Genomic DNA, 72,089 nt, shown 5'->3' with positions numbered 1-72,089 from the left:
TGCTTTTCTTTGCTTGATACTTGCCTTTATTCTCTCATTTTTTCCCCTCTCTTGTTTTGCCATTGTTTCCTTCCCACAATTTTTCTTGTTTTTCTTCTCTCTCTTTTCTTTTCATTTTACGGTTATGATCGAATCTTATGGGGATTGCCTACGTATCATGACATCGCATGAATCAGACCAAGCGTAGTTCAGGGAGATAAGCATAAAATAAAAGAAAGATACATTTTTTTGGGTTTTCAAATTTTCATAAAATAAAATAAAACACCGTGATTACGACAACTTCCCCTACAGAGTTAAACATAAAGACTGACAAACTCAATGATTGGACCAACAATTTCAAAAGAAAATTTGAAAATACAGACTCGAAAATGAACTAACAAACTGACAATACAGACTCGAACAAACAAAGTCAAGAATACATAAGTGCCTCAACCGCTGCTCTAGTTGGCCTTGTTGCAGGCCTTTGCGCCATATCTTCTTGGAGGCGAAACAAGTCATCCATGATCTGTCGGACAAAATCATAACTGAAGCGAAGAACATGGATCTGGTCATGTCTTCATACTCGTTGCATTTCATCACAATGTAGCCCGCAATTCTCTTAACTCTTTCCCTGATAATACCTTTATCCTGTAGCAATCGTCCGATCTGCTGAGATCTGGCATCCAAAACTTGTTCAACTGTATGATTCTTCTCTTGAAGCTATTTTAGGTCTTTTTCTAGCTATGACATCAGGGCATAGCAGTGTTCCCTTTCTGCTTTGAAATCTTTTGCCTGCTTGGTCATTTTGTTCTCAAAGACAGTGATATTTTTCTTCAACCCCACGACTCCATTGTCATATTTCTCTTTTACCTGTTGAACCAAGCGTGCTCGTTCTTCCATATTCTTAGCCAATTTTGTCCGAGCCTTTGCCAGTTTGCCCTCGGCCTTGTTCAGATCAAAACCATATCCACTTACTTTCTGCCTAAGGTTACTTATAAGCTTTTTATCTTTTGCACTTCTAGCGGGGTTTTTGGCTGCTATTTTCATTGCCTGAATTTGGGCTCGGAGGGCGTCATTTTCTTTGGTTAGATTTTTCTTTTCACCCTCATCTGCAGCGGCTTGCAAACCATTCTCAAATTGAAGATCTCTAACTTGCTTTTCCAGCTTTCTTATGGTGGTCTTATACTCATTTTCTTTGACCAACCAATCCCATTGTTCCTGTGATGCCTCGACAAATTCTTGAAGATGGGGTCTTTTGGCTGGTCTTCCAAACTCAACACTTCTTTTGTACCAGGAGAGGTAATCGGGCAAGACTTCACCTTTGGATAGATCAAACACTTGGGTGTCTGCTGCCAAGTACTGACACTCACTCCAGATCTGGCGAACTGCCGCCTCATAAAACTGACCATCAGAACCGATCTAGACTACCTGAATGCTAAGGTCTTCGTCCTTTGGAACTACTTGACATCTCCCCAGCTGTCTCAAAACCCAGTACGGGGCATAAGGCTATACACTTCTGAGACCCATCAAGAGGAAGTGAGGACCGATGGCAGGCATGTATACGATTTCATCAACAGGAAGCCAACCCAACTTCCATTCTATTTGATTTGCAGTGACGGAGCGGAGGAAAGATATCCATTCTACGACCCCTTATGGCATGTTGAACCCGTCAACCCTTGTATAAAACTCCTCTATGCAACTTTCCCCCATTGACCCATGGTTCATGTATTGAGGACGAGGACATAGACGCTCAGTCATCCACATTTGTAGTAACAGGTTGCACCCTTTGAAAAAGTCTACTCTGGTTTTGCAGGCTGTGAGAGCTCGAAATATTTCAGACACTATCATGGGTGCGAGAGTGCTTTTGGCTTGGGTAAGCAAAGTGTTACCGACCCTGGCTACCCATACATCGATATTTCCGTTCTTCCTGGGAAATATTAAAAGACCCAAAAATACTACCATGAAGGCGAAGCATCTATGCTCTTCTTATTTTAGTCGATTCCCTTTGCTGTAAATTTTGCTTTTCGGGTTTTCGAATCCCCCTATGTGTCTGTACTGCTGATATATGAATTGTGGAGTAGAAAACCCAACCGCCAAATCTACATATTGGACCCCCTGCTTATTTTTAGCAAATCAAGAAACTTGTGAGGGGTGACGGCTCTCAGGGCAACCAGATATTTATGTCTCAAAGCTTCGGTACTCCCAACATAACCGACTATCTCTTCTAAAGTGGGTGTGAGTTCAAAGTCCGAGAAATGAAACACGTTGTGGGCTGAATCCCAAAATGTAACCAATGCTTTTATTATGTCTCCTCTAGGCCTGATCTTCAATAACCCGGTGAGACCCCCCAAGTACTGGTTGACCACATCTCGTCCTGATTTTCCCAGATCTTCCCACCACATGTACTGTTACAAAGGAATCTTGGTCATGACCTTCATTGGCAAGTTTTGACTCGTGCTCATTCTGCACATTTAGATTATGGTGATTGGTTTAGACACAAAGTGAATCTCATTTGAAACACTGACAAAAGGGGTTATTTTTGCAAAATCAAGAAATTAGGGCTACTTTTGCTAATATGGCCCTTCAACACTGTGAAATGGAAGTTTTTAGGGTTGTGCTCGCTAAGTGGCCAAAATTTGGCAAAAACACAATCAGCGGCTATTCTTGCAAAAACAGCCACGGCGTCCTGTCGGGACATTCGACTATTTAGACAAGAACGGCATAACCCACTTTACTTACGACAAAATGACGACGCCTCATATATTTTTTTTCAAAATTTTTCAAAAAGAGGGGCTGGACCCGATTAGGGTTGCCTACGTATCCCATATCCGGTGAGAATCAAACCTGCATAGTTCGGCCAGTTTTGATACAACTGAAAAACACTTTGAAATGATTTTTCTACTCTTTTTCCCTCGTTTTCAAAAATTTTCGGCAGAGTTTCGGGATGTTTTGGGTACCGAATTTTGGGCAACGGATGAAATTCTCTCTCATACTCTACCCTTGGTCTCTCTTTTTTATATATATATTTTTTGGTTTTCCTCACTTAATCTAGAGGCCAACATGCAGTTCGAAACAAATTAAATGCACAAGTAGCACATAAAGATGCATCAGGTTGGTCTTTTATTTTCAGGTACGCCTGTCCTAGACGGACCCAACCCCTTTGTTGAGTCCCCAAAGTCAAATGCATATGATGCAAACAAGAATTCCTACTAGGGATCCAGTATGAGGCTGAGTTATTCTAAGTTCAAAACCTAGGTATGTTGTTCTAGACTTGTGTACCCGAGCGGACAACTCGAGCCGAGGGGGGGTTACGTACCGGGAACCAAAAGACCCTCTGGCTTTGTAACTTGTCCAAGCCTCTTCCTAATTTAAGATATGACACTAACAGAAGAGGAGTTAGGCATGTGTGCACATCCCCGAAGATGAGAAGAGAAGGGTTTCATAGCAGTTTATATACAGTTCAAATAGTATTTAAGCGGTAAAAAACAGCATTTAGCACATTAGGCCTAAACATGTAATAAAACCAGATAATAAACAAATCCAATTATAACAATTATTCTAAGCTCGAATTCTGAACCCTAAACTAGAGATTCTGGGTTCAATCCCCAGCAGAGTTGCCAGAGCTGTCACACCTCCTTTTTCCTACACCCATAAGGGTATAAGGGAGTTTTTTTTCAATTTAAGTGACAATCAAAACGAGATTATTTTGTTTATTCAGAGTCGCCACTTGGGATAATTTATGGTGTCCCAAGTCACCGGTTCAAATTACGAATCGAGGAAAAATTGACTCTATTTTACAGTCCGCGAATACAGAGATCCGGGTAAGGAATTCTGTTAACCCGGAAGAAGGTGTTAGGCATTCTCGAGTTTCGTGATTTTAGCACGGTCGCTTAACTATTATTATTGGCCTATTTATTTGATTTTAAAACAACTTTGAAACCTATATGCATTTATTCCTTTCAAACTGCTTTTAATAATCCAATTATTATACAACTAGTTATTGATTACACATTGCAAATCATGTCACGGGAACCGTACCCACGATCCACAGCATGTTTATTTTAATTAACAAAATTAAATAGTGGTCGGGTCATATAAATGTACCCCCGGCCTTTTTAGAAATTAAGTTTCATGACCACGTCACGAGAACTGTACCCGTAGCTATGACAACTATTTAATTAACACACCTAAAGCAAACTACGAAAGTTCAAGGCATTTTTTATACTAATTTTGTATTTATGTAAGGGTCATACATTATGGATTTTATTTGCGTATGGCGCACCTCAATTTATTTTAAGAAAAGGATTGTATTTAGCTAAGGCAAACCAAAAATACTCCTACTTATATCTAATTTTTAAAAAAACTAAGTATCACAACCACGTCACGGGAACCGTACCCATAGTTGTAATAATATAATTACAGGCCTAAAGCAAACTACGAGATTCATTTTTTAATATCTAAATTGTAAGATTAATATGAGGGCCATAAGTGATTCCATTAAAATGGCACACCTCAATACATCTCCTTATGACATCATACTTAATTAAAGCTATCTAAAGATGTTCAGATTCTCATCTAAATTAAAATTCAACATAAAGCTATGCAACAAACTTACATGGGGTAGTATACTCAAATAATTAAACATTTGGGTCAGGTTTCAAGCCTGCAATAAACCCATAAACGCTCAGAGGCCTGAGGGGGAAATTGGGCTCGAAATAAAACCCAGAATTGAAAGTGAACCAACAATTGGCCTTGGGCTGAACTAGGCCAATCACGCAGCTCAGCTATACAAATGGTCCTAATTGATAGGAGCCAATTCGCTACATGAACCTTTGGGGACTAAACAGTGCATTAAAAAGGGCAACAAAATAACTAAGCTAAGGCGAAATGCCCCAGCTTACATCGTGACTGGGCCATCTCGATTTTGACCCATATTAGGCCACATTCGAACTCAACAGTCCCCTTGCCTTGTTAGGCCAAATCATGATACCATTCTGAAAAACACAACACTTAACGTTATAACAGCCTATCCCTAATTATTTTACTGTTGAACATAATAGAATTCATAGCTTTAACTAAACATCAACATGATTTCAAAAAGACATATGGTTTACTAATAAGGATTTCATTTGTCTAAAATAAACTACCTAAACATGAATATCTACAAAATTATAGCAAGCATGCTGAAAATGTTCAATGGCCTAAACTAATATGGCAACCTCACAAGCCATAGTTTAATACAGTCCCCAAAATTACAACTAGAATGTTTATACAAACTTGAAACCCAAACTTGTGAACTTCAGAGCTTACTAAAGAGTAGAGTACAAATACTAATACTTAACTATAGTTAAAGAATCAGTAACAACCAAACCAATCAACATATTAAATACTAAATAAAAGGAAAATAGGATCTGAGTAGTCTATTTTCCCTGAAACAATGTTACACTTTAACTTTGTCATTTCAAAGATTGTGAATATACCTGGATACAGCCAGAAAAATAACAAGAAAACTTTAGCAAAATGAGAGTGAAATCAGCATGATTTAATAGCAGTAACCAGCATCAAGACAATCATTTTAATCCATGTTTTAGAACCCAAAATCAACCAGGTATTGAAGCAAAGAAAACCAGAGGAATGATGAACCAGCTACTCAATAAAACAATATTTTTGAACCAATTTTTTCAGTCTTTTTCAGCTCTGAAAATTTTTGTCAGCATGTATATTTTTTCAGAATTTTGATGTAGATAATAGTACTTCAGATCTGTATTCTTCTGAAGAAAGATTTTTCAGCCGTTTACTATTGTTTGGGTCTTGTAATCTCTGCCAGAAAATGAATGAAACAGGCCTTATATAGTAAGGTCTTAGGGCAGCAGCACCTGATTCTATTCATTCAAAATTAACCCTCATCAATTCCCCTTTTGTTCAATTTAAACCCTGAATTTTAAACCTATTTGCTGAACTACCCAATCCCCACCTTCCTGGAAACTTCCTAGTTAGTTAGCCAAGATTCTTCCTATCCAATTTTCCTAAACTACCGCTCAAAGGCCCGATAATTACTTTAAACAAACCACATGTTTGAAACAGACTGCCCCTAATGCCCTTGGGCTTCTGCATTAGTGAACTTCAACAAGCTCTTTGGGCTTCTTGCACTAGCAAACCCAAATCCAAGTCTAAGCAAATGAATTCACAAGAAATTCCAAACTAACCCAATTCTGAATCCTACTGATATGAGATCTTCTAATGAAGCAGAGTAAAAGAGAAGAAGTAAAAGGAAAAAGGAAAATTAACAAGTGCTAACAAAGAGTTTAATTGCATCTTAACCTATTATTATTACCGAATTAAATGACTGAAAAAACTATGATTTCTAAACCCAACTGAGATGAAGAGTAATAAAAGGATACCGGGTAGATCGATGGCTCACAGGTGATGGCATACGGCGTGAAGAACCTCAACCCCATGGTGTGAACTGTAACATTGAACACTAGCCGAAATTTCTTCAATGGCTTGTGCTCTTTGTCATAGTCCTCATCACGAGTCAAAAATGAAGAAGAAACAGAAATAATGGCCCATCGGAGATTGTTGACCAAACTCGGCTACCATGCATAAAATGAACCCTCAGCCAATTGGCGTTTTCACTTGAAGCTGGTCGATTCACATATGTCTAACACCAAGAGGAAGCTAGATTAGGTGGAAATCAGAAGAAAAGGGATGAAGGGGATTTCAGTGCTAACTTCGTTCTCCGATTTGGAGAGAATGAGTGGTTTGGGAGAGGAAACAAGGGTGGATTTGGAATGGAGGTGCAACGGTGGTTATATGGTCAACATTTTAGGGGTTTTGGAGATCAACCGCCACCGTTGGCGATTTTCGGTGGGCAGCGGACGATGGTGAGAGGTAAGGGTGAAAGAGAAGATGAAACAGGGGTCCTAGGTTATTTTGATGACATTCAGACACTTTTAATTAAATGGGATGAAGCCCTTATTTTGATGACATTCAGACAAGGATCTTGTTACAACCCATATTTTTATATGTGAAAGTACGTCGTAAGTCCGTTGATGTAAGCTCGAAAATGAGATCCTCTTGGAAAGTATATAAAGTAATTTAATGGTGTTACATCCCTTTTTTTTCAAGCCTTTGAGAGTTAATATTCAAGGATAAATATTTATAAGGGTACATGTTGTTACACCCCGTACTTCAGATATTACTATCATTATAGGATTATCTAATGTAAACTCAAAAAGGATGAAATCCTTCTACAAGGACAAGAAAGGTTTGTCGAAGTGTTACGCAAGTTAAGATGAATATGAGACTTGTTAATCATGATTTAAATGAGTTTAAAGACATGATATGACTATATATGATGTTTGAATATGAAGTATAAAGTTTGAGAAAAATCGGATTTAAGTTGCGGAAAAACCGACTAAGGATTTGCCTTGTAATGAAGTTTTTTTAGTAATATATTTCGTGTGCTATATGAGATCTTTTTGGGACATATTACATACCAAATTGAAGGTCTTGTAATATAGTTTCCAACGCTCTTAACCGTTTGTTTATACGACATCCGGATAAAAAGATATAAGCATTTGAATTAAAAAAGGCCAATGAGAGAGTGACACGTGGCACCTTTTTGACTTTTAGAAAAAGGATGTTTACCTCTCTGTCTCGTCTCTTACTTTGGTTTTCCAGAGAGCTCGACCATATAACACCCCTAAACTCATCCTCAAGTCCTCCATAAGGATTTTCAACGATACTATCATCCGAGGCACGAAATCACAAAGCAATAACACAAGAACGATCCCCACGACGTAAGTATTGCTATATAACCTCTCTTTTTCTTTGTAGTTTGAGTTTTGGAAGGTAGTTTGAAGTTAATAAAAATTCCTAATTTCTGGTTTCAAGATCTTAAATATCAAGTAAGGTTGATTAATTCATTTCATAATACTTAGAACTCACGGGACGGTGATCGGAAGCCGTGAGTTCGAGTTATTTAATTTGTAATGGACTGTTTTGTGGGCTGTTTCGTGTAGCTTTTGAGCTGTATATTTTACTGCTATTTAATGGAATTTTTGGAGGATAAATTATGTGGAGAAACACCACATATTGGTGAAATAGTGGATTAGTCATTCTTTATAATACTTTCGGGGTGTTGGATACTACGATAGTCGTTGTTTTTGGTATGAATTGATTGGGGTATATTGGGATGTTGTAAGCTAAATATAACATGAATTTCGACGTGCATCTACTGTAGGAGGTAATTATATTGTGTTCCAACAATTTAAGGTTATATTGACATCGGTTGAGTTAAATGGATGAACTAGACATGAACTAGTGAATAAAGTTGCCAATTAAGAATAATTGAAGTTGTGGATCATTTTCTTTGTTATGGATATATGGTATAAGGCTGGAATTACTGATGAATGACTTCATTATCATGTTAATGATACTATTAAGTTAAAGTAAAAAGTCTATAAGGGATGATATGAGGTATACGAATTCCAATTGGAGCTTGTCGCTCGTCGTAAAATAGTTATGACTTGTTGTTGTTTTATGGTGTCTTGTTATTGATGATTATGTATTGCTGGATTTCTCTGGTAATTTTTGTGGGTATATTATATTGGAGGAGGCTCTTGTTACAGGGGATATGCTGCCCGAATTTATATAAACGAGCTACAAGTTTAAGTTGCAGATTTAGCCTTTCAACACTGATTTTGAATCTCCTTATGTAATGGTGGATTGAGTTGAGTTGTTTGAAGAGTAGCTTGGGAGGTATTAAGGACTCACCATGGTTAAGGTATATTAAGGCACTTTCTTCTTTCTTTTTGCATGATCTAAATAGAAATGAACATAAACGATACACTATTTCATAATGAATCTACTCCTAGCAAATAAGGTTGTACATGTTGTTATTTCTGTACAAAGTTATTCTAAGAAAGTATGTATGATCCTTGAGTCCTAGTGAAGTTCATATTGATGGTATGATGTCCATAATGGTAATCAAAGGTGAAACGACCTTACGTCACTCTGAAAGGTTTAGAACGTGATTCCATGAGTCTAGCATGCATTATATATAATATCTATTTTGATCTACCGAGCTGAACTATAGTAGGCCGGGTACGACACCTATTGTGCAACCACTGATCAGTTGGATTTATCGAGCTCTACGTGGCCGGGTACGATTCTACCGAGCCTTATGATGGTCGGGTACATTTTTGTCGAGTCCTCTTTGAGGCCGGGTACGATATGATGATGATGATGATGCCTACAGAGACATATGTTTTTAAAAGTTTATGTATATATATGTATTATGCACTTCATGTCAGTAGCTCCCAGAGGCACGCAGATGTTACAGGTTGTATCTCCTCTATCTCTCTTTATATTAATGTTCTTGTTTATGCTTTCCTGCCTTACATACTCGGTACTTTATTTGTACTGACGTCCCTTTTGCCTGGGGACGCTGCGTTTCATGCCCGCAGGTTCCGATTGATAGGTTGACAGTCTTCCTAGTAGGCTATCAGCTCAGCGGAGGTGTTGGTGCACTTCACTTGCTCTAGAGTTGCATATTTGGTCAGTATGCTTTGGATATGTATTGATTGGTATGGCGGGACCTGTCCCGACCTTTATGATTTTATGTACTCTTAGAGGCTTGTAGATAGATATCAGGTTTATGGATACGTGTATGGCCTTATTGGCCTATGTATTGAGTTTACAAATGGTCATGTCAGCCTTATAGGCCTGTATGTCACATGTATAAGTTTGTATATCATGTTGGATCGTCATATGTTGAGTATTCCCTTATGATTTATTCTTGTTATCTCATGACGGATTTCTGGCTCATTTACTTAAGATAGTATAATAAGAAAGATATGTTATGTTGGTACTCGGTTGAGTAAGGCACTGGGTGCCCTTCGCGGCCCTTTGGTTTGGGTCGTGACAAAAGTGGTATCAGAGCAGTTCTGTCCTAGGTAGTCTACAAGCCGTGTCTAGTAGAGTCTTGTTTATGGGTGTGTTGTGCACCACACTTATAAGCATGAGGCTACGGGGCATTTAGAACTGTCACTCTTTCTTCTTACTCTAGATCGTGTTGTAGAGCTCAATTGTAAAAATCCAAACTTTTAAATTCTATTGTGTTCGTAATACAATGATACCTCATCCAAATAAATAGATGGTATGAGATTGAATATGGTTGTGGAAGAGTTGAGTCAGAGGAACTCGATTTTGCATCATGCTTATGATGAGCAAATGTGGGGTCTTCAGCAGATCATGTGTGTTCTAAGATGTGTAAGCTTCTTGATAAGGATCCCTAAGGAAAGAATATCTATCCACTCGTATGGTAAAAAGGAATAAGTGAATAGGAAAGTAGACACAAGTTTCAGCAAGTAAAACAAGCAAGATGACGAAAGGTACGAGGTACCTAGTTAATGAAGATTATCAGTATTTACAATTCAGGCAGAGAAATGTAAGTATTGGTGTTACCTTCAATATTAACGGTGATATATACAATTGACGACACTCATCTCAGTTTTTCCCTATGAGAGCAAACAAATATAGTTTAAAAGAAGAAGGTGATATCAAGATTCAACTCGGGTTAGAGTAACTCAAAATTATGGATGGATTGTTATCATTAATTAATGTTTCCGAACAATAGCGCAAATGTGGTAATATATCTTCTTGTGAGACACCTAGATGGTGAACTTTAGAATAGTACAATCAGATATGAATACTAGAATATTCATAAATTTCAGAAGATAGGCGGTGGGATCCTAGAATAGGCAAATATTTACCTTAGTATGACTCCAGCCCCGAGTAAAGAAAAAAGAGAATGTTAGGCATTCCGAAGAGCCAGTGAGATGAAGAAAGGGGAGCTAAAAGGGAAAGAATATTTTGTCAGAGTTTTCATAATAAAGTGATAGATAAAGATATTATCCGGAGAATAAGAAGGGAGTAAATAAAGCATCATGAGTAAGATGTGATAAATGGATGATAACGGTAAATCAAAATATGACACAATGATAGAGTCCATAGTCAAGTGAAGGAAAATACAAGAGGTGACAGGCCTTGAGGCAATAAAAGAGTATAAGCCATAAAGTTATATCCTTATTTCGAGAAATGAGTTGGTGCCTTCAACGTGATTACCAGGAGGAAAGGTTAGACCCCAGAGTAATAAAAATCAGTATGTGTTGGTGAACAAGATAAACTGAACATGAATTAGGGACTGAAGGATTTTATAATGGTTGATATCATGAGAATTTCAGATATAACATTCCGACAATAATAGAATGGACAACAAAAGAATAACCTTTAAGGTTCGTTTAGGAAGATGCTTCCCTAAAGCAAGCACGTGGAGCAGAGTTAAGCTTAGGGAACTAAATGTGCCAGTTACACTAAGTGTCACCCTTATGCGTAATAAATTCGATTATCCCCGATATAGAGGGGTTACCGCAAGGCGAGTAAGATGTTAGTGAAGATGTGAAAAAATGGCAAGATGAAGAGGTAACTATGGAATAGTAAAGGAGGATTGAGGTAAAAGGGTGAAAGGAATGAGACAGAATCTATTCAGATCCTATAGATATGATATGACTCCAGAACATTATGCAAGTATGACGTCGGAGAGAAGCTTTAAGTGTTGCACACCCGATGATGTTGATAAATAAGTGAAAATGAATACTCGATACATAAGGAGTGAGCGTGGGAGGTAAATTAAGACAAAGTAAATAACCAAAGAGAGATTACGAGGAATATAGATATGAGAATGGACCAACGAGTAGTTTGTAGTTGATTCAGGAAAAGCTAATTTATGGCTAGACAAAAGGTTATAAGCAAATCATGCAAGATAAACGTCGTGAATCCTAATCTAGTAAATTCAGTCTCACAGATATGATGTCGTAACCTTGAGAAGTATTCAGATAAGAGTTGGATTACTAAAGGTACCGTATAAGTGTTACGGAAATAATGGAGAGTGCCAATAACGAGACAATCAAAATCTGAGTTTAGAAGTAACCCTACGAGCACAAGGGCACGAAGGTATGTAACTAAGGATGTTTGTAGGCGAGTAAGAATATCGAAAATTCCTTCGGGAATACAGTATAACATGGTCGTAACTTTACAAGATCCAGAAGGTCTCCTTAAGTACTACAAAGAAAGACTAGCTGAGGAAATAAGGAAGAAGGCTTCAACTTAAGCATAACCGATCTAAAGAAGAAATGGTCTTGTAACAATAGTCTCACTACAACATGGTATACACTTCATAAGAAAGTGGCACTTATCGTGATTAATGAACGGGAAGTCAGAAGTGATATTTGAGATTATATGAGTTATAGGAAATTCAAGTATTGGTGGGCAATAAGATAAGCCAAGTATTCACGCAACAAGTGGCATAACGACCAGGAAAAGTGATTGCTTAGATTTAAAGAACGCTGAGAAGGCACGAAAGGAATTATTCAATCAATGACCCAGAGTTGGTTGCGTTGTGAACACACTTAAGATTTCAGATTTATATCCATGACATTCATACAGCTATAGGAGACTCTAGTATAAGTAAAAGAAATAATTAAGTCCACGTCACCGACAAAGACTTGAATTGTTAGAAGATTATATCATGGATGCTACATAGAGTCCATGAAAGGCTAATGTAATAGCTAATACCCTAAGCTGAAGATTGGAAGATAGTCTAAGCTTAATTAAAGGCTGATAAGGTAGAGGAAGTTCGAAAGTTACATCACGAGTCCGATTGTTAGACCCAGATGATTATAGAAATCGTGACTCAAACCATAGCAGGAGCACTTTTAATAGCAGAGGTATAAGAGGGATAGTACAACAATCATATTCTATAAAAGCTCTACGATAAAGTAATTAGAAGAGTACTAGCCTCATAAGACGTTAATACGAAGCTCCTACCAGATTGTGTATGCACCAGGGTTGCAAGTATTATAGTAGAGCTTTAAGGTATGGATGTGAATTCCACTAATGTAGAAGGGAGGTTATGAAATTGATAGAAGATACGGTGCGAGATTTAAAGGTAAGTATGGTAAATATGAGTGAGAAGTGACAATAATAGGCAAGGTCTCAGGACTAAACCCGTCAAAACAAGAGGTTTGATGATTTCCATGAGCTATAGAAAGCTCGGTACACTTTGAATGAACTCATAGGAGTATAAGAACATGAGCAATTAGAAAAGATGGAATACTGCCCTGGTAGTAGAATAAGGGTGTAATTGTGATAGTTAAGAGAATGACGTTTGGGCCTTCGATTGAGTAATGATTTAAAGAAAAGAGATTTCATGGATGGCACGGTATTAGAATTCCCTCATAAGATGAATATGTTGGGATGTTATGAAAATGCAGTTATTGAAGTATAGTATCGTCCCTAGGTGCATCAAGAAAATCACTTCAGATGTTCCCTGATGAGACGTGAGCCTTAGTGACAATGTATTACATCCGAGGCGATGGTTGGAGTTAGTGAAGGACTATGACGTTTATACTTTATATCATCCAGGGAAGGCGAATGTATTAGTCAACGCCCTCAATCGTAGATCTATGTTTAGCCTATCATATTTACAGGCATAGAAGAGTGAGATAGCTTGCGAGATTCATCTACTAGCTAATCTTGGAATTCTATTACTAGATGCATGTGGTACCAGAGTTACTACTTAGGACATGGAAATCTCCTCTTTAGTAGCTGAAGTGAAGGAATGCCAGTATGAAGATCATGTGCTAGATTATTATAGAGATACAACCCTTCAAAAGGAGAAGACACTACTTGAGATTACAGGAGATAGAGTCCTTAGATATTGAGGTCGATTATATGTTCCTAATGTAGTAGGGTGAGAAAGAGTCCTTAGATATCGAGGTCGATTATATGTTCCTAATGTGGAAGGGTTGCGCCAGCAGGTTATGGGACAAGCAATTAGAAAGTAACCTAGAGTTGTGTAGCACACCTCGGTAATAATACCAAAGCTATAAAACGAAATATAGAAATAGTCGTACATTCAGCAAAGTACCAAGCGATGAACTTAAGTATACCTATATATGCCCAGAGGGACATCTTGTCATAGTTCTATATTTGTATTCACAAAGTGAAGCCAACAGATTGGCAAAAAGCTGGAGGAAAAAGGAGAGAAGAGTCGTGCATAAAAGGGCATATTCATATAGGATACATCATAGAAGGTAGTCGAAGTTACGAGATCGGAAGGACTCCGGCCATAATTCGCGAGGTGAGAATAGGACTAAAGGGGGGAATGCCCTGGTTTTTAAATTTATTCATAGAACAATTGCCTAGATGACAAAGGACAATGTTAAAGTATTCATAAGAGCCATATGGTATGAGAATGAGAAGCGCATCAGTCAACATTCGAGGACGAATGTTCCAAAGGGGGGAATAATGTTACAACCCATATTTTTGTATGTAAAAGTACATCGTAAGTCCGTTGATGTAAGCTCGAAAATGAGATCCTCTTGGAAAGTATATAAAGTAATTTAATGGTGTTACATCCCATATTTCTTTTTCAAGCCTTTGAGAGTTAATATTCAAGGATAAATTTTTATAAGGGTACATGTTGTTACACCCCGTACTTCATATGTTACTATCATTATAGGATTATCTAACGTAAACTCAAAAAGGATGAAATCCTTCTACAAGGACAAGAAAGGTTTGCCGAAGTGTTACGCAAGTTAACATGAATATGAGACTTGTTAATCATGATTTAAATGAGTTTAAAGACATTATATGACTATATATGATGTTTGAATATGAAGTATAAAGTTTGAGAAAAATCGGATTTAAGTTGCGGAAAAACCGACTAAGGATTTGCCTTGTAATGAAGTTTTTTTTAGTAATATATTTCGTGTGCTTTATGAGATATTTTTGGGACATATTACATACTAAATTGAAGGTCATGTAATGTAGTTTCCAACGCTCTTAACCGTTTGTTTATACGACATCCAGATAAAAAGATATAAGCGTTTGAAAAAAAGGCCAATGAGAGAGTGACACGTGGCACCTTTTTGACTTTTAGAAAAGGGGATGTTTATCTCTCTGTCTCGTCTCTTACTTTGGTTTTCTAGAGATCTCGACCATATAACACCCCTAAACTCATCCTCAAGTCCTCCATAAGGATTTTCAACGATACTATCATCCGAGGCACGAAATCACGAAGCAATAACACAAGAACGATCCATACGACGTAAGTATTGCTATATAACCTCTCTTTTTCTTTGTAGTTTGAGTTTTGGAAGGTAGTTTGAAGTTAATAAAAATGCCTAATTTCTGGTTTCAATATCTTAAATATCAAGTAAGGTTGATTAATTCATTTCATAATATTTAGAACTCACGGGACGGTGATCGGAAGCCGTGAGTTCGAGTTATTTGATTTGTAATAGACTGTTTTGTGGGCTGTTTCGTGTAGCTTTTGAGTTGTATATTTTGCTACTATTTAATGGAGTTTTTGGAGGATAAATGGTGTGGAGAAACACCACATATTGGTGAAATAGTGGATTCGTCATTCTTTATAATACTTTCGGGGTGTTGGACACTACTATAGTCGTTGTTTTTGGTATGAATTGATTGGGGTATGTTGGGCTGTTGTAAGCTAAATATAACATGAATTTCGACTTGCATCTACTGTAGGAGGTAATTATATTGTGTTCCAACAAGTTCTTAAGGTTATATTGACATCGGTTGAGTTAAATGGATGAACTAGACATGAACTAGTGAATAAAGTTGCCAATTAAGAATAATTGGAGTTGTGGATCATTTTCTTTGTTATGGATATATGGTATAAGGCTGGAATTACTGATGAATTACTTCATTATCATGTTAATGATACTATTAAGTTAAAGTAAAAAGTCTATAAGGGATGATATGGGGTATACGAATTCCAATTGGAGCTTGCCGCTCGTCGTAAAATAGTTATGACTTGTTGTTGTTTTATGGTATCTTGTTATTGATGATTATGTAGGATTTCTCTGGTAATTTTTGTGGGTATATTATATTGGAGGAGGCTCTTGTTACAGGGGATATGCTGCCCGAATTTATATAAACGAGCTACAAGTTTAAGTTACAGATTTAGCCTTTATTCAACACTGATTTTGAATTTCCTTATGTAATGGTGGATTGAGTTGAGTTGTTTGAAGAGTAGCTTGGGAGGTATTAAGGACTCACCGTAGTTAAGGTACTTTCTTCTTTCTTTTGGCATGATCTAAATTGAAATGAACATAAACGATACACTATTTAATAATGAATCTACTCCTAGCAAATAAGGTTGTACATGTTGTTATTTCCGTACAAAGTTATTCTAAGAAAGTATGTATGATCCTTGAGTCCTAGTGAAGTTCATATTGATGGTATGATGTCCATAATGGTAATCAAAGGTGAAATGACCTTACGTCACTCTGAAAGGTTTAGAACGTGATTCCATGAGTCTAGCATGCATTATATATAATATCTATTTTGATCTACCGAGCCGCACTATAGTAGGTCGGGTACGACACCTATTGTGCAACCACTGATCAGTTGGATTTATCGAGTTCCACGTGGTCGAGTACGATTCTACCGAGCCTTATGATGGCCGGGTACATTTTTACCGAGTCCTCTTTGAGGCCGGGTACGATATGATGATGATGATGATGATGCCTATAGAGACGTATGTTTTTAAAAGTTTATGTATATATATGTATTATGCACTTCATGTCAGTAGCTCCTAGAGGCACGCACATGTTACAGGTTGTATCTCCTCTATCTCTCTTTACATTAATGTTCTTGTTTATGCTTTCCTGCCTTACATACTCGGTACTTTATTTGTACTGACATCCTTTTTGCTTGGGGACGCTGCGTTTCATGCCTGCAGGTCCCGATTGATTGGTTGATAGTCTTCCTAGTAGGCTATCAGCTCAGCGGAGGTGTTGGTGCACTCCACTTGCTCCGGAGTTGCCTATTTGGTCAGTATGCTTTGGATATGTATTGATTGGTATGGCGGGCACTGTCCCGACCTTTATGATTTTATGTACTCTTAGAGGCTTGTAGACAGATATCAGGTTTATGGATATGTGTATGGCCTTATTGGCCTATGTGTTGAGTTTACAAATGGTCATGTCGGCCTTCTAGGCCTGTATGTCACATGTATAAGTTTGTATATCATGTTGGATCGTCATATGGTGAGTATTCCCTTATGATTTATTCTTGTTATCTCATGACGGGTTTCTGGCTCATTTACTTAAGAGAGTATAATAAGAAAAATATGTTATGTTGGTACTCGGTTGAGTAAGGCACCGGGTGCCCTTCGCGGCCCTTCGGTTTGGGTCGTGACAGATCTATCCTATGTTGAGGAGCCAGTGGCGATATTGGACAGGAAAGTTCGAAAGCTGAGGTCAAAGAGCATTGCATCAGTAAAGGTTCAGTGCCGGGGTCAGTCGGTTGAGGAGGCGACTTGGGAGACCGAGTTGGATATGTGCAGTCGTTACCCTCATCTTTTCACCATTTCAGGTATGTCTCTATACTCGTTCGAGGATGAACAAATATTTAAGAGGGGGAGGATGTAACGACTAGGCCGGTCGTTTTGAGAATTAATGCCTCGATCCCCTATTAATTGTTTTCCCCGTGTTTGTTTCTGCTATTGTGAGTTGCCGGGAAGATTCGTTTTGAGTTTCAGAGTATTTTAGGGAACTTAGTCCTCAAATGAGAGTTTAAGCTTAGAAGTTGGATCGTAGTCGGAACAGTGTGAAGACAGCCTCGGAATGGAATTCCGTCGATTCCATTAGCTCTGTTGGGTGATTTCGGGCTTAGGGGCATATGCAGATTGGGTTTTGGAGGTCCATAGCTTATTTAGGCTTGAAATGCCGAAAGTTAAATTTTTGAAGTTTCCAGATCGATAGTGAGATTTTGATATCGGGGTCAGAATTTGGTTCCGAAAGTTGGAATAGTTTTGTAGTGATGAATGTGACTTGTGTGCAAAATTTGAGGTCAATCGGTATGGTTTGGTTGGTTTCGACAACGGTTGTAGAATTCTTGAGATTTCAAGTTCATTAGGCTTGGATAGGAGGGTGATTCATGGTTTTAGAGTTGTTTGATATAATTTGAGGGTTCGACTGAGTCTGTATGTTGTTTTAGGATTAGTTGGTATGTTTGGTTAAGGTCCTGGGGGCCTCAGGTGAGTTTCGGATGCTTAACGAAAGTGAATTTGGACTTAGGCAATTTCTAAAATTTTGTTAAACCTGTTGGTTTCACAGCTGCGGAGTTTGGACCGCAGGTGCGGCGCCGCAGAAGAGGATTGGTGACCGTAGATGCGGTATGAGGCTTGGAGATCAGAGGTCGCAGATGCGGCTCCAGGACTGCAGAAGCGGAACCGCATCTGCGAGTAAAGGGGCGCATGTGCGGAAATCCGGTCGTTTAATGAAATTTCGCAGGTGCGGAGTAAGAGCCACAGGAGCGGGACCGCAAGTGCGGTGGAACCCTTGCAGAAGAGGAATTCACTGGGCAGAAAAAGAGAAAACGAGGGTTTGAAATTCATAACTTCTAAAATCGAATTGGAGCTCGGTGGAGGGTGATTTCTGGAGAGATTTTGAAGGAGAAAGATTGGGTAATAAATTCAAACTCTAATTTGGTCCTAATGCACTAATCTATTACTCCCTCTGCTCCAATTTATGTAAACTTGTTTGACTAGGCGCGGAGTTTAAGAAATAATGAAGACTTTTGGAATTTGTGGTCCTAAACAAAGCAAAAGGGGGCCTAGAGTATTTGTGTGCTTATAAAAGCTGCTCATTAAGGGTAGAATTGGAAGTTTAAGCTAAATTGTTACCAAATTTAAAAAGGGATTATTCTTTTTGGAATGGACCAAAAAAGAAATAGGTTCACATAAATTGGAACAGATGGAGTATTATTTTCCTCATTTAATCTATGAATTTGAGTGGAAGAATGGGGATTTGGGGGAAAAGTTCCCCAACCAAGTTTTTGGGTTTTGATTGGGTTTTAGCTGTCGCAATTGAGTGATTTTTGGACCAGTGGTCTCGTGAGTAAATGGGTGTTCTAAAATTTTAACTAATACTCGATTCCGAGACGTGGGCCCGAGGAGGATTTTTGGGCGTTTTTCTAATTTCTTGCTATAGCTTTGAATACATTAGTTAAATTAGTTGCTTGTAGTTTTATTTACATTATGTAATTAATTTGTTTAGATTTGGACCACTCGGAGTTGGATACTCATGGAAAGAGCGTGATATCAGATTGATTTTGAGCTGGTTCGAGATAAGTGGCTTGCCTAACCTTGGGGGGGAACCCCCCTTTGGATTTTGGTACTGTTGTTATACGTGAGATGACGAGTGCGTACATGTGCTAATTATTGAAAATCCTTGTTTTCATTAAGTAAATATCTATGTTTTCTTTTAACTGAGCAATACTAGTATATGAAGCCTCCTGTTTAGCTTAGGAAAGCATGCTTATGTGACTTAACTGTCTTACCTGCTTTAACTGCTTACTTGGATTTTGTGTAGCATGTTTAGGGTAGAAATTTCCTATTTTCCTGATATGAACTTGAATAGAATTGTAGGATTCTTTCTTGAGACTGTTGTGTGTTTACTTTGGGACTACGGATCGGTATTCCGGGAGATACCCCTGCACATTTATAATTGGGACTACGAGACGATGCCCCGGAGATTCCCCCTGTATTGGATAATTACTTTGGGACTACAGATCGATATTCTGGGAGATTCCCCTACATATTTATGATTTGGACTACGGGACGATATCCCGGGAGATCCTCTACACATTTACGTTTGGGACTAAGGGACGATATCCCAGGAGATCCCCTGTTGCTATCACTGTATACTTAGTTATATTTTTTCTGTGATTTTATTCTTACTCGACTATTAGTATTTTAACTATACTGTCACATTTCATACTGTTGTACCTTGTTTTATATACATAACCAGTAGGGTCCTGACCTTCCTCGTCACTACTCGACTGAGGTTAGGTTTAGCATTTGCTGAGTACCGTTGTGGTGTACCCATGACCTTTCCTGCACATATTTTCCATGTGCAGATCCAGGTTCTATTTCTTAGCCATACTTCTAGTGAGGCGAGGCGATCCAGAGACTTCTAAGTATATCTGCCGCGTCCGCAGACCTAGAAGTCCCTCTCTATTCCTCTTTTAGTTATAGACTTCCTGTATTTTTCTTCGTTGTTAGACTTTCTGGAGATTAGATACACTATGTACTTATGTAGCTTGTGATTTCATGAGATTTCGGGTTTTGGAAGTGCTTTGTGTTCCGTTTGAGAGAGTGTTATTGTATATGCCGAGCGGCATTTTAAACTTCTTTATTATGTTACTCGTAAATTGCTAGTTTCGTATCTTTATTTTCTTTTTCCGCAATTGTTAGGCTTACCTAGTCGTAAAGACTAGGTGCCGTCGCGACAGTTCACGGAGGGAGAACTTGGGTCGTGACAATAAAACTTAATGAAAATATATTGCTAGTGTAAAACTTCTTCTATGTCGAAAGAGAATTATTACTAGAGCTCTCTTTCACTCTTTTTTTACCTTTTGTAGATGACTTTCTTACTTAAGCGACGAGTAACTTAGTATTGAAATCATGGGATTATTGGATTAAATTTCGTGCATTATCTCAACTTATGACTCAAGAAAGAAGAATTTCTTCTTGGTATAGCACAATTAGATGATAAGGTGGCTAATTAAACTAATATATGATGTACATTAGAATTTAGAATGAACCTACTGTGACAAATTTTTGGGAAAAATACATAATTGGTCGGCCGACCGAAACTAATTGAATTTACTAGTCAAAATGTATATAAAATATATATATATATATATTATGTATATAATACATATATTACCAAAAAAAAAATTAGTGAGTTATTATTTTTGGAAAAGGCTAAAAACATACATTTTTCAAATTTATATAATTGGTAAGTTAAATCCAATAGAATTTTAGTAATGCAAAGGGCAAGGGAAGTTGAAACGGCAGTATAGCGCTAGCGAGGAATCTGAAACTACTGCCATGACTTTTAGCTCAGGTCGTAGTAGACGTTTGTCTGTTAATTGGTCGAAAAGGGGCCGGGTGATGAATGAGTTTAATTTTTGCTTAAAATACTAACACTAACAACTGCTATTTTCGGCCTTTGATTTGCTGAAATTGGTGAATCAATTTCAATTTCTCAGCGAGATCTTCATGCAATGGTATTAATTATGCCAAGATCCCAGAGTTTACTACTAATTGAATTTAAATTATATACAAAGACGCTCCATTATGCTATAAGCAAAGAATTTTTACATAATCATGCTACTTAAAAGTAGGGTTGCTTATCGTGTGGATCTAGTGTATATTTACGCTTAACAATTCGGCTTATCGGTTATCAGCTTTAAATGTACTGATCCGCTAGCCAATCGATAAGATATTGAGCAGTTCAGTATGGAGTTAGCATTATCGGGCGGTTAATAGGCTAAAAATATACATTGCTTTAAATAAAGACCAAAATTTGGAATTTTATAAAAACAAACAATGTACAGTTAAGGGAAGCCACAACAGTACAATTCGTATTTATAGTACATCCAAAAGACTCAAAGTTACTGGAAATGTAAAATCAAGGTAACAAGTTAAACTGATCATGAAACTAGTTATGGCTGAGATTGGACTCTTCAATCTTATCCCACGATTTTGTCTTAATTCCAACTGATTTCACTCTCCAATCATAAAGTTGGATCTCTGCTCTTTAAAATGCTACAAATTAGTTATGGCAAAATGAGAATTGAGATAGGAATTAAGTAGCTAGTTAGATATTTTATATACGTAGGAGTAAAAATGTCAATATAATAATTATTGAGGGGTTAATAATTTATTCGATAAGAAAATTAAGTAATCTGCTCCCGGACCGATAAACCATTAATTAAAAAAATTTAATCTGTTCATGAATCGTTAATCCGATAACTCGATACCAATAAACTAATTTTGCAGTTCGATTAATTATTGGTTACGATTCAATTTTAAACAGTCTTACTTAAAAGCCAATTTAGCTACACGAAACTTTCTATAGTAAATACATATTGGAAACTCGAATAAAAAAGGTAACTAGTAGTCCAAATTGGCAAGATATAATGACATTACAAAGAATTTTACACCGTTAACGTATTTTACTTAAAATCCTTAAGGTTTGTGATCAAAATTAAATTGCATTCTGGTTGAGCCAACCATGAGGCCTTCAATTCCTCTAGCAAGTTTAATTTTGAATATTATGTAAGTTGGTAATAAATTTATAAGCAGGATTTTTTTTTCTTTTTTTCGCTATGTTATTTTCTTTGAGAAGTGACGAATTAGCTGAAAATAAGGGACAATATGGGGAGAAGCAGTTGGTTTAGTTTCAGTACAGTTACTTCTGCACATTCCTCATCAATACTGGAAAAGCGCATTGTGGACCCTTTACGTGTGTGCTTCATAAATACAAAATCTTATAACTGCAATAACTTAAATATATAGCCCCACAATTTTATATATATATCAGAGTAAAAAAATCCCAAACCAGAAGTTTGGTGAAAACTAGATCTCTGCTTATATCTATATAAAGACAATGCAAACACAATAAAATCACAAGGCAAACAGCGACTATCCTCGTGTGTTCACGCAATTGGTTACTGCAGTCAAAAACATCAAATATATCTGATATTGCATTTACCTCTTTTCATGAGTCTCATCTCCTCTTTTTTATTCCTCTTCATCTTACCAACTCCACCCCCCTCTCTATAGTCTATACCCTTCTTTTTTATCTCCATTTTTCTAATAGAATTTAAGTTATATATACACGCTCTATATCTGTTGTAACAGATCAGTTACTAACGTTTTGCACAGGTAAACATTTCATACTTGCTATAGAAAGTTATATATATATATATATATATATATATATATATATATATATATATATATATATATATATATATATATATATATTACTTTTTGGATTTTTAAGTGATCTAATAGCAGAGGCGGACCTATCCTTTTGGGTAACTTCGGAAAAAATATATGTATATATAACAGGTATATATTTTGATTGGCTTCATAAGATTTAAATCTTAGACAGATGCATTAGTCGACGTGGATGGACAACTTGAATTTTAGTGTGTTGCCTGGGTTCGATTCCGGCTCTAGCATTTGCTCAAATTCTTATTCGATAATAGTGTAGCCGCCGCTTTCAAATCTTGGGTCCACCTCTGACTAATAGTGTACAAACATTTTACCGTGACACTATATAGAAATTAAATTCTTTGTAGTATGATTTGCATAGCCAGCCTGTAGTAGTACATAGACTATTTACTCCAGACCAAGAACCTCTTCAAGAATTATAGTAGTATATATTAAAGCTTACCTTAAGCTTTTTGTGCATGACACAAAACACTAAAAAGGACAAACTAATGAACCCCTTTATAGTTTTGCAGGCTATCATGTAGTGATCATTTGCCTTTGTCCTCGTTTTCAACCATTTCTGATCTGACATTCAGAAATAAGTCTAGTATTTCTCCATTATTTTTGCCATTCTTGGAAATAAAGACTGTACTTTTTTTCAGTCCAAAAAATGGAGAGTTTGCTATGTGATGAAGTTTGGCTCATGAGCCCTGAAGATCATGACGTGCATGTAAATAATGAAGAAGAAGGAGATACTAGTTTTTTCTACTCAACCAAAGAAGAATGCGAACAAGCTTTTGGGATATTATTAGAGAAGGAGATGAGTTACATGCCTAAACCAGATTATGTGAAGCGAATAAAAGAAAACTGTTTTATTGAGAATGCTAGGTTCAAAGCTATTTACTGGCTTATTAAGGTAAACTTAAATTTTATTTTCTTGCATAACACTTTTATTTTTATTTTTATTCTATCTTTGGTTATATTAAAATTACTCTACAGTGTCAAAGGAGGTGGAATTTATCTAATGAAACTATATTTGGTGCTGCAAGTTACCTTGATCGGTTTATCTCTTTAAATAAGTGCCAGGTAAGACTACGTTAAAAGAAAGTTTTTTTTTTTATAAAAAATTTCCAAAAGAACCAAAAACATTGAATTGAATTCAGTTGAAAAAATTCCATTCTATGCCAAAACTAAATTTGTAGGGATGGAGATACTGGATGTTTGAGTTACTTTCAATTGCTTGTTTGTCTGTGGCATCCAAATTCCATGAAACAAACCCTCCTCAATTGCTTGAATTACAGGTGAGTAGTCCTCCACCATTTGTTTTTATTTATTTATTTTGTTTAATCCGGATGCTTTCATTTTTATTTTTTTTTCTAGACTGTTTGTGAAGGGGAGTTGCGGATCGGAGCAACAGTAAAGTTGTCTTTGTGTGACTTATAGGTCACAGGTTCGAGTTGTGGAAGTAACCACTAATGCTTGCATTAGACTAGGCTATCTACATCACGCCCCTTGGGGTGCGATCGTTCCCCGGACCATGCGTAACACGGAATATTTTGTGCATTAGGCTGCCCTTCTAGACTGTTTGTATCTTTAGGGTTAGATGTTATTAATGTTATGATGTTGATTGATAAATTAACAGTTGGTAGGATGATTGCAGATGGAAGGTGTTGAACATTTGTATGAATCAAAAATGATCAAACGTATGGAGTTGACATTGTTGGAGGCTTTAGGATGGAGATTAAGTTGTACAACACCATATTCATACATTGAATTGCTTCAGTGGAATATCAAGTCCCTCAAAATTCAAGATTTTACTTCCCGTGTCAAGGACCTACTTCTTGGAGTTCTTTTAGGTATACAAAAACACTTGGAAACCTTGCTATTCTTTATCTCCGATTTAACTTATATGCGTTGACAATGTAATTGATATACTATGATCAGTGCGCAGAAGTTAAACTTTTAAGAAGAACCAAATTAATTAATTTGATTTGAATATCTGAGTTTTCCTAGCATTAACCACTAAGCCTGTTGACAGATGCTAAATTCTTGGAGTTCAGACCTTGTGTCATTGCACAATCTGCTGTTAACTGCGCTTGTGAAGATTTCTCTCCATTAATAGATGACTATTTCAACAATTTTTCTAGACTCTTCCCTCAAGATCAAAAGGTAATTAAGATTAATCACACATAATCTTTTTATTTTTTTCATGAAAAAACATGCTTTCTATAAGAACTTGAGTGCTATTCCATTGATTTCTCATTAATATATTTTGGTTTTTCTCATTAGGATGATCTAACAAAGTGTCAAAAAATGATGAATAAACAACTCTTGGTAGAGGAATTTCAAGAAATGGTGACATATGGAGGTTTTTATTATGGCCCTTCAAGTCCAGTAACTGTATTGACAATGGAACAGCATGAGTTGTGTGATTGCCAACTTCTTCATCATTGCTATTGCTCTCTCTTCAACATTCCTCAAGGGGACATCAATTTCATATCAAATGTTAAAAAACGTAAGAGGGATCAACAAGATGTCATCTAAGGTTGTCAGCTACAAATAATGTTGTAGTAATTTGTTATGTGTTGTACTAATTGATAACTCTTTAAAAGCTACTAGCTACAAGTATAGGAAGATTGAGAATCAAGATTATCATTGTCCTACTGGCTATTGTGAATCGCATAAATGAGAGAAATTTCTCTGCTAATAGCGAAGCTTTTAGCAAAACTCTAAACCTTGTCACCTTGTTACCTTATCACCTTAATTATCCTGCTGTTGTTAATATTTATTGTGTTTCTTCTTTTTCATTTTTACCTTATCGGAAACAGGTTCTCTACCTTCACAAGGTAAGGGTAAGGTCATTTTACCCTCATACCCTAGCTACTTTGTGGAATTACACTGAATTTGTTGTTGCTGTAGCCAAACCAAACAATCAAATAGCGGCATAATTTTTCTATTTTGATTTCAGATGCATTTTATTTGATGTATTTGAATATATCTAATCATCTAACTTTTTCTACCAAAATTAATATTTCTGACTAAGCATTTTCTCATCGTTTGAACCCTTCATTCTCCAATATTTGACATTAAGAGCACGAATCTGTCATCTTCAGTTTTGGTCATTATTTGTTATAATCAGAACATAAAGGTTAATGACTTAGATCGAAAACTCAACTGAAAAATAAATTCAAATGATATAAAGATTCTTTTTTTACATGTCAAAAATATTACTCACTTAAAGATTTATGCAGATATGCTAGAATTAGTTGCATGGGATAATGGCAACGTGAGCTTTTGTAGTGATTGTAGTTGTAGAAGTGGGCCAAGTGGCTACGTGGCCCCTTGGAGTAGAGTTTACGTGTTTCATTCTTGTCTTCTTAAATTCAACCGTTGAAATTTTGGTCTTTATTTTTTTTTTCTTAATTTGCCAATGAAGTGGAGTAAATTTTATAGGGGTCATTTAACTCGTTCATTATCCAAAAGTAATTTTATATTTTTTTTTGTTACGTAAAAGTCATTCAACTTTGTGTTCATACCCAAAAATTACTTTTTCTTTTTTTGTTAGGTAAAAGTCATTCAACTTTGTGTTCGTTACCCAAAAATCACTTTTCCTTTCTTTTGTTACGCAACAATTATTTATTTTGCTCTAGTTATCTCAAAAGTCACCGTGGGCAAATTTTTATAACGTTTTTACTTGAAAAGTCTATTATGTCCTTGACATCAGAGACGGATCTACAATTTGAACTCTATGGGTTCAACTTTTAAGTTTTTTAGTATTAAACTCATTATAATTTTTAAATTATGGGTTCATATCTACTATTTTTACAATTTTAGTGAATTTTTACATATGAATTTTTATTCCGCATCGAAAGTTATGTGTTCAATTAAACCTGTTACTATCACATTACATATGCCCCTGCTTGACATTATAAATTTTTTCATTTATGTAACACCTTCTATATTATATATCATTTATTCGTAACCAAAATAACTTTATATTGTTTTATTTATTTTATTTACAATATGTTCGTATATTTAATTTTTCCGTGGTACTTAATTTGTTTAATCATATTCAAACATGAACATATTTTAAAATATAAAAATGACAAAGTTATTTATTTTCTAATATCTATTTGAAATAATAAAAATAGATTTATTTAACAAATGAGTTTTTTATAGTCAGTTAAACTTTTAAAAAAATCAAAGATAATTGTGTTTAAGATTAAGTTTTTTAAAAGCTTTATCTATTAATATTCTTTATTTGAAAGTATTAATTTGATGTGCCAGTGTGATAAATGTGTGCATTTTATTTATTTGGATTAACGAATATGGCTTGGCACTATAAATCTATGAGCTTTGATTTTATAATTTTTATTAAAAATGTTTCATCAGGCATGCTTGTGAAGGTTAACTTGAGATTTTTTCATAGTAATGTTAGTGACAAATTTAATAATGCTACATATATATCTTGAAAATTAATATTAAGAAAAATTAAATGTACGAATATATTATTAAAATAATAAATAAAATAATATTTTTTTTAAAAAAAAACACCTAGGTAAAATATATTATTTATTATATATATAGAAGGTACTACATAAATCGGAGGATTTATAATGTCTGAGGCATAATAGAATTTTTAGGTGAAAGTTTTACAAAATCTGATCAAAATAACTAGTGTGATAACTAGAGCATAGTAAAATAATTTTTGTGTAACAATAAAAAGAAAAGTGACTTTAAAGTAATGAACATAAAGTTAAATAATTTTTACGTAATAAAAAAAATTGGGTAATGAACACAAAACAAAATTACAATGTGATGTTTTCTCATTCAAAACTAATACATTTGGAAAAGTCGCATATAATTGGACCTTTTTCTTTTATTTTTCAAGTAGTTATTGTGTTTCTAAAACAAAAGGAAGGGAGCGAATAATGTTTGAGAAAAGAATATGAGGTACCAAGCGAGACACCTACGTGGGGGTTGGGACCCAAAGGGTAACTCCACTTATCTGAATTTGGAGACCACAAAATTGTTGATAAGGTAACAGAAAAACAAGAACACAATGGACATGCTGTACGTACATTTGCTGCAACAATGGCTGCTACTACTTCACCTGCACTCTCATCTTCCTTCCTCTCAACAGCAATCCCTGCAACTCATTCTCAGAATCAGCTATTCTTTCTCCCCCTTAATCCCAACTTGAAAATCACCAAAAGGTCCTCCTTCAAGATTCAGGCTGCAAAACTTCCTGCCGGAGTATGTTTTTTACTATCTATATATTTCTTCCGTTTCATTTTATATGATGCTACTATTTTCTTAATCTAATACACCCTTTAAGATGCGGCCCTTCCCCTGGATTCTGTGTGAATGTTGGATAATTTGTACATCGGGCTGTCCTTTTTGCTATTTTTTTTAATCTGTTCTAAAAAAGAATGACATATTTGTAAATTCTTGTCTTTTAATTTTTCATTCTTACTAATAATGACACGATCTTATAACAATAGAAATGTCACGATTCGTTTAAAATCGACCTCCAATTATACATGTCCCTAGCTCTACTAACTACCAGAGGCGAATGCAGTTCAATCGAATTCAGTATTTTTGACACATAGTATGGGTATATATGTGAAAAACTACTAAAATTTAAGCTTGTATTATAAATTCTTAACCCATAATATTAAAAGTACAACGAGTTCATTACATTAAAAATTTAAAGAAAATTGATGTACTTGTAAATCGCACTATATTGCGTAGGTGGAGTTGCCAAAGGAAGTACCAAAATTGAGCAGACCATTTCTGGGATTTACAAGGACAGCAGAGATATGGAATTCTAGAGCTTGTATGATTGGTCTTATTGGGACATTCATTGTGGAACTGGTAACTACATATCTTTCTTATGTGAGTTTAGTTATTCCCTAAGTACTGTATTATGATCTTTGTAGGTTTTTTCCTCTTGCTATTTTCAGATTTTCAACAAGGGAATTCTTCAAATGATTGGCGTAGATATTGGAAAAGGCCTTGATATTCCACTCTAATAGTTGTATATGTTTAATTTCTTCATGCACAAACTCCAATTCTGTTGCCTATGTATTCAGTAATGTACAACAGCGAAAAATTCATAATTCAAGAAAATTTGGAAATCTCTTCTGGAATTAATATGGAAAAGCAATTCAGCTACAACCTTAAAGAACATTAAAATCATTCCATATCACAAAACATTTCAGACCTTTATTGTTCATTAGGTCGTTTCTGATGGGCCCACATAATCTTATGCAATTCGGGGTCAGTCGAGCGTATTCAAAGGTGTACTACCTAGAAGCTTACATAATTCTCAACTTTTACATTGCAACTCATAAAAAGCATATTATATCTACAGAAGTATATAGATACATGTTAGTTGTGACCATAATACATCTCAAATTTCCGAAGAAAACATGTAAGAGAGGAAACTACAGGACCCGGCTGATTCGAGTATCTATGACAGCCACCTTGGTCGATGACTCGGATGGCTCTAGTGCCTCGGCGAGTGACAATCTGCGATTTGTCCAAGCCTTTTCAGCCCACTGCTTCATTTTTTCACCTTCTGCCTTTCTATTTTGTTGCACGATAAGCGTCTCAGCATACCCACCTGCACAACAACCAAGCAACTTGATCCAGGCACTAGCATGGAATTGGCCAAACTATAATTTATACACATGAAAAAATTATACTTCATGTATAGCCAGAGTACATCAAGAAGTCATTTCATGATACTTATCAAGGTAGGCAGCAGTCTTGTATAAGAAACAGCAGCAAGCGAAAGCAGAGTGGATAAATGGAAGCTTGCAATCTTATCGACAGTCGACACAACAGATGTGCCCCTTTAAACAGAACCATTTTGCGGAAGAGGCTATCAAACTGTTAAACCTAAGATCAACCCTTCAAGTACAAACAAGACTTTCACTGGTCGTTGGAGCAGAATTCTTGATGAATTTTCTGTATCTTTTTTTTTTTAAATCATTTGAGTCAACTTAAATAGATCGTCCATTCTTGAAAAAGATAGAACTGAAAATCAGGAGGCATCTGTTACTTCGCTCAAAGCACAACGTTCCGGAAACATGCTAACCCCTACAATCTATAGCTTGTCTCTTTCAATGAAGACTCAGAAACTAGACTGCCAGAGGGAAGCAGGGGTTGAGGAAAGAGAGACACTTTACCGTAAACGATAAATACACATCTTTTGCTACTACTATAAACTTTTGGTCCAGAAGAAAGTCTTGTAATTTGGGTAAAAGAAGACTTTCTGGAAGAGGTCAAATAGCTCCACAAAAGACGCGGATAAAACATAAATAAGATCCACTATATTTCAGAAGCAAGGAATACCTCTTGCAAGGGCAAGTATGTCCCTTCTGGACAGTTTTGCTTCAACACCTGTAAAAAGAAATCAAATGGTCATTATTCTATCTATAGTTGACTTCCGCACGATGAAAACCTGAAAAATTTTCAGGTTTGAGAACTTCAATTGCTCATACCTTCTATTTCCAAGGGTGGAGCTTTGAGCACTTCAATTGCTCTTCTATAGAGCCCCTGCATTCAAAGAAACGTTTTGAGAGAGTATTCTCACATTCAACTATTAGAACTCTAATACTTAGGTCATTCGTTAAATCTTTGGATTCAGGTCAATTGAAGCAAACTGTTTCTTAGCGATATATTTTGAAACAGCTCTTCAAAATCATCAACAAAAAAAATCCAAAACAAACACCACCTTAATCATATAGGCAACAAACCCAAATTCTGTCCATTGAACCATGTGTCTTAAAAAATTTGGAAATGCATCCCAAAATCTTCTCCAACGGCTAAGGTGAATTCGACTCGAGCCAAATAATTGTTAATGGCCTGATGTTGCACAGGTGTTGCAAAGGTAAAGAGACGGTAAAGGTACATGGTGTATAGATATTTGTAATGGCTTTGAGCATAGACTCAGACCTCTTGAATCAAAAGAGAGCTTGACCGTTCCATGGCTGCTTTATGCCGATACATGAGAGCTATGCAGGTCAAAATAATACCCACCTTTGGATGATAATTACCTGCATCACATAAATAAAATACAAAATCAATAAGCATACAAATTATTTTGTCGCTCATACAACGATAAATTGATGTATCAAACCAAAACCCTCTTCTGCTTTCTTCAGTGCTGCAGTCAGTATTTCCTCAGCATCATCAAAATTCCTACAACCAGAAAAGTCGGTGCATGAGGGAAAATTATAGAATTATATGCATTTACAAGGGAAAGCTACATATTAAGAGATAGGCTCACCCCAAATGAGCCTCAAGCTGTCCTAAAGAACAAGTAGCCCCTAATAACGACTCCTCCAAATTCATGTTACAAGCTGATAAGGACTGTGAGTCGGTAAAATCTTTACTTTCTGATACATCCTGCATTGCCTTTTGATATAACTCCCTCGCCGTTTGGAAATCCCGCTTACAATGAAGGAATTCACCATAAGATAGTGCAACGTTGCCTATACATCACGATATCAATAAATTGTGGAACTATGTCATCCGTGATGTCTCACAAGGCAAATCCTTACCAAAGCAACCTTTATCACCCTGAGCTCCTTCAAAGAATGTCTGAGCTGAAATGAACCGGCTCAAATTTAAATACCATAAAAATAAAGGATAGCCCAGAAAGCAGAGGAAAAAGCGCGACCACTATATATGTCTCACCTGATTCAACGTTACCACGGACCAACTCCACAAGCCCCTTCAATGCTTTTGCACGAGCTTCCAAAAACTCAGATCCGCCACCACCAATCTCTAGCCTTATGGTTTCCAGCAGTTGCAAGCATATCTCTGCAGTTGCCGATGAATGATCATCCTAAAATGGGAGACAAATTTGCTTATTTTCCTTAATATATAAAACCTTAAACCTAAATCAGTTCATGCAGACATCAGAAGTTCAATAGCTCTTACTTGATGCGATTCTAAATAAAGCCCAGCAAGTGCTTCAGAAGCGGCAACTGCAATCATATGCCTAATTGTTACCATGGGAACTCCAAACTATGATTTCTATCAAAAGTTTCCACAAGTTTTTACCTTTAACAGCTAAAGATGACAAGCCTAAATCTTGAACTTTCTGGAGCTTCTCAATGGCTTCACCAAAATTTCCTCTAAAATAACACACAGAAAGGAGAATAAAATAATTAAATTCAACTTAAAAGTCAGTCAAAATTGTTAGCAGATAACCATAGAATTATTAAGACTCTGAAACCTTTCAGAAAATAAGGTTGACATGGCGATCAAAACCAATCCTTTAGCACTCTCATCCAGCTGAGCTGAGTGGCACTGCTCAAGTACCAATTGAGCTTGTGCATATGATTCATCTACAAACCCCGCATGGAAGATCAAAGAAAACTCACAATTACAACAGAGAACCAAACTTAAGAGTTAAGACGCAAACCTGATGAGCTGGAAAGTAAAAACGCCTGATTTTATAGAAACGGGAAATCAAAGCAGATTCTTATTTAAAACAGAGAATCAAGCTCAAGACATGAACTTGATGACTTGGGAAAAGTGAAAGACCTGATTTTGGAGTGAACATCTACCACCGTATGGAAAATTAAAGCAAAATCACATTTACAACTATTATATATGGTCGACCGCTTCCAGAGCTTAGCTCAAGTAGCAAAAGTTGAGGGATTTGTGACTTAGGTCACAGGTTAGAGCTCTGCATCATGTGAACCAAGCCTGGTATTTAAGTGGAGAATGGTAGAGCAACAAGCACATTATCCCCGAGTTTCAAAGGTTGTGGTTGGTCATAAGGCTTGGCCGCAGACGGATTTCTCAGTCTCATATATGGTAGGTTACAAATTTCAGAACCGCTTAGTCCTAGCCGATTGACTATCATGTTTTCTCGAAAAGACACGTTCATTTATGAAAGGGTATCACTTGAAAAATCACGACTTTTGTTTCCATTAGAAAGCAACTCTTCCTAAAGAAATGAATTGATGCCTTTATTAGTCTATACCTATAATAAGTAAGACTAACAAAGTACTCATGAAATGTGTTAATAAGTTGTTAGATTAGATTGAATTTTCAAACTTAGAAAAAAGAGAACTAGGAATTTTTCAGTATTACTAACAATATAAGTCATATGATTTGGTAATATCCTAGCAGAGTCTTTCCATTAAATAACTTTGTGCAGGGGAACATAACTAATCTAAACAGAGCGTTTAGCATTAATCTTCATTTGCTTCTGTCAACTTTCTTTCACCAAACATTATAAAAACACAGAATCGAACTCAAGAATTGAAAACAGGCAACTAAGACCCACATGTAAATCAAAGCAAAATTCACATTTACACCAGCAAAACAAACTCAAGAATCAAATTCATGAGATGGGTATAGTGAAAAAAAACCTGATTTTTGGGAACGGGCAAGGGAAAGAGCGTAATTGATCATCTGAAGAGCAACTGGGTTGGTCTTAAAACTACTAGTGTTAACATTGTTGTTGTTAACAGAGAAGAATCTTGGCGGTGGCAGTTGCGATGACCCGAAAAGAGAGCCACCAATTGTTGCAGCTCTAAAGAGCTTAGCTCCGATTCTAAGCATAGTAGCTGCTTCTCCAAAAACCCTAACAGGTATTCAAAGGGTTTATCAGATGAAGATAGAGACTTATTTTCCAGTACCTCTTTCTTGCTGAATTTGGGGTTGTGACCATTTTAGGCGGTTTTGCCCTTCAGGTCCAAATTATTCTTTGGAACATATTTTGGAAGAGTAAATAATTTTTGAAAAACCATGGTATTATTATTCTCTCTTGAAAAAAAAATGTTTTGTAGTACGTGGACTTCATAAACTTTCTGTGTGTTTCTAATAAGTATCTCAAATTTTAGAGTCATACAAATATAGGATATATTTAAAATAATAATTAAATTTTTTTCTTATACTTCATGCCAATTTATAGCCTATTTAACTGAGTTTCATTTGGCCAAAAGTACTTTTGTCTAAAGTTAATGTGTTTGGCCAAACTTTTAAAAATAAAAAAAGTATTTTTGAGTAGAAGTATTAGCAATTTTCAAGAAGCAGAAAAAATTAGTTTCTCCGTAAGAGCCCGTTTGGATATAAGAAGTTTTTTCTTTTTTTTTTTCGAAATCAGTGTTTGTTCATAAAATTTTCAATTTTCACTTGAAGATGCTTTTTGAAAATTTTCAAAAATTTTAAAAATTTCAAAAATCTGTTTTTCAAAATTTTCATTCAAATCACTCACAAAACTTCAAAAACAACCCAAAATTATATTCATGTCCAAACACAACTTTAAGTAGGCGTTTGGACATAAGAATTGCAAAATTCAAAAAAATGGTGAAAAAAAATTTCAAATGAAAATGGTATTTGCAATTTAGAGTTGTGTTTGAACGTAAATTTCAGTTTGGGTTGTTTTTGAAGTTTTGTGAGTGAAAATTTTGAAAAATATTTTTTTTACAGTTTTTTAAAATTTCAAAAATTTTCAAAATGCATCTTCAAGTGAAAATTGAAAATTTTATGAACAAACGCTGATTTCGAAAAAAAGTGAAATTTGTTGGAAAAATCTTCCATCAAATTTTATGTCCAATTCACTTGAAAAAAAAAATTCATCCTGTTTTGAAATTTTACAATTCTTATGTCCAAACGCCCACTAAATATACCTTTGTAAAAAGCATTTTTGAGAAAAATATATGTTAAAGTACTATTTAAAACTTAGTCAAACTCTAATTACTGCTTAATGGTATTTTTCAAAGTAATTAACTAAACACAAACGGAATCTTACCAAAAATATTTTTTTTTGAAAAACACTTCTCAAAATAAGTCAATTTTAGAATCACTGTTAATTTCATATGAAGTAGTGAAACAGAGGAAATACTAGCTAGTAACTATCATGTCTTTGAATTTTTACTACTTGTTGTCATTTATTATTTTTTTTTCCTATCCTTTCTCGTCAATTCATGACACAAATATATACATTGGTTTGCAAATAAAAGATTTATAACTTATTATTCTATCGATTGTAAAATGGGGGATAAAATTGACTAAATAAAGCATTTCTAGTTTAATCGAAAAAGTATAGGGATGTGCTTGCACCTATTGTCCTTGGTTCGAAAATTATATATGCATGCATATTTGAAAAGTTCTTGAAGAAAATTCGCATTCTTTGTCAATTGTCATGAAGGAATAACACAAATGGTTTAAAACACCCATGTCCTTAATCCTGAATCCGCTAATAATATACTTAAGTGGAAGGATCTTTTCTCAAATGCTCTTTTGCTAATATGTTCACAAATAAGCACATGGTTTCAAGGTCGAGAATTTGGGTTGAGAGTTAATAGATAGTCAAGCACTTTTTTTAGTACCAGTAGTATTGGTGTAGTTTTGTATTTTCTTATTTGTAGATTTCTATTAATACTTGTTGTTTATTTCGTTTTAGTTTTTTTACTATCTTGTTGTTATTGCTTGTTGTTAGTGCCGCTTTTTTCATATTTTCTTGAGTCGAGATTCTATCGGAAACACTCTCTCTACTTTCTTAGGTAAGGATAAAATTTGCGACTTTGTATATACACTACCTTCCCCGGACCCCACTTGTATATTTACGCTGGGCTTGTTGTTGTTGTTGTTCACAATAAGTCATGTTGAATTAGATTTGAGGGAACCATTCTAATCTTTAATGTGAAGTTAAGCGATGGCTTAACACTTAATGCAGCTAAAATTCTCCCATATAACGAATAAGGATTCTTTATTGTAACTTTGTGCACAAACTTGTCCTTAATATTGTTAAACAAGTTAAATAATTCAGGCACGTAGGGGACATGTATTATGGACGAATTCTCTGATCAGACCTAGGGGTGTAAAGAGGAAACCGACAAACCGCACCAACCCGATAATCCGAGTCAAATCGAGAAAAAAATCCAATTATGGTTTGGTTTGATTTGTTTTGGTGTTGGAAAAAAAATACCCGACCATAATTAGTTTGGTTTGGTTTTAACTAAAGAAAGTCAAACCGAAATCAAACCAACCCGACATTACATATACAGAAATTTTAGATATATTTAATATATAAATATACTATTGTGATGTAATTTATAAATATTTCTTAAAAATTTTCATAATTTTATCTTTTAAGGTATTATTTCAAGGTTGGACTTAGAACTTTTGAATGTTCCAATAAGTTTTATAGTCAGTAATATTAGTAAATTAAATAATGCTAACAAAAGCCCAAACCAAAATCAAATCAATACTAATGCTAAAAAAAATCAATTCAATACTACGAACGGGAATGTATTGAATATCTATTTTTTGTTTTGCAATAATTAAGATAAAAATACATAACTTATTTTTGTTTTTTCTTTAGCGTTTAGTCATGTAATTAATACTCTCTTATTAGTTTACTTATTTTAGCATGACTTAGTTTTAATCCGAGAAAAAACGAGAGTGAAAAATCTGAGTTTTATTGGTTTGGTTTGGTCTTTAGATTTAATAACCCGATACAATTGGTTTGGTTTGGTAATTGTAAAATTCGAACCAACCCGACCTATGTACACCCCTAATTATAAGCATGAAGATCAAAAGTTGAATGTGAAAGACGTCTAATGAGTGAGTCAAGTTGGAAATTGAACACAAGGCACTTAAGCTCTAGGGGTACAAGTCCTCCCCTTGAAGTAATGCATATATGCCTTTGCTCTTTAAAAAGGAAGAAGAATACCTATGACAATTAAAAAAAATTAAAAGCACTCTTAAAACAGAATGTTCAGTCTGTACTTTAAAATCCTTAGTTCTCAGAGTTAAGCAGCTAGCTCTTCCACTCCCCACAAACTCAGTACTCACTCTTAAAGTGCCAAATGCTGGTTTTATATCATCTAGTCAGTATTCCACTCTGTGTATTCCTCTTTCTTGTCAGCACAAGTAATTCTTAGCTCTTAATCCTTTTCTTAGTTTCAAGTCTGCATGCATAATATTTTCTTGATTTGTTTTACTTTTTATTATGTGACTGCAGATGGGACACAACTTATTCTAGTTAACAACTGCAGAAGAAGCATATGGCCTGGAATTCTTGGCAATACAGGACAGATGACTCCTAAAGATGGTGGCTTTCATATGATAACTGGTGAGGAAGTAGTCTTCGATGTGCCTAAGAAGTGGTCGGGTAGGATATGGGCCAGACAGAATTGCCACTTCGATAGAAATGGCACAGGCTCGTGTGACACTGGCGACTGTGATGGCCAGTTAAAATGCCGGGGGCTAGGAGGCAAGCCCCCGACTACTGTTGTGGAAATGACATTAGGCTCATCGACTTCGCCCTTGCATTTCTACGATGTGAGCTTAGTCGATGGCTTCAACGTGCCAGTTTCAATGAGACCTGTGGGTGGAGGAATAGGTTGTGGCATGGCGGAGTGTGATGTTGATCTGAATATATGTTGTCCATCAGCACTAGAAGTGAAGGTTGGTGGGAAAGTGGTAGGGTGCAAGAGTGCTTGCTTGGCTATACAATCAGCCAAGTATTGTTGCACAGGACAGTTTGCAAGTCCCAAAACTTGCAAACCGACTATTTTCGCTCTTCTTTTTAAGGCCATCTGCCCTAAGGCTTATAGCTATGCATTTGATGAGTCCTCTAGCCTAAACAAATGTAGAGCTTCAAGGTATGTCATTATTTTTTGCCCTCCCAAATGAGGAACTTGAAAATCTATATACAAGTTTTTGTACCTTAGCATAGGCACTATGAGTCCAACTTATGTAATTCAGTCTCAATGAGAAATTAGTGGAAGGCCAATAAACAGCAATATTAGTACTAGTTGAAATTCCCACATGGTGATAAATTGACCCCTCAAAGAGAAAAGAACCAGATCCAACAGTTGATGTTTTAAATATACTGCAACCAAAAAATACAGCATTACACGCTGAAAATTTCAGTTAAACAACAAATGAAAAGAAGAAAATTGGATGACACAGATGAGAAGAAAGGACGATAAATTATCCAGAAAACACTAGGCATCTAACATACAAAGTTAATTGTGGTCACAAGAAATGTTCAGACAAAGAACTGGTATTGCCTAAACAACGTATATCATGCAGAAGCGTTTCTATTTTCTTCCCCAGCCACGGTTTCACTGGAGCTATTTTAGGCAGGGGGATCCTGTGCAGGTGGACCTAGGCCTAGCAGTAATGGGGCCTGTTTCTTTTCACTACTCGGCTTCGTATCATCATTCCTATTTGCAGCCCAGGCTCTCAGAGGTGGTTCAAAATGCTTACTAGCCACATCAGGCGGTAATGCATCATCCTCTCCGGGGAGAACAACTAGGCCTTGTTCTCTAAGAGAAGAAGGCTCATTGTAGCAGGTACTCCAGAGGGAATCCACAAGTTGCCGCTCTTCTTTAGCAGCACCAAGATCTTCAGGTGACATAGCGGAAATCCCCTTAATTCGCTCCTGGAGTATTTGCTTGAGTTTTTCATCATCTTCACTTGACGAGCCATTTGCCGCCTGTGCTGTCCTGTCTTGGCCAAGATCAAGAAGGCCTCGTAGGGCACCCTCTCGCACCTCTCCATCCTCACTGGAGGCTAGATGCATAAAAATTCGAGGAAATCCTAACTCGGTTACTACAGCACAGTCTGAACGATTTTCATGTAGTAAATAATGGATCAAGTTAAGGGCTTTCCTGGGGAAAAAACAATACCTATTAGAACGAATACAACAGGGGAAGCTTTTACAGAAAGTAAGCAGTAACTTTATCCGATTCTTTTGATTCTCAAAACATATTGAACATGACATTGCAAAATCATACCTTTGAAATCTCACACTCTCGGAACTCAAAGCATCTCTTAGAGCTGCATAACCATTTGCAAGACGAAATGCAGCAATGCCAAGCTTGTTGTGCCTGATTAAAGCTGGAATAAAGGGGAAAGAATAATTGATCAGTGTTATTGCAACACGGATGACATGTCAACTGAAATTAAAGGACTCAATTTACTAATGAATCATTCATCAACAGGAAAAATACCCACATGAGATTGCACCAAGAGCTTTAGTGCGGGCAGTAACATCAGGATCTGAGGTGAAATTTGAGAGAAGAGATTCTAGGCCGTTAGCTTCCATTACCAGCTGTTGACTCTTCGGATTGTTCTGAACAATTGTACTTACGACTTCCGCAGCTTTGGCTCTAATGTTTGCATGGGAGTTCTTTAAGTAACCAAGAAGAGGCACCAATCCACCAATTGAGTGCAGATCTGCCAAATTAACAATAAAAGGAGAGAACATGAGACTAAAACTTCTAATAATGGGAATAGTATTAACTATTGAAATCTCCAAAAAAAATGTCAACGTAGTCAACCGAGTTAAGGAAGCAATATCCCCAATTAGTCATAGGCTTTCTAGTTTAATACAATGCAGTAAAGGATGAGAGCTAAAGTGCTATAGTGGGTTTTTTATTTCATACTTTTTGATACTCTTCAAGCCGTCTTCTGTAAGTGTTTCATTTTTATCCTAGGAAGAAAACCAGTTACCAAGCTCTTAAACAGGCACCAGAATCAAAAACAACTTGAACTGTAATTTCCACTCTCTTTATGCCCATGCAAACGGCAAACCCCTTGACTGCAGTCATACCAAAGCATCTAAGATACCTCTTTTTTGTCTTTTCATTTTGTTTACTGTCCTTTTTTCTTCCAGGTTGAATAGAAGTCTCAACCACCTCATACCGTAGGGCACAATGACACTGAGAATATATATATATAAAAGAATATTGCAACTACAACAAACAACAAGAAGAAACCCAATGAATCCCACACGTGGAGAGGACCCTACCTTTAAGAAGGCACAGAGATTGTTTGCAGTAGACCCTCGGCCTAGGATAAAAGAATATTGCAACTGCTTATATAAACTATCACAACTAAGCTTATGACGCAAAACAGTGGGACAGAGGATCTTGAGTGATGTATGGTGCTATGCAATAGTGTCAGCTTAATGGATCTTGTGTGAGGTATGGTACTGACTACATAATAGTGTCAGCTTGGTCCATTAATGCTCATTATTTTGCTTTCCAACAAGTACTACAGTGTAGAATGGATAATATCTGGACATCACCAATAACAACCCCTAGAAACCAGGGATAAACAGCAGGAAATCAGGTGCGATATCCAAGAGGATTACGTGAAGTTCAGGTTTTTATTTGTTTTGGTTATGTGATCAAGCACAAAGATCTTCAACAGAGATGTACATGAAGTTACATATCTTTACTGAAAACTTTTAGTCACATGCATATTGCCTTACGATGAGCGGATGAATGTCCTTGAACTAGTCGGAAGTAAAAGATCAGTGCAACATCATTACTGCTATTTTAAGAGACTTCATCAGTCTAAGGAAAAAACCAAAGTAGAATGAAGGTTTAAACAGGCCCATCATGCATACTGCAAAGTAGCTACTCTACAGAAATACAGGATGCTTGTCAGGCCATATTTCAGAAAACAGAAAAAATTTACAGGCTTGGCTCCTAGATGAACACATGATATGCACCACCTTAATGTATCAACAAAGGACAGGTCAATAAAAGAATGGAATCATATAACCAATAAAGTTACTCCTTGATTAGGCACTTTTTTTTGTTTTTTAATTACCAATGGATAGTGGGGCACGGTTCTAAACTCGGTAATAATGGGCACACCAATCTACCATTCTCTACTTAAATAGCAGGCTTTTTTATGCCGTAGAGTTCAAACATGTGACGTGCAACATTAGAAATTTCGACTAGACCTTCACAATATTATTAAGAAAACGAACTTTGTGCGTAACTCAACTCTAAAAGCTAGTTCATAAGGCGAAAATTGCGCAAGATCATATAAGGAAACGAGAGCTAATTCTCTCGCCCAGTGTATTAAAAGGAGTTTTCGGGGCGAGGCGCACCAAAAACGCCCCGAGGCGACATTGTGGGGCGAAAGTCTCAAGAGGCATACGCCCAGCAACTCGGGGCGTACGCCCGGGCGTTCGGCGCATGTTTTTATAATGAGGCGTAAGCCCAGAGACTTTTTCAAATTAAAACAAAATTTGTTGAATAAGTCCTTTGATGACTATAAAATATTCATATATTATATACTTAAAAATAAATTATTTTAAATTATATATATATATATATATATAATATGTCAATTATCTGTATTTTCTAATAGTATTTTGCAGGAAATAAAAATATCATGATAAAGAAAATAAAGGAATAAAAGAAAAGCACGAGGCATCACGGCAAAAGAACCACGAGGCATCATGGCAATAGAAGCACAACGCATCATGGCAATAGAAGCACGACGCATCATGGCAAAAGAACCACGAGGCATCATGGCAAAAGAACCACGAGGCATCGTGGCACCTTATGAGATTTGATTTCTATAAATAGGATGTTTGTGTTGAAAGGAAGAAGATCATACGTGCCTAATTAGCAAACCTTTCTCTAGCTTTGGTCTTTACTTCCCTCTTTATCTATTTCATTTTATCTTGTAGTCTTTGAATTTTCTAAGAGTGTTGATAGTATTTTAAGAATTTCTTTCTTTGTGAGATTTAAATACTCCATAATGGAGTAATCTCTTTTGTTGGGATAGTTGATGAAGCTCGATAGCGTTATAATATTAATCTCAATTTTACTACATGCTTGACCTGAAACTTTCTAATTATATTTCTATATTGTGCTGGAATATTAGTTTTAATTAATTATTATCACTTCTATCTATTTATTCTCCAAAGTTAGTTGTATGTCAATTTTGTAATTCTCACGAAGCAAAATTAATATACGATAACTATTGGGTAAAATAATAGAGTGAGAGTAATTCTTTTTAAGCTATCATTCCAAGTCTGTAATCTTGCTTACTTCCATTCTAATTCTCACGGAGGAGTTGTAGTTGGCAAGATTATTGATTTTTAGTAAAAATTAATCGCAAGAGGTTTTTGCTATCTTTTAGCATAATTCAGGCAAGAAAATTATTTCAGTTTAATCATCACGAGTCATATATCAATTGATTTACATAACCTCGCGGAGTGTTATTAATTGATTATTTCTTAGTGAGCAAAATATAACTGTATTAGCAATAAACAGTTATTCCTAAGAGAAATACATGTAGAAGCTAAGATTTTATTATTATCACGTTATCGAGTGAATTCAATGATTCCCAACTCTTTTTAAATATAAATCTTCCGAAAGTTATTTTGTTTCAACTTAAGCAATTTAAATTTTCAACAAACAAAACTTCATCAATCTGATTCTCTCAAATAGTAGTAAGAATATTATAAGTTTGTAGCTAGATTCTCCAATCTCTGTGGGACGATATCATAAACTATACTAGAATTTGACAAAGTACGAGTAGCAAAATCTTATACGCATTGGCCTCGTCATCTTTCATATAATACCCAAATTCTCAAAAGCCGGCTAGTAATTATTCAAAGGTTTTAAAAAGGAACTTAATGTATTAAATTAAAAAGTCAAGACATTTTTTTATTGATTGAAGCCTTAATTCATGATCTTTCCTAATTCTTTATCTTGTCCGCTAGTCTGCTAATATCTCCCAAAAGCAACGAATATTCAATTTTTTTTATATAAAGAGAACTACATTCTCCTTCATAGGAGCAAGTTCAAAGTTCAAATTGCAGGTTAGTCATCCTTTTTGTTCCTCCATGTACTTTATTCTTTTTGACTCAAGTTACTTGTTTGTGCTTGTAAGTAGTGTATAATAGATTGTTCTGACTAGTTTTTTGTGGGGATGGAGCACATATATATCACATATTTATAGTTTTCTTCAATTTTTTCTGCAATTTTACATGTTTATAAATATTTACTGTAATTATATAATTTTATAAAATATTAAAAATTAAATATCTATGGAACTTACACCCCGTGCCTCGAGGCTTATGCCTAGCTGAGGCATATGTAAAATGCCTCGTCTTGCGCCCATGCCTTTTAAAACACTGCTCTCGCCCGATGTGGGACATGCTAACACTCCTCTCGACGACCAAGCTAGACACATGGAGCATGAACATATTAACATGGGGACCTAGCCAAGAATCATATTGGTAAAGCTCTAACACCGTATTAAGAGAATGGACCTTGGGATATCAACACCAAAAGCTAGCCCACCAGATGAGAATTGACCCAAACCATATAAGGAGACAACAACTTATTCCCTTAACTAATGTGGGACATTTTACCAACTATCGCATCAAATTAAATCTTCCACATATCAATTAACTAGGTCTCAATCCCTAATTAGTTTTAGAATTATGCAAGACGTAATAAAAATCAAATCATGATATGCAACATGTTGCTGAATATCAAAGAACTCACCGTTAGCCATGTCAATCGATTCAACATGTTCTTGTAGCTCATCCAGCATATCTGGAAAAATCACCAGACCAGCAAATAAGACCAAATGACCAAAGGTCACAAAATAGAATACACATTGGCCAAAAAACTACATACAAAGGACTCAAAAATCAAGTACCTTCAATATCTTGGGAAGTTACCCCCTGTGATTCCAAGACCTGCTCTGGAGTCTGCATTACAAGAGTAATCTCCTTCATTCTCTTTACTACATCTACAGTTTGAGCTTGCATAGCTTCCATGAACCACCTCCTGTCCTCCTCACTGGTAAGCCAATAAACCCATCAGCGACAAACTTCAATCCGAAACACAAACTCCCACATAAAAGAACAACGAACAACAGAAACTGCATTTAAATTACAACACCAATCAACCACGCCTCAATCCCAAAACTAATTTGTCAACTATATGAATCCTCTTTTATCCATTCCACTCATATTTAAACTATTTTTAGCTGGTCCTCAACCTACAACAAAACCCCTCGTTTATCTAGGCATAAAACTGGCTTGGCGTTCCTAACATACGTGGAGCTATTATTACTACCGTTCTTCGCTTAAATACCAGGTTTTTGCCTACAGCACGGGTTCGAACCTAATAACATAGGTGGAGCTATTATTCAAATAACTACGACCAAAGAAAATGAAATTAAATATAAAAAAAATACCAAATCAAAGTTCCAATCTTTTAACTTTTCAGTCCCATTAACAATACATAAAATCACTCAAAACAAGATTCAAACTTTCCATGACCTCATGAGATAAATTCGACTCACTTCAAGAAACCACATAAACATAAACATAAATATTTAAAAAAAAAATTATATTAAAAGGGGTTACCTCAAATTGCGAGTAGGATTAGTACCATCAGCATGAGACAGACTCCACTTTAGTAGACCATCCCAATTAGGTCCCTCTTTTGCCATTTTCGGTTCTCGTTTTTTAATGAACAGCAAAAATTTCTCAAAAACCTTATAGCTTAGTAATAATATAATAATAAATAAATATAAATACAAACGTTGGAGAACAATGGGTATATATAGAGGTGGGTATGCAGACACGAAGAGGCGGTAGACGATGAAGGTTCAAGGACTTTTTGGAGGGGTTTGTAAGACTTTCTCGAATGTACGCGAACTGTCTAGACAAAAAGAATGGACCTTTTTCGAATGGATCTGGAATATAAAATGGGCCTTCCTTGGGTAGACTATCAAAAATTTAAGCCCATTAATGTTCCACTTTGGGCCAATTTTAGTTAGTTGGATGATGGCCCACGCTTTTATGAAGGAATTTTGAATTGATAATATTTGCCAATATGTTTAAATTACATGTGCTTCTTCCCAAACCAGCTATGTCCATTTATAAGTAGCTTATTACAAAAAATGATCAATTCATTAAATGTTACTAATGTTAGCCAAATATTGTCAATATTAGCCAATTAACTATTTGTAGTAAAAAAAAAGATTAAATTTTTGCTTCTTTTGAGTGGGTGTTGTTAGAATAGATTGGGTACATCTTAAGGAGTTTGAATCTCAGTTTTGGGATGATTTGGTGAAGTTTTGAAATAGTTTGAATTGAAAATTCGAAATAGAAGACAAAACATGGAAAAATAATGTGCATCACATTGTATATCATTTTGTATCACATATGTATCATATTTGTATCAAATGTGTATCACATGTATATCCATACATACCTGTGTGTGTGATACATGAGTGAGACATGTGTCGTAGAAAAATTTTTTGAACTCGATTTTAACTACAAATTTTGATATCAAATCAGTCCAAATCACCTCCAATCTTCCTCAAAATTTGTATATTGACTCATCTATATGTTTTCAATGAATTTCAACCATACCCATAGAAAAAGATCCTTTTTTGCTTAGATATGTAAATTTTTATTATATATATATATATATATATATATATATATATATATATATATATATATATATTTCATCACCTTGTTTGATACCTCATCCATAATATTTTCTTTCGATCTTGCATCTAATGTTGCTGATCACGCTTAAAAATATGGAAGGAGATTTTTACGTGTGATTCTTAGAGAGAAAGAACCTTTTATTTGAGTTTTCAATTTTTATATGTGTTTGGCTAGTTTTGGTAAGTCTATGATTAATGGCTAGAAGTTGGAACTTATTTCGGAGTCTATCGGAAGCTAGCTTAACTGACTCAGTCGTGGTGGCCTTCATTGCTCTTAACATCCTCTGCATTCTATCAATAAATACCCGAGGGTCCTCGTTTGGATCTGTCCTAGTGAATACCGGAGGGTCTAAATTAATGAAGTTACGTACCCTCGCACTGACGGACCTATCTGCCTAACCAATACCTACTTCCTGACGTCGAGCCTGTGTGGCTATTAATCGGGTTAATAGCTGAATAACATCTTTCATCTCTTGATCGGTGTATTTGGCTGAGGGGTTGAATGTACAGGAACAAGCGCTGCAGTTGGTGCCCCTCGGAGCTCTCCTAGAGAGGGCGAGGTATGTGAAGTCTGAGATGGAATCTCACTATGAGACTCTCCCCGAGCCCTGGTAACTCGTGGGGCACTCGATTAGTAGCCTCACCAGCCATGGACTTACCCTTCTAGGCAGCTGTAGTCTTCGGAGGCATCGCTGAAAACGTAACATATCGTTAGGAACATGAATTTTTATATCGCACGATCTAAGATAAAAAGAGAGGATAACACATATATGTCTTGTAGCCTCCTGTCTATAAGTGTGGTGTACAACACACCCATAAATAAGACTCTACTAGACACGGTCTATAGACAACCCTAGGACAGAACTGCTCTGATAACACTTTTGTCACGACCCAAATCGATGGGCTGCGGGTGCCCGATTTCTACCTGTCGAACACCCTTAAGCATGCATCTAAGATATAAACCTGAATGACGTCTGTTGAATTTTGAGAATACATACATGAAGGAAACCTGCCAAAAAGGCATATGTACATATACATGCGAAATACAGTGGGCGAGCCGGCAAGGCTGCTATAGACAACTATATACCCATAACTGAAAGCTGACAAGGCCACATACTATCCAGCTATACATAACTATCTACAGACCTCTAATAGAAACATAACTGTATAAAGATGGGACTGAGCCACGTCATACCCATGTATATATACAAGCATATCGTACCAAAATCAAAAGACGCTCCGGATTAAGTGGAGCACGCCATCTTTCGTTGATCAAGGATCCTAAGAAGGGGGACCGTCAGCTTGCCTACCTGCACCTGCGGGCATGAAAGCAGGTCCCGTAAAATAGGGCGTCAATACGAAAAATTTACTGAGTATGTAAGGCATGAAAATCTATACATAAAAGACATAGATGGAACATAGAATAAAGAAATCCATCTGTAAATGTGAATAACTTTGTAAATTTTGAAACATTTATAGTGTTATGCATGTGTATATAAATGTCGTGTCATGCATGGGTATAGGTGTACATAACATCATCAAGCCATTGAGGGCATCCCATCATATCATCTCGGCCACTGTGGGCAACATCATCAACATATACCAACAGATCAGGTGGTGGTGCGTATAACACCGTAACCTCTTTTCCATATCCCATATACATAAATATATCTATATTATTAAAAAAAGCATGAATAAAATGTTGGATTACAAAAATAACCTTTTAATATTAAGCATAATAACTTATAATAAAAGGATATAATCGAAATTCTAGACATTAGCCTTGTAATCCTATTAGTGTTAGGACATAATACTATACGTTCGGAATCTTACGTGATTACCTTTATGAATTAGATTTTATTCTTTTTATTTAAAAAAATAATGTATGTTGCTACTAAAGTTCATATATAAAAGAATCAAATTTACACTACGCAATGTCAGCACACTATTATGAAAAGTCCAAGAATCCCCTTAACAGGACGTTTCGTAAATGTCCAAAAGTCACTTTCTTTTATTTTAATATTATTAAATAATTAAACGTCCTGTTAAGGGGATTCAATATTTATGCTATTCAATAATTTATGCTATTTCAATAATTTAACTTTTAACTTTTGGGGTTCCAACTTTTATAATAACACGTGATGATTTAAATATTTATTTATATGAATGAACAATAAAATTTAATTAAAGAGATAAATTTATATATATAATAATACAACAATCATCTAAAGTATAATAACTCATAATAAAAGGACATAACCAGAATTCTAGACATTAGCCTTGTAATCCTATTAGTATTAGGACATAATACTACACATTAGGAATCCTACATGATTACCTTTAGAAATCCCATTACTGTAATTATGTTCGGGCATAGATATATAATACTACATGTTAGCATGTAAACCTAATAAATTTAGGAACATGTTAGATTTTCTATTAGTATAATTACTTTCGGGATATGGATATATTTTTAGACATGTAATCCTATTACTTTACGATATACTTCTTAAAAAAATTCTATTGCTAATTTAATTTGAAAACGTATTATATTGTCTAAATTCATTTAGAAACAGGAGAGCTTATATTATTATAAAAGTACAAATATAATATTGAATAGACCAAAATAACCCTAAAATATTAAACCGAAAAACTCACACGGAAATGACATAGTTGTAATAACTTATTTTTTTGAACTACAATAACTTCTATGTTAATTTTTTTAATATTTAAGATTTTAAAATTAATACAATCTTTTATATTGGATTCTTATTAAAAATATGAAGGAAGGTTTAATAAAAATAAAATTTCATAAGAATCCTCCATAGTGGTGGTAATACATTACCACTCTATAATATTCGATACCAAGAAAAAATAAAAGAAATGCTAAAAGGATTGCATAGAGCGTTGAAATTGAGAAAACAAATCCCTGCAATAATATATTATTATATTATATCTGAACTGCTTTCTACTCAAATAATATTTTTTATTATTAATTTTTCGTGTAATGTAGAAAAATATATTCAATTATTAAAGAACAACTAAGAAATTTTTTAAGAATATAAATGTATGAGAAAAAAAAAGATTGGTAAGAGCCAATACTACTAATGATTTGCAAATATAAAGATCTAAAAGTGGAATGTCAAATTGATCTTTTTACTCTTTAAAAATAAATTTATGGTAGATAAAATTATAATTACGGTTAAATATTCAAATATGAGATGAACTATTATTAAAAATGTAAATCAATAGAAAATAAATTATACTTTATGTTAAACCAAATAATCAAAAAATTTAATTAATTATTTAGCAAGAGAATCCAATTAGATTATTTTTTAAAATTCATATGAGTAAAATTATTTTTCAAGTTAAAAAAAGATTTTAGGGAGGTGATTTCTGTCAAGTACGAAAAATTGGCGAAATCAGAAACCGTAAAAGCTAGCTTGCCTTAATTATACTTATGACCTCAAATGAAAAATATTCAAATGACAAGAAATATAAAAGTAAGAACAGATTCAACATTCAGTGACTTCTTGCTTCGTGTCGGAAACGAAGAAGAACATCCAATAAAAGATGATTTGGTTCTTCTAGAACACTTGGTTATCAACCCCAATGGTACTAGTAGTGCATTTAATAAGGAGAATATTTTCATTATTAGATTAAAAAGCAATTTAGGAGAATTACATGATTGGAATTAAAGAGCTATCTTAAATAGTAGGAATGAATTTGTTGATCAACTAAATAAAATGTTGATTGCTAAGTTTCATGGTAAAAATAAAATACTTTTTAGTTTTGACTCACCAGAAGATGATACCAACAGTTATTACCAAGAAGAATATTTAAATACTTTAATACCAAATGGTCTTCTAACGTACATGTTTGTTGTCAAGTTCATTATTTCTTAAGTATGTTACTGTGACCATATATATATATATACATAGGCTAAGTTAAAATTGATCTTTCATTGCATATAGGTTGATTTTGAAGAAAAATATGTCAGTCATGCTACTGCAAACTTAGATTCGCTGAATAGCTTATGTAATAGTACACATACGGTATATAGAAGTTTTGACGATAACGTCATACATGCAAAACTTATGATACTGATCAATGTGCTCCTAAGTATGTGTTTATCCCCGAATTTAACTTTCGTCTTCCGAAACTAAAGAATATCCTTCTAAATTTGTGTAAAAATAATTTTCAGTATGTTTATGTTTTGTAGTTATAATAAATAAAGCACAAGGGCAAACATCCTAAATATTGGACTATATTTACTATAATATATTTTCTTATACGAATAACTATATGTTGCACTTTCAATAGAGATATCAATATCGACAACATGAGTTCTGATTATGGCAGAAATAACCAAAGTATTATAAGGAAACATATACAAAAAAACATCGTCTATAAAGAAGTGTTCGGTAAGATGTCATCACATTAGATACCTTTAAACTACAATACATAATTATCAACTTAACATGACTAAAATTGATCATTTATGTAAGTTCCGATGATGTCTTTTCCTTTTGAATTCACGTATTATGCTAATGTAACAATATTTTTCGGTATTTAGATGATTGTTATAGTATTATATATAAAATTTCTCTCATTAATTAAATTTTATTGTTCCTTTATATAAATAAATATTTAAATCATCATATGCCATTATTACCGTGCAACGTTCATTTATAGATACTAGTACATATAAATACGCATATATAACGTCGTCTGGTCATGGGTCAATGTATATGCATAAATGAATAATGCATGAAAATATGTTAAACAATCTCAATATTCTTTTTGGATAAACTTTATCAACTGCGTATTATTTTGAGACCCATGATATAATAATATGGCATATGGGGAATCAAGAACACAGAGACCCTAGTATTTCTATGAATATAATCATTTATGAAAACTGTATGTTTGCTCGTTTATTCTGTATAACTTGGATCATGCCAAAAAGAAAGAGGGGATAGCCTTAACATGCCTAGAGTAGGGAAAACTCTGTATAATATTCTTGGAGAAGATTGCATCGTACTCCTTTAGAACTGCAAAATTTTACATTGCTACGATTCTAACAATTCTCCTTGGAATTGTGTTGTGGCAAAAATTTCGTTGGAAGTCTTTGAATTTAGCTTTTGTCCTTGAAGTAATTTGAACTAAGAAAATGCTATATGGTTCTTGCTTTAGAATTTAGGGACGTTTGGTTCTTTGTCCAAATGAATGGAACAAGACTTGTAATAAGTCTTATTTGTTAAATGCTAATTAATCCTAGATAGCCACCTAGTCCTAGAATGACTAAGAGTCATTCTCTTGGTTTATGGCTCTGTGCCACATTTTTTTGGGGAGGGGGATTAATCTTATCTTATATTTTAATAATTAACTAAGTAATGTTCTGTTAATCAATAATTAACCAATTACCCGTATAATTAAGAATTATCTCAAATTACCTAAAAATACTACTCATTTTTAATATACTTTATAAATTATACTACCATGGTCATATGGTACCTTGCATGGTACTAGTTCATAATTATCGGGTATTATCACTCGACCCATACTTTATCCCAATTGGCCACTTTTAACGAAACTCGTTTCTTTAATTTGTGTACCCTTTATCCTTTATAACACTTACTTATCGCTTGTTATAAATAGTGTAAATACGTTAACCTCAATATAATCTCACCCCCGAGTCTACATTAATTAACAGAAAATGAAACTTTTAACGTACGAAAACGCGTGATGTAACATCCTTCCCCCCTTAGAAACATTCGTCCTCGAATGTTTAACTCTCCGGGATCAATAACGACAATGGTCTCACACGATCAACGACAATAACTGACACAAGAATCCATACATGTACCTTAAGGTTATGACGTCTCAGTCAGACCCTTCTCTGAAGGAGGAAGTAAGTAGGGATATCTAGACTTCATGTCTTCCCTGGCTTCCCAAGTCATTTCTTCCAAATTTTTGTTTCTCCAAAGTATTTTCACCGAAGCTATGTCTTTAGTACTCAATCTCCGAACCTGTCAGTCTAGTATAGCAGTTGGAGTTTCTTCATATGATAGCTGCTCTGTGACCTAAATGTCGTCAACTAACACAATTCTGGAAGGATCTCCGATACATTTACGGAGCATAGACACATGAAAGACTGGATGTATAGACTCCAATTCTGAAGGCAAGCCTAACTCATATGCTACCTGGCCTACCTTGCGTATGATCCTATATGGTCCAATGTACCGAGGGATAAGTTTTCCCCTTTTTCCGAACCTCATAACGCCTTTCATCGGTGATACCTTTAGGAATACCCAATCGCCAACCTAAAATTCCAAGTCTCGCCGTCGATTATCCGCATAAGACTTCTGACGGCTTTGAGCTGCTAATAGCCTTTCCTGTACAAGCTTAATTTTCTCGATTGCCTACTGTACCAATTCTGGTCCTACTAACGTAGTTTCCCTAACATCAAACCACCCTATAGGTGACATACACTTCCTTCCGTAAAGAGCTTCGTATGGAGCCATCTGAATACTGGAATGGTAGCTATTATTACATGCGAACTCAGTAAGTGGCAGATGATCATCCCAGCTACCTTTGAAGTCTATCACACAAGCTCGTAACATATCCTCCAGTGTCTAAATAGTACGCTCAGCTTGTCCGTCTGTATGGGGATGAAATGCTATACTAAGACTTATTTGAGTCCCCAATCCTTTTTGGAAGGACCTCCAGAAGTTAGCTATAAATTGAGCTCATCTATCCGAGATAATAGATACAGGGACACCATGCAGTCGTAATATCTCTTTAATATAAAGCATTGCATAATCTTCTGAGAAATATGTAGTCCTAACGGGAAGAAAATAGGTTGACTTTGTAATCCTATCAACAATCACCCATATCGAATCAAACTTACGCTGCGTACGAGATAAGCCTACGATGAAGTCCATATTGATTACTTCCCACTTCCAAGTCGGAATCTCCATCGCCTACAACAACCCACTGGGTTTTTGATGCTCAATCTTGACCTGCTGACAGTTAGGGCACTAAGAAAAAAACTCTTTTATATCCTTTTTCATTCCGTCCCACCAATATGCTTCCTGAATATCATGATACATCTTTGCTGCTCTTGGATGGATAGAATAACGAGAATAGTGAGTTTCTCCCATAACCTGTTGACGTAGTCCTGCAATATTAGGGACACATAATCGTCCTCGATATCTGAGGACCCCATCTTCTGTAATCTCAAACGGTGTCTTCTCCTTCTGAGGGGTGGTATCCCTATAATGAACTAACACAGGATCCTCGTACTAGCGTTCCTTCACTTTAGTTACTAAAGAGGATGTTGTCGTATCCTGAATAGTAATTCCAATATCACCTGAGTCTAGTAATCGAACTCCAAGACTAGCTAGCTGATGAATCTCATGGGCTATTCCCCTCTTTTCTAGCCGTAAATATGACAGGCTACCCATAGATCTACGACTGAGGGCGTCGGCTACTACGTTCGCCTTCCCCGGATGGTATAAAATATCAACGTCATAGTCTTTAAGTAGCTCCAACCATCTCCTTTGATGTATATTTAATTCCTTTTGCTTGAAGATATACTGGAGGCTCTTATGATCCGTATAGATATCAACATGAATGCCATACAAGTAGTGCATCCATATCTTTAGTGCATGAATCACTACAGCTAACTCTAAATCATGGGTCGAGTAATTCTTCCCGTGCTTTCTCAGTTGTCTAGAAGCATAAGCTACAACCTTACTATGTTGCATCAGTACGCAACCTAGCCCAACGCCCAAGGCGTCACAATAGATAACATAACTATCGGTCCCTTCTAGGAGCGTTAGAACCGGTGTTGAAGTTAATCTGTCCTTCAATGCCTGGAAACTCCGTTCGCAAGCATCAGTCCATTGAAACTTTGCTCCCTTCTGAGTCAAATTTGTAAAAGGAGCTGAAAGGGAAGAAAATCCCTCTACAAATGTCCTGTAATAGCCCACCAAACTGAGAAAGCTACGAATCTCCGTCGGTGTTATTGTTCTAGGCCAAGTTTTTACTGCCTCAATCTTTTGTGTATCCACCCGGAAGCCTTCACCCGAAATGATATGCCCATAGAAAGCTACAGAGTTCAACCAGAATTCACATTTAGAGAATTGTGCATACAACTTCCCTTTTTATAGTACTTTGAGCACAGTACGCAGATGATCTGCATGCTCAGCCTCTGAACAAGAATACACCAATATATCGTCGATAAATACAATTACAAAGAGATCTAAAAAGGTCCTGAACACACTGTTCATCAAATCCATGAATACTGCTGGGGTATTGGTCAAACCGAATGACATAACACGAAACTCAAAGTGCCCGTATCTGGTCCTGAATGTTGTCTTCGGAATATCTTCCTCCTTAACCCTTACCTGATGGTACCCGGATCTCAAACCTATCTTTGAAAAACACTTGGCACCTTGCAACTGATCAAATAAATCATCAATCCTCGGGAGCGGGTACTTATTCTTGTTCGTCACCTTATTCAACTGTCTAAAACCAATACACATCCTTAAGGAACCATCTTTCTTCCTCACAAATAACACAGGTGCTCCCCACGGTGATGTACTAGGTCTGATAAAGCCTTTTTCAAGCAAGTCCTTTAGTTGTTCTTTCAACTCTTTCAGCTCTGCGGGGGCCATTTTATAGGGAGGAATAGATATTGGATGAGTATCTGGTAGTAGGTCAATAGCAAACTCAATTTTTCGCTCTGGCGGAAGGCTCGGAAGCTCATCGAGAAAAACATCGGAAAACTCATTAACCACAGGGATGGACTGAATGGTTAGTGACTCCACTTCCACATCCTAAACCCGAACTAAGTAATAAATACAGCCCTTTGTGATCATCTTCCTTGCCTTGAGATAGGAAATAAATCTACCTCTCAGCTATGCCGTATTACCTTTCCTGTCACGCTCCAACCTCGGGAGGCGCGGCCGGCGCTCAATCGAGTAAACCCAGGTGAGCAAGCCTTTTTAACGATTTCTACTCAGCTCATTACGATTAAGAAACCATGCTTTCATTTATTTAGACAATAGCAAAATCGTACATTCAACATTGTTAATTCATTTTCATACCACGAACCTTAAGTCGTGGTTAAGTTTTTAAGATTCATACAGTTACCGCTTAGAAGAACTAGAGTTTAAAATTACTATACAGTACATTGTCCCATCCGACATCTGAACACAACCCACATAAACATCTACGGAGCCTCTAAAGATACAAAAGACAATTATGACAACGCCAGCGACAAGGCCCCGGCTATACCTCAAAAGTTGAAGTCTACAACAAAGATGTACAACATAACCCCTTGGAGAAGAAAGGGGGCTCACCAAGACTTTGAGAGGAGGATACTCCGCTATGCGCGATCGGCACTGTCCGCTATGGAGACACCTACATTCATTCAAAAATGTAGCGCCCCGGTAGAAGGGACGTTAGTACCATGGAATAATATTAGTATGTATAACTAAACACCATCCTGTTAGAAAAAACAACCATACAAGAGTAAAAAGAAATCATAAGGACTACAAAGCTTCAAACAAACACCACGCTAGCAATATAAAAGGTTCACATAGTTTCCGAAGTTTTAGGTTGGGGCATTCTATATTGTTGCATAATCATCCGCAATACCACCACTCCCTTGAGCGGAGTCCGATCACGGCCCGATCATCTAAGCCGTCTCACCAAGATGTTACCCTTATTTCATTCTCACTTTCCAGTTTCAATTATCAATACATTACCACCATGTATGTATAACATGACATCTGATCACAGCCCGATCGGCTAAGCCATCTTACCAAGACGTTACTCTTTTCCGTTAATCATCTCACTTCAATCTTTTCTTTCACATGTATTAGTTCATCGGCACTTGGGGGCCACAATTACCACATTTCATAACTCACGTTTCACATTATTCTCATTTTCAACATTAACCTTGCCATTTAAGATCATAGGTATATACATAAGCAATTTAAATTATAAGCATAGGGAGGAATCTATCTAGTTCGGCATATTAATCACAATGTAACCTTGACTTGACATTTAGGCATTTAGCACATAGCTCATGTTCTCCACACATCCTCAATTTACAAAGAATAACACATTAAACATATGGAGAAGCACCTTCCACATACATTTTCACAACATCAATTCATTGGACATGACAAGTACTACATCAATTAAATTTCGGACTTACAACCTTTGCACGGGCACCATGGAGGCTCAATTTCTAAGAGGAGGGGTTTTTAGCCATACATACCTCAATAGATCTTTCCTTAAATCCTTACAATAAATTCCGGAATTTCCTAGCAACTTTGATCTATTTTATGAAAATTACAAATTGAACCAAGAATTAGAGGCATGAATAAGATTCTAACTCATTTAAGTAAATTATCAAGCACTAAGTGTGCACAGTGATTTTAGGACTCTTTTCAGAGATTTCTATCATTTGCACCCCAATTTCTATCTTTTTAGTTCACAATCTACCCATACCCTATTATCTTTTATACATGCAAGAACATCCATTCTTATACCCATGAACCCCCAAGCTAATTACTCATTCTAGTGTGAATTTCGAAACCAATGGTTAGGGCTCAAGTTCTTACCTCTTGGGGTGAAGGCCTAGCAAATTTTATTTGATAATCTTCAAGGGTTTAGGCAAGAATTGAGTGCGGATTTGATGAAGATCACCCTCTCTCTCTCTAGAACTTCCCCTTTCACTCTTTTCACAGAAGAATATCTTAAATGGGGTCTAATGGGGTATTTTTAATGGGATGGGGTTGAGTTTTAAAAGTTAGAAAATAGGAGCCTTGACACGATCTGCGATCGCATATTGGACATGCGGCCCGCAGAATGGACCACAAAAATGGCCCCAAAAACCCGAACAAACTGCCTGGGTATGTGACAGAAATGTGGCCCGCACACTTGTTCTACGGTCACATAATGCACCGCAGAATTGCCCCTTACAAAAATTCCAAGGGGATTATGCGATGGCAATGCAGCCCGCATATTGATTATGCGATCGCATAATTGGCCGCATAGTTGACCTCAAATTAACCATCAAACTGTCTGACTCTGCGGTCCGTATAGCTATTCTGCGATCGCATAATGGATCGCAGAAACGCACTTTTCTGGAAAACATTGTTCCTTAACTTTTTAATACATAGATCAATCCAAAAGGTCCGAACCGCGACGAGCTTGTGAGCCGTGAAGAATTTTACAAATCTCTAACATATATACCTAACTTGGCACTACGAGCTTTCGGGTTTTGAGTAGAAATCTTCACGGGGCCTCACATCCTCCCCCACTTAAGATCATTCGTCCTCGAATGAGGATCAAGGTTCACTCATTAGAAATTTTTATGTAAACTCAACTTTTCGCAACATGAAACATATCCACGACCCCAAATTTGGCTAACTCCCTAAATTTCCAAAAGTTTCGCCAGAGTTTCCTTTGTAACTAGGCCTATCCACCTGTCAGAGAGCCCCAGAAACATATCCTAACAGAATATACATGTTCTATAGACATAACATAACTTGTACAACACCAACCATGGCCGCATAGGCAACATATAACCAAGACAGAACAATTTTACATAGATCAAATCAAAAGATAAGAGTTCATAGAGACCAAAGGCATAAAAAGCTATTACATGGCTATACAAACAAATGTGGGTACTTCTTTCTCATTTCTTCCTCGGCTTCCCAAGTGGCTTCCTCAATCTGCTGGTTCCGCCATAACACTTTTACTGAGGCAATTTCCTTATTTCTCAATTTCCGGACTTGCTTGTCAAGAATGGCAACTGGAAATTCTTCATATGACAGTTCCTTATTAACCCCAATGGTTTCAACTGGCACAATGGTGGACGGATCTCCCACTACCTTCTTCAACATAGACACATTGAAGACTGGGTGTACCAATGCCATCTCGGGTGGCAGCTCGAGCTTGTACACCACCTGACCAATCCTCTGAATGATTCTGTACGGTCCAACATACTTCGACTCAATTTTCCTTTCTTTGCAAACCGCATGATACCCTTCATGGGGGAAACCTTCAAAGATGCCCAATCACTTTCTTTAAACTCCAAATATCTGCAACGAATGTCTGAATAAGACTTTTGGCGACTCTGAGCAGTTTTCAAATTCTCCTTAATCATTTTAACTTTCTCTATGGCCTGATGCACAAGGTCCGGCCCTATCAATTCCGCTTCTCCTACCTCGAACCACCCAATGGGAGACCTACATCTCCTACTATACAATGCTTCAAATGGCGCCATTTGGATACTAGCATGGAAGCTATTGTTATAAGAAAACTCTATAAGTGGAAAATGATCATCCCAGCTACATTTGAAATCAAGAACACAAGCACACAACATGTCCTCAAGCGTCTGAATAGTCCGCTCTGCTTGCCCGTCGGTCTGAGGGTGAAAAACTGTGCTAAGATTTACCTGTGTGTCCAAATATTGCTGAAATTTCTTCCAAAAGTTGGTCGTAAATAGATCCCCTCGATCTGAAATGATTGAGACTGGAGTACCATGCAACCTAACTATTTCCTTGATATATAACTGAGTATACTGTTCTGTTGCGTTGGTAGATTTAACTGGCAAGAAGTGTGCTGATTTTGTGAGTCGGTCCACGATCACCCAAGTTGAGTCGAACTTGCACGGAGTGCGCGGTAACCCTACCTCAAAATCCATGTTGATCATCTCCCAATTCCACATTGGAATTTCTATGCTTTGGGCCAATCCACCGGGCCTTTGATGTTCGACCTTCACTTGCTGACAGTTCGGACATTTTACCACTAAGTCCGCCACCTCCTTTTTCATGTTGTTCCACCAATAGACTTCCTTGAGATCATGGTACATTTTCGTAGACCCTAGGTGCACGGAATACCTGGAAGTGTGAGCTTCTGTCATGATCCTTTCCCGAAGACCATCAATATTTGGAACACATAGGCGGCCTTGGTACCGTAGGGTACCATCATCCATGCCAAGGGAAAAGGCTGTGGTCTTATATTTATGAATCCCCTCTTTCAGTTGTGCTAATAATGGATTGTCGAATTGTTTCTCCTTCACCTCTGCTACAAGCGATGATTCAACCCTATTCTGTACAATCACTCCTCCTTCATTAGAGTCCACAAGGCGAACTCCCAAACTAGCCAACTGGTAAACCTCCCTAGCCAACGGCCTCTGATATGCCTCCAAATGAGCCAAACTTCCATTTATTTTTGACTAAGAGCATCTGCCACAACATTAGCCTTTCCCGGGTGATAGAGAATATCAATGTCATAGTCCTTCAGTAACTCTAGCCATCTTATCTATCTCAGATTCAATTCCTTCTGCTTGAAAATATATTGAAGGCTCTTGTGATCCGTAAATACATCCACATGGACCCCATACAAATAATGTCGCCAAATCTTTAGCGCAAACACTACTGCCGCAAGCTCTAAGTCATGGGTTGGATAGTTCTTTTCATGATTCTTGAGTTGCCTAGAAGCATAGGCTATCACCTTTCTGTGTTGCATTAACATATACCCAAGCCCGATCCTTGAGGCATCGCAATACACCACAAATCCCTTTGTACCCTCTTGCATGGCTAATACCGGTGTTGTAGTCAATCCAATTCTTGGAAACTCATTTCACAAGCATCGGACCATTAGAATTTAACTGCTTTATGCGTCAATTTAGTCAATGGAGAGGCAAGAGTAGAAAACCCCTCCACAAATCTCCTATAGTACCCAACCAAACCTAAGAAACTGCAAATTTCTGTTGGAGTGGTAGGTCTAGGCCAATTCTTCACTGCTGCAATCTTTTGAGGATCAACATAATTCCTTCCTTGGAGATGACATGACCCAAGAACACGACAGATTCAAGCCAAAACTCACATTTTGAAAACTTTGCATACAGTTGATGTTGTTGAAGAGTCTGCAGAACTGCCCTGAGATGGTCATCATTGTCCTCCCGACTTCGGGAATATACAAGAATATCGTTAATGAACAATATCACAAAGGAGTCTAAAAAAGACTTGAAGACTCGATTCATAAGATCCATAAAAGCTGTCAGGGCATTTGTGAGCCCAAAAGACATCACCAGAAATTCAAAGTGCCCATACCGAGTCTTGAAGGCTGTTTTTGGAATATCCTGCTCCCTTATCTTCAATTGATGATACCCGGACCGCAAGTCAATTTTTGAGAAACACTTAGCACCTTGCAATTGATAAAACAAGTCATCTATTCTTGGTAGAGGATATTTGTTTTTGATTGTGACTTTGTTGAGTTGCCGGTAGTCAATACACATCCGTAGCGACCCATCTTTCTTCCTTACAAACAAGACCGGTGCGCCCTACGGTGACACACTCGGCCGGATGAAACCCTTTTCTAGAAAATCCTTCAGTTGTTCCTTTAGCTCTTTCAATTCTACCGGTGCCATTCTATAAGGTGGAATTGATATAGGTTGCGTGCCTAGCATCACGTAGATCCCAAAATCAATCTCCTTGTCTGGTGGAATCCCAGGGAGCTCATCTGGAAAGACATCTGGAAATTCATTCACAACTGGTATGGACTCGAGGCTAGGTGCCTTGGCATCAATGTTCGTAACCCAAACTAAATGATAGATACACCCCAAACTTGAAATCAGACTATCTTTGATCTACAATCAACATTGGCATGACAAGAAGCCAACCAATCCATACCCATTATAACATCAAATTCTACCATATCTAATTCAATTAGGTCCTCTACGGTTGATCAACTATGAACTACTATTATACAACCCCTATATACTCGCTTAGCTATCACTAAGTCCCTAACAAGTGTAGACACCTCAAAAGGTTTAACCAATTTAGGTTTTATTCCAAACTTGCTAGCAACCAACGGAGTAACATATGATAAGGTGGAACCTGGGTCAATCAGTGTATATACATTGTATGAGGAGACTGATAATATACATGTAACAACATTAGGCGATGACTGCTGGTCCTATCGTCATGCCAACACATAAACACAGTTCTAAGGACTTCTCGAGCTAGATGCTCCGCATCTGCCTCTACCACGACTCATTGGTGCTTGTGAACCTTGCCCAGGGGGCGTACTAATGAGGACGAACCATCTACAGATCCTGCTTGCTGAGCTATGCTTGCATCACCTCTCATTGGACAATCCCTCATAACGTGGCCCGAATAACCGCAAGTATAACAAACACCTAAACCCATACAACACTACCCGACATGCTGCTTACCACGCTAAGCACATCATGGCAAGGGCGGCCTCATCTTACTTGACTCACCCCTATACTAAGAACTTGAGGCCCTGGAATTCTAACCAGGCCCTAAATATGTGGAACGATCAAATCTCTTACCGCCAAACTAGGGGGTGCGCTAGCCGATGACTGGGCTGGATACCTCGGGTACTGTTGCCTCTGACCACTTCGAAACTCACCAGAAGGACTCGAAGACCTTGCTCTCTTATTTTGGGCCCTATGATGCTCATGATTGGCCCTCTGTTTCTGCTTACGCTTCTCTACACCTTGAGCAAATGCCTGAATACGAGAAATATCCATGTATGACTGAAGTGAGACCGACATACAATATTTAAGCAAGTACAGCTCTAATCTCATCACGAATCGGTGAACCCGATCCTCCATATTAGATATAACAGTGGGAACATACCTAGCCAATGAATCAAACTGAAGACTATACTCCCGAACACTCATATTACCCTGCCGAAGGGTCAAGAACCTATCAACTCTAGCCCGCCTAATCTCTGGTGGCAGATAATGATGAAGAAAAGCTTTTGTAAACTCCTACCATACTGCTAGAGGGGCATTCTCACCTCTGGACAACTCCCAAGACTCGTACCAATTAATTGTAATATCTCGGAGTCTATAGAAAGCTAGCTCAACTGACTCAGCCGCAGTGACCTTCATTACTCTTAACGTCCTCTATATTTTATCAATAAATACCTGAGGGTCCTCATTTGGATATGTCCTAGTGAATACCGGAGGGTCTAAAGTAATGATGTCACAAACCCTCACACTGACAGACCTATCTACCTGACCAATACCTACTTCCTGACACCGAACCTGTACAACTACTAATCGGGTTAATAGCTAAATAGCATCTCTCATCTCTTGACCCGGGGTATCTGGCTGAGGGGTTGAACATACAGGGGAGGGCGCTGGAGTTGGTGCCACTCGAAGCTCTCCTGGAGAGGGCAAGGTATGTGAAGTCTGAGATGGAATCTCACTATGAGACTCTCCCCGAGCCCTGGTAACTCATGGCGGTCGACAAGTAGTCTCACTAGCCACGGATTTTCCCTTCTAGGTAGCTATAGTATTTGGATGCATCGCTGAAAATGTAACATATCATTAGGAACATGAATTCTTATATCGCACGATCTAAGATAAAAAGAGAGGATAACATCCTATATGTCATGTAGTCTCTTATCTATAAGTGTAGTGCACAACACACTCATAAACAAGACTCTACTAGACACGGTCTGTACACAACTTTAGGACAGAAATACTCTAATACCACTTTTGTCACGACCCAAACTGATGGACCGCAACGGATGCCCGATTCCTACTTGTCGAATACCCTTAAGCATGCATCTAAGATATAAACCTGAATGACGTTTGCTGAATTTTGAGAATAACATACACGAAGGAAACCTAAAAGGCATATGTACATATACATGCAGAATACAGTGGGCGAGCTGGCAAGGCTGCTATAAACAACTATATACCCATAACTGAAAGCTGACAAGGCCACATACTATCCAGCTATACATAATTGTCTATAGACCTTTAATAGAAATACAACTGTACAAAGACGGGACTGAGCCACGTCATACCCATGTATATATATAAGCATATCGTTCCAAAATCAAAAGCCGCTTCGGATGAAGAGTAGCACACCAACTCTCGCTGATCAAAGATCCTAAGAAGGGGGACCTTCAGCTTGCCTACCTCCACCTGCAGGCATGAACGCATGCCCCATGAAATAAGGCGTCAGTACGAAAAATGTACTGAGTATGTAAGGCATGAAAATCAGTACATAAAAGACATAGATGAAACATGGAATGAAGAGATCCATCTGTAAATGAGAATAACTTTGTAAATTCTAAAACATTTATAATTTCATGCACGTGCATTTAAATGTCGTGTCATGCATGGGTATAGGTGTACATAACATCATCAAGCCACTGAGGGCATCCCATCATATCGTCTCGGCCACTATGGGCAACATCATCAACATATACCAACTGATCAGGTGGTGGTGCGTATATAACGCCGTAACCTCTTTTCCATATCCCATATACATAAATATATACATATAAATATGCGTATATAACGTCGTTTGGTCATGGGTCAATGTATATGTATAAGTGAATAAAATGCATGAAAATATGTTAAAAATCTCAATATTTTTTTGGATAAACTTTATCAACTGCGTATTATTTTGAGACCATGATATAATAATATGTCACATGGGGAATCAAGAACACAGAAATCCCTAGTATTTCTATGAATAGAGTCATTTATGAAAACTGTATGTTTGGTCATTTATTCTGTATAACTTGGATCATGCCAAAAAGAAAGAGGGGATAGCCTTAACATGCCTGGAGTAGGGAAAACTCTGTATAATATTCTTGGAGAAGATTGCACCGTACTCCTTTAGAACCGCAAAATTTTACGTTGCTACGATTCTAACAATTCTCGTTGGAATTGTGTTGTGGCAAAAATTTCGTTGGAAGCCTTTGAATTTAGCTTCTGTCCTTGAAGTAATTTGAACTAAGAAAATGCTATATGGTTCTTGCTTTAGGATTTAGGGACGTTTGGTTCTTTGTCCAAATGAATAGAAAACTTGTAATAACTCTTATTTCTTAAATGCTAATTAATCCTATATAGCCACCTAGTCCTAGAATGACTAAGAGTCATTCTCTTGGTTTGTGGCTTTGTGCCATATTTCTTTTTGTTGGGGGGGGGGGGGAATTAATCTCATCTCATATTTTAATAATTAATTAGGTAATGTCCCGTCCCTATAATTAACCAATTATCTGTATAATTAAGAATTATCTCAAATTACCTAAAAGCACTATTCATTTTTATTATACTTTATACATTATACTACCGTGGCCATATGGTACCTTACATGGTATTAGTTCATAATTATCGGATATTATTGCTCGACCTGTATTTTATCCCAATTGGCCACTTTCAATGAAACTCGTTTTCTTTAATTCGTGTACCCTTTATCCTTCATGACACTTACTAATCTGTTGTTATAAATAGCGTAAATACGTTAACCTCAAGATAATCTCACCCCTGAGTCTACGTCAATTAACTGAAGACGAAACGTTTAACGTACGAAAACGCGAGATGTAACATAAATAATACTATATATTGTAACAGTTGGCCTTGTTATTTCCTGTCCATTATTATTATTTAGGGAAATTTTCGTTCCTATACCATATAGGAAACTATATTACCAAATATGTTCATAGTTTGCATATTACCCTTCATGCTAATAGTATTCCTATAAAATATAGACAATGCATTAAATAAGGAATCATTGTAGCTGTAGGATTTCTTATTTAGGAGCGCTAAAATTGGGAAATTAAATATTCTTCAAGATCTTCCACAACGCAAATCACGCACATTCATAATTATCGTCGGCTTCACTCTGATATTTCACAACGCAGATCAAGATTTTCCATACTTTATTTTTGCGATACACTATGTTTCCAGAATTCTCTCTACATCGCTCTCTATCTCTCAATCCCAAATTTCAGTAATACAACGCAAAGGAAAAGAGAGCAACAATTCCACCATTGACAGCCATTAAAAAGCTTTGAATTCAAATTTGGATTTTTAAAAATCATTATTTGCTTGGATTGAGTGTTGTTAAAAATAATTGGGAATATGATTTGGAGTTTATATCTCAATTTTGAGGGGTTTTGGTGAAGATTAGACTTGGTTTTGACTGAATTTCAGATTGAAACTCGACGACGAAGAAGAAGAAGAAGAAGAAGAAGAAGAAGAAGAAGAAGAAGAAGAAGAAGAAGAAGAAGACATATATTGAAGAAATTGTAGAAAAATTGTAGATTGTTGTTTATTTATTTTTCTTTATTCATTTACCTATTGTATGAAAGTTGAACAACATTGTATAAAAATTGTATTTAAGTGGATGATTTAGTATTGTTTTGGACAAAAATATGTATCAAAAATGTGAAACATACATTTCAGGGGAAGCATGTCGAGTCCAAATATGTACCCAATTTGTAGATATTTTGTAGATAAATTGTAGATTATTTGTATTCTGATTGTAGATGCTTTATTTTCTGTTTTCACAAATAAAAAATGACTAAAACTTCTACAAATCTTCTGAAAAAATGCAATTATGTCAAAAATCCCAATTATGCTACAATTGAATGAGAATTGGGATATTAAAATTTAATGTACCCAGTTTGTAGATATTTTGTAGATAAATTATAGATTATTTATATTCTGATTGTAGATGCTTTGTTTTATGTTTTCACAAATCAAAAACAACTAAAAACTTCTACAAATCTTCTGCAAAAAATGCAATTATGTTGAAAATCCCAATTATGCTACAATTGAATGAGAATTGGGATATTAAAATTCAATGTACCCAGTTTGTAAATATTTTGTCGATAAATTGTAGATTATTTATATTCTGATTGTAGATGCTTTGTTTTATGTTTTCACAAATCAAAAACGACTAAAACTTCTACAAACCTTCTGCAAAAAACACAATTATCTCGAAAATCCCGATTATGCTACAATTTTGTGATTCTCCTATATGCTCTTGTTACTCCTTACGAAACTGCTATGCTAAATATGAAATCCAAAAAATCATGCTGAAGGGATAGATCTTCCTAAGAAATTTTGTACATAATTCGTAGAAACAATGAAATTCTGTATTTTCATGTTAATTTTTTAAATGATATGTAGTTTTGTTGTAGATTAAATGTAGAAAACAAGTCATTGTAAGTCTTATTTGACTCATTCCTCACATTCAACCTATTCTACAAATTCACGCCTCTTTAAATACAATACAACCATACTTTCTTGAATTTAAAGGTATAGCAATATATATAACTTAAAAAACATCTTCTCCTCTGCACAAGTTAGCTCCAAAACAGACGAAGTGGAATAACAAGCTCCCATCAAAACTTTTAACACAAAAATACAAAGCTCAAAAATAAATAAACAACAGTCTATAATTTTTCTACAATTTCTGCAATATAATGTAGATGTCTTCTTCTTTTCTTTCTTCGAGTTTCAATCTGAAATTCAGCCAAAACCAAGTCTAACCTTCACCAAAACCCCTCAAAATTGAGATATAAACTCCAAAGCATATTTCCAATTATTTACAACAACACCCAATCCAAACAAATAATGATTTTTGAAAACCCAAATTAGAATTCAAAGCTTCAAAGCTTTTTAATGGCTGTCAATGGTGGAATTGCTGCTCTCTTTTCCTTTCCTCTTATATTACTAAAATTTGGGATTGCGAGATAGAGAGAGACGTCGAGAGAATTCTCAATTCTTTGCAACAACATCCAATCCAAACAAACAATGTCTTTTGAAAACCCAAATTCGAATTCAAAGCCATGGCTATGGAAGAAATAATGGGATTTTGATACAGAAATCGTGGGTGTGGGAGGGAAATATGGGTAAAGGTGTGGGAATTGGAGAGAAAAACGTGGGGAAGTGGTATTAGAAGGAATATACGGTACCATTAAATTAGGAGTGTAATTAATACTCTTAAAAACCACTAATCGTAATAATTGGTAATTAGGTATACTAAATGTAATTATATCAAACCTTAAACATTGAGGGTACTATATTTTCCTATGTGTCATAGGAATGTAAAAATTCCTATTATTTATTACATTAATTTTCCTGTTACGTGATAGATTTATAACAGTTAGGGCAATAATACCAAATTGCGTATAATCAAGGATTTGACTGATCCTTTCCATATTCGTAGCTATTAATAATCTTAATTATCAACCTCGTGGATATTCTCTTATGTTGAACCCCGAGATTAATAAGTACCGTATATGCACAAGTGATTCTGAGGGTGTTGTTTACACCTTTGGTACACGTCATTTTGCTTTGTCGTTTTAACTCCCATTATACCGGTCATTGCTGTATTAGTACACGTGGTGGGTTTATTTTCCACTAATATATAATTCCCCCACTTTATGAATATTCTCAACTGAGTATTCGTAAAGTGGAGAGTTTATTTATGGCGGGAATGTTTGCCGGATTTTTCGAGATTATTATGACATGTTTCAGAAATGAAGAGACTTGCGTCCTTCCTATTTAATGCTCAAGACACAAATCTTATTGTAGTTGGCTCTAAAGACTACAAGGATTTTCTAGGCACAGGGGCCTCTCTGCCAGTTTGATACGATAGTTCCATAATGACGGTTCATAATGACGTATTTTCCTTACAAATAAGGAACTTTAAACCCTCAAAAAGTTTCTTCTACTCTCTTTCGTCTTTGTCTTCTCTCAAAAGTTTTTTCTATAACTCCTTACCTCTGTTTCCAACTTCTTTCTTTTTTATTGTCAATGGCTTCCAAATCTCCTTAAAGTTGCTACTCGTCCTATAAGTGTATGTTATTCTTTTTACGTACATCCAAAATTTCTTTAATTGTCTTAATTTGAGCTGGATTCACCTCGATCACTCTTTTAGAAACAAGAAAACCTAAGAACTTACTTGATGCTACAACAAATGCGCACTTTTCTGGATTCAGCTTTCTATTATACTTCAGAAGAATTACAAATGTTTCTTTCAGTGCACAAGATGATGTTTTTCTTGTGTTTATTTTACCAGTATGCCGTCAATGTATACTTCCATACTCTTCCCCAAATATTCTTGGAATATTTTGGTTACCAATCTTTGATATGTAGCTCCAACATTATTTCAACCAAGGGCATAACTTTGTAACAATAAGTCCCTCTATCTTTAATAAAAGAAGTTTTTTCCTCTTCTTCGGGATCTATTTTAATTTTATTATATCAGAATAAGCATCTAAAAACTATAAAACTCATGGCCGGCAGTAGAATCAATTAATCGCTCTATATGCGGTAAAGGAAATGAATCCTATGGATATGACTCTTTCAAATCAGTATAATTTATACATACTCACCATTTATTATTCTTTTTCAGAACTATGACAGTATTTCTAACTACTTAGGATATTTTATCTCACGAATAGAATCAATTTTTAAGAGTTTACTTACCTCTATTTGTATTACCTGGTTTTTGAAAGAATATTACTTTCTCTTTTCTTGCTTCACCGGTAAGTGTAATGGGTCTTTATTTAGTTTATGAGTCATTACCTCCGATGAAATACATGTCATATCTGAATGCGACCAAGCAAAATAATCAGTGTTAGCTCGCAAAAATTCAATTAACTTATATTTTAGCTCCAGGCTTAAGTTTGTTCCTATATAAAAATTTCTTTCAGACCAGTGGACAAATAAAACAACTCGAGCTCCTTTGATGTTATTTTGATAGTATCATTTTCCTCTGGTTCCTGGATCACATAAGGTCTTGCGTCTATGTTGGCTTCATTTCTCGCAGTTAATGTTGCGGTTGTTGAGGGTTCGATGGGCTCTTCAGTTTGGCACTGTAATTGCTATTTTTCTTCTCCATCCTTGGTTGTTCCACTTGCTATAGCCACCGTATTCATTTCTCGTGCAGCTCATTGATCTCCCTAATTTATCGAATTCCCCAACGATGACGGGAATTTAATAACTTAATGCAACATTGAAGGCACCACATTCATTTCATGAATCCATGGTCTTCCTAGGATCATGTTGTAAGTCATATCAGCTTCCACTACTTGAAACTTAGTGTCTTTCACTACTCCTCTCTGCAAAAGTTGGCAACACGATCTTTCCCTTGGTTATTACATTTGATTCGTCAAATCCGGACAGAGATTGAGCTTTGGCTATTATCCGGTCTTTTGCTTGCATCTCATTAACCATTTGTAGTAGTATATTACTTACTGAACTGCCTGGATCAATCTAAAATCTTTTTACATTGGTATCATGAACAAGTAAAGAGATTACCAAGGCATCATTGTAAGGTATGAATAAGCCGTCTTCGTCTTCATCATCAAATTATGCTCTCTCCTTCCAGGATTTGTCGAATACATTTTCCATGTGTCACGAATATTTTAGCTATTGTTTTCGCTGCTATGTATGTTACTTCATTGACCTCTTCACCTTCGATTATAAAATTCACTGTTCTTTTTGGTGATGGAGGCTTTGGTGATTCTTCCTATGACGACCCAAAGGGTCATCACTTGTTTTTAGTTGATTTCTGTGTCTCCGAGGTCTTGAAAACCTCATTAGAGTCACCTCGATTTGCATGCGTAGTTCGAGCGCGTATCCGGAAAGCTTAAATATGAAACTTTGTGAAAAATGCTAAGTTTTGATGTTAAAATGAATAAATTTAACTTCGATCAATATTTTGGGTAAACGGACCCGGATCCGTAATTCGATGGTCCCGGAGGGTCCGTAAGAAAATATGGACTTGGGCATATGCCCGGAATCGAATTCTGAGGTCCCAAGCCCGAGAAATAAATTTTTAAGTGAAATTGTTTTCAAAAATTATTTAAGGAAATTCGAAATGAAAACTGATTAGAAGGTGATGGTATCGGGCCCGTATTTTGGTTCTGGTGCCCGGTACAGGTCTTATATATGATTTGAGTCATTCCTGTCAAATCTGGTTAAAAACGGACGTCGTTTGACGCGATCCGGACCTTAATTGAGAAATTTGATATTTAAAAGAGTTATGAGAAATTTCATTGATCTCGAGGTTTAATTCGATGCTCGTGATATTATTTTGGTAATTTGATTACCCGAATATATCTGTAGGATATTTTTGAGGTTGTGTGTATACTTGGGTCGGAGTTTCGAGGGATCGGGTGAGTTTCGGGTAGGTTCCGGGATGCCTTAGGCTTAGAAAGTCAGATGTTGCAGGTTCAGGAAGTTGCAGGTCTCTGAGCCCTCTAGTGCGGTCCGTGAGAAATCGCGTGCGACCGCAGAGGGGCCAGCGCGGCCGCGGTCGCCTTTGTGCGGAGCGCATTGGAGGCTATGCGCCACAGTCGCCTTTGTGCGGTCCGCACAGGGTGCTGAACTGCAGGTCTTCAGGGAGGCCTATGCGGCCGCGGTCCATTTGATTCGGTCCGCACAGGGGGTCTGAGAGGGGTATAAATAAACGGAAATTTCAGTTATTTTTCGCTTTTCAAAACCCCAAAAACATAAGAGGCGATTTTTCAAACAACCTTTCTTCTCCAAAACGTTGGTAAGTGATTTCTAACTCATTTTCTTTACTCCTTAACCTCTTTTAACATGATTTCAACTTCAAATCAAAAAATTTCATAGGAGAAATTGGGTGTTTTGGGTAGAACCTAGGTTTTTTCTAATATTGGGGATTTGGACCTCAATTTGAGGTCCGATTTCAAAATAAATTATATATTTGGGTTCGTGGGGGAATGGGTAACCAGGTTTTGGTCCGAACCTCGGGTTTCGACCACGTGGGCCCGGGGGTGATTTTGACCTTTTGGGTAAAACTTTGGAAAACTCATTTTCATGCATTGGGGTTGATTCATTTAGCACTTATTGATGTAACTAAGTAACTTGTGACTAGATTAGAGCGGATTGGTGGTGGAATCGAGGGGTAAAGCTATAATTGAGACTTGAGTGGTGTTCAAGGCATCAAGGTAAGTATTTGGTCTAACCCTAGCTTGAAGGATTAGGAGTTGAGTCATATTTGCTACTTGCTTCTTGTTGAGTACGACGTATAGGCATGGTGACGAGTATCTATACGTTGGTGTCATGCATGACCGTGAGTCTTAAATTGAAAGTTGTTGTGTTCTTAAATGACACTTGGGTGCTTTACTTAATGATCTTCTATGATTAAGCATTTTCAATAATTGAATTGAGTACAAGTTAAGTTGAGATTGGTTATAGCTGATTCTCCCTTGCCGGGATGACTATTTCAATATTGTTGTTCCCTTGCCGGGAAAATTATTACATTGTTGTGTTCCCTTGCCGGGAAGTTATTATATTGATTATTTTCCCTTGCCGGGATTCCTTGAAATTGTAAGATATTATGAAATAGGAGTGGGTGGTATGCCTACCACAAGATATTATGAAATGGGAGCGGGTGGTTCGCCTACCACAAGATATTATGAAATGGGAGTGGGTGGTACGCCTACCACAAAATATTATGAAATGGGAGCAGGTGGTACGCCTACCACAAGATATTATGAAATGGGAGCGGGTGGTACGCCTACCACAAGATATTATGAAATGGGAGAGGGTGGTACGCCTACCACAAGATATTATGAAATGGGATCGGGTTGCACGCCTGCAACAAGATGGAAACCGAAAGTAAAAGTTGTCTTTACTTTTCTTTATCTGTGTTAGAAGTTATATTGTCAGCTTCCTTATTTATTCCCTGCTATTTTGCTTTATCAGCTATCCCCGAGGCATGTTCCCCTTCCCCAACTTTAATTGCTTAATATCTGTTTACTTTTCCACCATATATTATATAACTGCACAGGTTTATATAGAGTCTGGTCCTAGCCTCGTCACTACTTCGCCGGGGTTAGGCGAGGCACTTACCAGCACATGGGGTCGGTTGTGCTGATACTACACTCTGCACTGTGTGCAGATCCCGGAGCAGCTTTCGGACAGTAGTTGGAGGGCTTCCTTCAGTCCATTCGGAGACCCAAGGTAGACCTGCAGACGTTCGCGGGCCCTTGCGTCCCCCTCTATCTCTATTTCTTGTTTCCTTTATCTTTTGCTCAGGAACAGTACTATGTATTTTCTTCAGACTTTGTATGTAGTGACTCTTAGACAGTCAGTGGCACTGTGACACCAGATTTTGGGGTATTAAAGTTTAAAAGTGGTAATAGACGTAGCTCTAAGCTTTATAAATGTTGACTTCCGCCAATTTACTAACTTCCGTTTTATTTATATTGTCGCCCTATGATTGTTTTAAAAGAAGTAATATGAAAACGGTAGTAGATAGTTAAGGGTTGACTTGCCTAGCTCACATTAGTGGGCGCCATCACGACTCCCGAGAGTGGAAATTCCGGGTCGTGACACTTCCATATTCTTCATATAAGATTGTTTACATAAGTGATATAACCTTTCTTCAATAGATAATTGACCTCTTTTGTAGAATTCTGCAATCCACTGTTCTTTGCCCATGATCATTATGGAATTCACACTAAAATTCCTGACTCCTTTTACTAGGATCTGACCTCATCTATTGAGGCTGCCGTACTTTGTCTCCCATGCCTTTTAGTACTGCTACAAATTCTAAAGTACTTACGTTAAAATTATAATTTGCTAATTTTGGTCTAGGACTCTGGTCGTTTTACCTCGCCATTTCTCATTCCTTCCCAAATCGAGAGGAAGAACCTACTTCCTTCTGCCTTGACTTTTGATAAGTTCGTACCTTTTCTGGCTTTGGCATGTGATCTCTTTTTGTTGGTACCATATAAGGTTCATACCCATTTTTGCATTTCTTCGTTCTCACTCTGATCTTCTAGGCCAGAACCTATCTTTCACCTTCGACGGAGACACTGTGTCTTCCTCTATTTGAAGCTCCGTGCGTTATCTGTTATAAACATCATTCCAAGTAGTCGGCAGGAATTCTCGTTAAGTTTCCTTTAACCTTCTAGTGGCTTCCGAACTTCTCTCATTCAAGTTCCTTGCAAAAACTATCGTTGCCTAATTATCAAGTACGGGAGGTAACAATATCCATTCTCGTTAGAAGCGATCTACAAACTCTCTGAGTAGTTCTGTATTTCCTTGTTGTATTTTGAAGATATATTT

At 36.4% G+C, this 72,089-nt stretch overlaps 5 protein-coding genes across 13 annotated transcripts; 3 read left to right on the top strand and 2 right to left on the bottom strand.

Annotated features, from left to right (window-relative positions):
• The first annotated feature begins 19,136 nt into the window (after positions 1–19,136).
• Positions 19,137–25,597, top strand: LOC107772708 (putative cyclin-D7-1). Of its 2 annotated transcripts, none has more exons than XM_075222742.1 (7): positions 19,137–19,280; positions 23,533–23,786; positions 23,870–23,956; positions 24,073–24,171; positions 24,531–24,726; positions 24,909–25,039; positions 25,160–25,597. In XM_075222742.1, exons 1-7 carry the CDS (start codon positions 19,274–19,276, stop codon positions 25,412–25,414), a joined length of 1,029 nt encoding a protein of 342 aa, XP_075078843.1. In that variant the 5' UTR covers positions 19,137–19,273; the 3' UTR covers positions 25,415–25,597. The 2 variants fall into 2 exon arrangements, with proteins under 2 accessions (XP_075078843.1, XP_075078844.1); XM_075222743.1 differs by lacking the exon at positions 19,137–19,280 and adding an exon at positions 22,560–22,816.
• A 2,301-nt stretch (positions 25,598–27,898) lies between these two features.
• LOC107791196 (light-harvesting complex-like protein OHP1, chloroplastic) lies at positions 27,899–29,010 on the top strand. The gene is made up of 3 exons (XM_075222741.1): positions 27,899–28,126; positions 28,625–28,747; positions 28,837–29,010. The coding sequence occupies exons 1-3, from the start codon at positions 27,965–27,967 to the stop codon at positions 28,903–28,905; spliced, it is 354 nt and encodes a 117-aa protein (XP_075078842.1). The 5' UTR covers positions 27,899–27,964; the 3' UTR covers positions 28,906–29,010.
• Positions 29,011–29,025: 15 nt separating this feature from the next.
• Positions 29,026–33,630, bottom strand: LOC107791194 (uncharacterized). 4 transcript variants are annotated; one of them, XM_016613211.2, is made up of 12 exons: positions 33,271–33,630; positions 32,124–32,235; positions 31,949–32,022; positions 31,826–31,872; positions 31,580–31,730; positions 31,444–31,488; positions 31,170–31,374; positions 31,020–31,081; positions 30,836–30,936; positions 30,382–30,436; positions 30,233–30,280; positions 29,026–29,498 (listed from the first exon to the last, which is right to left on the bottom strand). In XM_016613211.2, the coding sequence occupies exons 1-12, from the start codon at positions 33,461–33,463 to the stop codon at positions 29,320–29,322; spliced, it is 1,272 nt and encodes a 423-aa protein (XP_016468697.1). In that variant the 5' UTR covers positions 33,464–33,630; the 3' UTR covers positions 29,026–29,319. The 4 variants fall into 4 exon arrangements, 2 of the variants coding, with proteins under 2 accessions (XP_016468697.1, XP_016468698.1); XM_016613212.2 differs by having other exon boundaries at positions 31,026–31,081; positions 33,271–33,597; XR_001649194.2 differs by lacking the exons at positions 29,026–29,498; positions 30,233–30,280 and adding an exon at positions 30,615–30,745 and having other exon boundaries at positions 30,400–30,436; positions 33,271–33,597.
• A 2,838-nt stretch (positions 33,631–36,468) lies between these two features.
• Positions 36,469–37,546, top strand: LOC107791193 (thaumatin-like protein). The gene is made up of 2 exons (XM_016613210.2): positions 36,469–36,781; positions 36,873–37,546. The coding sequence occupies exons 1-2, from the start codon at positions 36,718–36,720 to the stop codon at positions 37,544–37,546; spliced, it is 738 nt and encodes a 245-aa protein (XP_016468696.1). The 5' UTR covers positions 36,469–36,717.
• LOC107791192 (uncharacterized) lies at positions 37,494–44,327 on the bottom strand. 5 transcript variants are annotated; one of them, XM_016613209.2, is made up of 7 exons: positions 44,058–44,320; positions 43,343–43,485; positions 43,186–43,236; positions 42,734–42,895; positions 38,876–39,097; positions 38,656–38,758; positions 37,494–37,745 (listed from the first exon to the last, which is right to left on the bottom strand). In XM_016613209.2, exons 1-7 carry the CDS (start codon positions 44,141–44,143, stop codon positions 37,511–37,513), a joined length of 1,002 nt encoding a protein of 333 aa, XP_016468695.1. In that variant the 5' UTR covers positions 44,144–44,320; the 3' UTR covers positions 37,494–37,510. The 5 variants fall into 5 exon arrangements, with proteins under 5 accessions (XP_016468695.1, XP_075078840.1, XP_016468693.2 ...); XM_075222739.1 differs by lacking the exon at positions 37,494–37,745 and adding an exon at positions 37,827–38,529 and having other exon boundaries at positions 43,343–43,567; positions 44,058–44,309; XM_016613207.2 differs by lacking the exon at positions 37,494–37,745 and adding an exon at positions 37,827–38,529 and having other exon boundaries at positions 44,058–44,305.
• Between the last annotated feature and the right edge of the window lie 27,762 nt (positions 44,328–72,089).

This window comes from Nicotiana tabacum, chromosome 10 (assembly GCF_000715075.1).
Source record: "Nicotiana tabacum cultivar K326 chromosome 10, ASM71507v2, whole genome shotgun sequence".
NCBI classification, from domain to species: domain Eukaryota; kingdom Viridiplantae; phylum Streptophyta; class Magnoliopsida; order Solanales; family Solanaceae; genus Nicotiana; species Nicotiana tabacum.
Note: the sequence above shows the minus strand (reverse complement) of the source record. Positions and strands in the feature narration are given on the sequence as shown.

Excerpts from the sequence above, each read along its gene's own strand:
- LOC107772708 (XM_075222742.1), top strand. Across the intron at positions 23,787-23,869 it reads CTATTTACTGGCTTATTAAG|TGTCAAAGGAGGTGGAATTT; the intron begins GTAAACTTAAAT and ends ATTACTCTACAG. Across the intron at positions 23,957-24,072 it reads TCTCTTTAAATAAGTGCCAG|GGATGGAGATACTGGATGTT; the intron begins GTAAGACTACGT and ends CTAAATTTGTAG.
- LOC107791193 (XM_016613210.2), top strand. The coding sequence starts at position 36,718 with ATGCTGGTTTTATATCATCTAGTCAGTATTCCACTCTGTGTATTCCTC. Across the intron at positions 36,782-36,872 it reads CCTCTTTCTTGTCAGCACAA|ATGGGACACAACTTATTCTA; the intron begins GTAATTCTTAGC and ends ATGTGACTGCAG.
- LOC107791196 (XM_075222741.1), top strand. The coding sequence starts at position 27,965 with ATGGCTGCTACTACTTCACCTGCACTCTCATCTTCCTTCCTCTCAACA. Across the intron at positions 28,127-28,624 it reads CTGCAAAACTTCCTGCCGGA|GTGGAGTTGCCAAAGGAAGT; the intron begins GTATGTTTTTTA and ends TATATTGCGTAG. Across the intron at positions 28,748-28,836 it reads GGACATTCATTGTGGAACTG|ATTTTCAACAAGGGAATTCT; the intron begins GTAACTACATAT and ends TGCTATTTTCAG.
- LOC107791192 (XM_016613207.2), bottom strand. The coding sequence starts at position 44,143 with ATGGCAAAAGAGGGACCTAATTGGGATGGTCTACTAAAGTGGAGTCTG. Across the intron at positions 43,237-43,342 it reads AACTTCCCAAGATATTGAAG|ATATGCTGGATGAGCTACAA; the intron begins GTACTTGATTTT and ends TGATTTTTCCAG. Across the intron at positions 38,759-38,875 it reads AGCTCTTGGTGCAATCTCAT|CTTTAATCAGGCACAACAAG; the intron begins GTGGGTATTTTT and ends CCTTTATTCCAG.
- LOC107791194 (XM_016613211.2), bottom strand. The coding sequence starts at position 33,463 with ATGCTTAGAATCGGAGCTAAGCTCTTTAGAGCTGCAACAATTGGTGGC. Across the intron at positions 31,873-31,948 it reads GTCATCTTTAGCTGTTAAAG|TTGCCGCTTCTGAAGCACTT; the intron begins GTAAAAACTTGT and ends ATATGATTGCAG. Across the intron at positions 29,499-30,232 it reads CATACTTGCCCTTGCAAGAG|GTGGGTATGCTGAGACGCTT; the intron begins GTATTCCTTGCT and ends GTTGTTGTGCAG.